The 72,089-nt window shown below is 32.6% G+C and overlaps 2 protein-coding genes across 3 annotated transcripts; both read right to left on the bottom strand.

Annotated features, from left to right (window-relative positions):
* Positions 1–42,002: 42,002 nt before the first annotated feature.
* On the bottom strand, positions 42,003–42,851 carry LOC111674667. The gene is made up of 2 exons (XM_023435321.2): positions 42,732–42,851; positions 42,003–42,665 (listed from the first exon to the last, which is right to left on the bottom strand). Exons 1-2 carry the CDS (start codon positions 42,799–42,801, stop codon positions 42,154–42,156), a joined length of 582 nt encoding a protein of 193 aa, XP_023291089.2. The 5' UTR covers positions 42,802–42,851; the 3' UTR covers positions 42,003–42,153.
* A 27,106-nt stretch (positions 42,852–69,957) lies between these two features.
* Positions 69,958–71,270, bottom strand: LOC111674661. Of its 2 annotated transcripts, none has more exons than XM_046956485.1 (2): positions 71,132–71,270; positions 69,958–70,712 (listed from the first exon to the last, which is right to left on the bottom strand). In XM_046956485.1, the coding sequence occupies exon 2, from the start codon at positions 70,639–70,641 to the stop codon at positions 70,072–70,074; it is 570 nt and encodes a 189-aa protein (XP_046812441.1). In that variant the 5' UTR covers positions 70,642–70,712; positions 71,132–71,270; the 3' UTR covers positions 69,958–70,071. The 2 variants fall into 2 exon arrangements, with proteins under 2 accessions (XP_046812441.1, XP_046812440.1); XM_046956484.1 differs by lacking the exon at positions 71,132–71,270 and adding an exon at positions 70,798–70,927 and having other exon boundaries at positions 69,960–70,712.
* Between the last annotated feature and the right edge of the window lie 819 nt (positions 71,271–72,089).

Genomic DNA, 72,089 nt, shown 5'->3' with positions numbered 1-72,089 from the left:
CCATCAAATTAATGTTATAAATATGATGGTGAATAATATCTGAAATCATTGAAATGAATTGTAGAAAATCAATTTTACGGCATTATTGTTTCAGACATACTTTGCCAAAGACTGAAAGTAGTAAGCTGCTTGGACTCTTCACAGAGGAATCGTTCAGGTTTTTCCTAAGTCAGTGGCAATTAGAAAACTTTCAACCTCTGTAAAGAGCTACATACCCCAAAATGATAGACAAGACCAAATAATTTCTATGAATTTTACATACATACATAGGGGTTAAAAAGGTAAAATTCTAACACAAACGTTTACAAGTAATTTGAAAAAGTAATTAGTGTAAGTAAGTAGCTCCTACAGTAAGTAGCTCCTATAGCAAGAAGATTAATGAATTAGAAAGTATTAATATAACACATTAATTGTAAGACATTATAAGACTACTTATGTGTAATCCAGACGATATGTAGTAGTTATTTAAAAGTATGAATTTTGTTAGGTAAGTTATTACAATTGAATGTCATTACCTACCAAGCAAAAATAAAGTACATACTTCCAAAAGAATAACATTTATCACCACTTCAAAAACAGCATTAAGTGGATTTTTTACCATCTGTGGAAGTTATGTTTATTGACTTCTTAAGAAGCGAAAATAATCCATTTTTTTTTTTTAATTTTAGATATATTTTTTATACTGAAATTTTTTGAATTCAACGAATTTTATTTTGGATGTAATTGATAAATGCGTGTAATTTATTTATTTGTTGTAATATTATTTAAGTTAAATTAGTTGTATTCTATAATACTGCAATTTCAATTCCAAATAACTTTCAAAAAAGAACATAAAAATTGCATTCTGAATGACTTTAGATGTAGTTAATTTGGAATCAAATAAAAAGAACATCCCTCCTATGACAATGCTGTGTTAAAATCATAACTTCTTCTGGTCTTTTTTAATGCTTGCATGTAGTAAATTCTACTTATTTTTCGCTTCTTTAGAAGTTCTTTTTTTCGCTAGGTAGTTTTTGCTTAGTACATAAACACATATTTTATTATTTTGATTTTTTAATAATTTGAAATTTACAGAAAACTTGTGGACAGAATAAAAAAATCTCTTAAAAACTAACTGCGTAATAACATCGATTCGCAACACTATAATAACAACAATTAATTTGTATTTGTCTATGTTTTTCTAATTCTAATTCTAATTCTTTTAGGTTATTGCACCGATTAATACAATCATCATTATATCACACATAACAATAGAACAACAATCACTATAACATCAACAACAACAATATGAAGAGGGAAAAAGTTCAAAGAAGTAAACAACCAAAACTGCCATCATAATACAACAACAAAACAAATTCATACATTAGTTGTATATACATATGTACTTGTATTTAAAATCAAAATCTACAACAATAATAAAATTCACTAGAATGGAAAAAAATCTAAAATACAAATACATACAACTCCAATACCCACACGCAACAACAAATTTACGTGGAGGGGCACACTAGCAACCTGAAAAAAAAACAAAAAATTAGCAGCAACATCAATAAATTCATACATTTAACACAAAAACAAATTAAGCTTTTTTTGCAAAAAAAAAAACAAAGAGTAAAAAACGCACAGCGAACAAGTACAACTGCCAACGCATAAAAACATTCAAAATGAATTCTCTAACATAAAAAAGTAAACAACAAAAAAGAACAGAACAACAATAGTAACAGCTCATCAAAGAACAAAAAATAAAAACAACCATCACTCTCTATCGTACACGCACAAAACAAGTTTTTCTCCTCCTGCAAGTTCCCTCTGTTGATCCAATGGAGCAACAACGTAAGTGTGCAAATCATAGTGAGTTGTTGTTTTTAAAATAAAAGCAGCAATAGCAACCACATGAAAAAAGCTCATATAAAAATTCACCATAATGGTGATGCAATACTTTTACACATACTTACTCAGTTCTTAATTACCCAACAAACATTGTAACGAGTTCATTATATCGTAATAAGAATGTTAAAGCCAACTTTGGAATCTTATTTTATTAAAGCGCAAATTTTAAGACTTCTAAACTTAGAGAGTATGTATTCATTCTAACATGAAAAGTGATTTTAGTGTTGTCAGGATTCAAAAATATAGGATCTTTGTAATATCCGGAAGTATATTTACACCCTAGTTTCTACTACGTTTTTCATAGCGATACTTATACAAAGATTTCTACACAAAAAACTAAAACTACAAACTCTTGACAGTTTTCCCTCGTAGCAAGGGGAAGTTGTCAGCTCGTAATAAAAAAACAGGGGCAAGTGACGATCTGCTCGTGAATCCTCTCATTAGTCTGTACCAAATGTCTCTCGAGAGCTCCCCCCGAGGAATGTTACCTAGGCAAAATCTCCACCTTGGTGTTATGCCTCTAGTCTGCTGGGACTATGAACTGGTGATGTCGAATGTATCATCGGCTTCGCTTTGAAATAATTTGGCATGATGTCTAACAAGAGCACCAGATAATCTGGTACAACAGATGGCCAGTTACCCGCGGAATTTGCTCTGGTTGAGGTTTCCTCGGGATTCACATAGTGGCTGTGGTTTAATACCCAAAATCACTGAGAGAGAATGTTGGTTTAAAGACTGATATATCCGTGTCATATATGTCTGGATTCTATCTCCGATGCTGTTTCCATCTTAACAGATGCCACTGGGTGATATGACAGAGCAAACTGTATTCCATTTCTGAACCCGTTGAGTATTTCCTACTCTTCGCATAGTAGGGCCCCGGTTTAGGTTGGCGAATGATTTCTTATGGTCTGAGGATGAAACTGATGTAAGTTGGTGAACGATTGGGAAAGTCTACCCTGCCCTCCAGGCGAAGTACTGTTTTAGTATACCTCATACTTCAGGGAAAGTATCTAGTGCTTTTGCCTTCTCAACATAATTCATATTGTTACATGCTACGCGACTTATGGTTGAGGACCATCACTCAACTTTTCGGGGAAGTGATCTGATAGTACTTGTACATGGACAGAAATAACCACCTGAGTTTATCATTGAGGGATTCAAATTCATTTAAGTCTACCAAGGGGAGGAAAAATACCAAGAATAAGAACGTTGAATAGGCCGTCAAGGCAGGTGTTTACTTAAAACTCTCGACATTTGTGTCTGTCGAGAGCAAAACCAAGAATTACATGTAAGTGTGCTATACCCACTATTATGAATCTTATATATCCAACATCAAACAATTATATTTATATCGATGTTAATATGATCACCAAGCTGAATTTCAGAAGAGTACTTTTAATAGCCTTAATTATAGACCGATTCTTTAGAGGTGTTTATTTATTGAAAAACTTGCATATTTAAATTTACATCACTCATCAATTGAATATCATAAAGGTTTAAGGCCCTATCATTAATAGAGAGACTTGAGGACATGAGTAGACCTTTTTAATTATAAAGCCATAATTTTTAATGATCTCTAATCAAAATCCTAAGATTAAGATAGTCGATTCCAAACAATTTATTACAGAAAGATCAACGAATATACTGAAAACCTGGATAGTCATACCGCAACACTAGATTCCATGTGGAAAGCTTAGCTATCACGGAATGTGTAAAATTATTTGGTATTTTATAGTATTATAAATTCATCCTTTAATAGTGAGAAATCCCAGGATACTATTTAACTTAGACTCAGCTATTTCACCAAGGTAGGCTATGGTGTAAATGTCAAGAAAACTGTTTCTTTTAGCAACTACATCGAACCATTCATATGGAAGATGAAAGTCCATTTCTACATTTTCTATGTCTTTGCAACTGCGACAGTACTCATTGAAGCGAATCCCAAGCTGGCTTGCATGTAGCCTGGGAACATGGCTTGCATGTTCCCAGGCTACAACAATTTGTTCCTTTATCAGGTACTGCAGTCATTCCATATACATATTTTGAGTATTCTCAAAAAAATCTGTGGAGTCTGTTTTGATAAAACCCAACGAAGTTGCATCATTCATTTCCATAATAGTCCATATGCGCACTCAACAAGGTTCCAGTCTTATTGCATTGTCTGACTAATAGAAAAGTAGTAGTTACCCCTACACCACTACTAGATGGAACTCTGACTTTGAAAATTCTATCAAAGTCTGTGTATGGGGTAATATAGTTGGATGGTTGGTTCAAGATTTGAGATAATATGTTTAAAATCTTATCGTGTTCATATGTTCTTGATCTTTAACTTCCGGATGAATTAAGCTTTGCTGAACTGCAAGTAGTTATGACCTTTATAAGCAGATCTATAGGCTGAAGGTGGCATGTAGTGTTTATAGCTTCTGAAGTCTTACATACCTATATATACATGCATGTTGATCTCTCAATTTCACCATACAAAAATCCGTATATATGTAAGAATATGACGTAGTATTGGTGTATATATCCATTTGATTAGGTTGAGACCAAGTCCCCATTTCATCCCAAACATCATACAACAGGTATAGTAGGCAACCGCTGCCATCTTTTTTCTATATTGGATGTTAGTTTCCATGATAATTTGGAGTATAATTCCTAGATATTTGGCATTGATTGATACGTGGTACCAGTTCTATTTTGATTGAGTTTACTCTTAAGCTAAGGTCTGTGGCCCAATTATTGAGTAGCACCAGAGCATTCGATATAATATCGCTAATCGCATTTAGGAAAGTTCCTGATACCAAAAACAAGGTATTACCAAGCAAGAGCTTGTTAAATTGCAGAAGTATTTACGTTGTTAAAGGTACATTCTATGTTTAAGAAAAATCCTATAGTATACTGCACAACGTCATGTAGAGAAGTCTCTGCATGGCGGCATCCTGAAAGCCACGATGAGCTGTCTAGTCGTTGTCAATATGTGATACGATGTGACTTTCCAGTGTTTTGAGATGAAAAAATAAAAGTCTTGCTCAGTCTTTCTCATTCTCATGACATAATTTTCCAGGAATTAAAAACGACCATAACTTTATTATTTATTATTGAATTCCAATATATTAATACTTTTAATGGCGACTTCCCTAACAGCATCTTTGCAGCCAAAGTAATGTCTATTCAATAAGATATCAAGAGATTCAGTCGATGTTTATGATCGAGTCACGTCCATATCAAAAGATTCAACCTATGTTTATAACCAAGTCTCGTTCTTCCTTTTAATAGAGGTTGGATTAGAATGGCCACTAGCAGAGTCCTTTGTATTGTTCATAGATTCGCAGAAATTTTTCATTTATTAAACTTATGGTTTTGACTAGTTTGGGTTAATAAAATGCCATAAAAAGTTTAGTATTTTTTTAATTAAAATAACAAATTTTATGTTTCTCAAAATATCATGGAAATGCATAAATCGAGTTGTTCTAAAAATATTCATATTTCCTTTCTATTTATCAAACAACTTATGACTTTTCTAAAAATTTTCTAAGCATGTAAATTTTATTCAAATGAATCAACAACAATTCATATCAGTGAATAATATTTTAGTTGTAACATTAATAAATTGCCGTTAATAAAAACAAAAACAAAAATGTCATACAATTCCAATTGCTATTCTGCTGTTTTGTGTAGTACTTAAGTCCCTTGGTGTTGACTTTTGGTTAGAGGTTTTAATAAAAGCTTATCAGCCTTATGAAAAATCCTCACCTTCTTATCAGTAGATTAAAAGCACGCAATCAAACGAAAAAAAGTATAAAATATGAAAAAACGTGTAAGTACGCGTATGTGCAATAATCATAATCAGAATATTTGTTGACCCAATCTTGAAATGAAACATTAACAAAAATGTCAACAACTGGAACGAAGCAATAATGTATGTAGTACATACAATGTATGTACGTACGATCTAATAAACAGCGACCACAACTATACTATGGTATATAAAGTCTTGCAAATATAAGTACAGTGTTGCATTGAAAAATAGCAGTAGATATTGAAATTTTTTAAGAAAAATTATTACATATCAACGTTATTTATAAAATAGATTTGTTAGAATTGAAATTTTATAAATTATTCGTTACGATATCACACAAGGTATCAAAGCTTTAAAAACAATTGTATTGGTAAATCAAAATATATGATGAACCAAAAACGTTTTCTTGCATATATAAAGAATTTACAATGTCCTGTGATAAAAGCACTTTTATTATTGATTTAGATGCGACTTAAATTCGGAGTTATAGTACAAGAAGTTTAATTTATCTATCTTGTCTGATCGTCTTTATAAGATAACATTGCTAATATGATGTTTGGTTATGAAATCTGACTTGACTCAATTGTTTCTAAGGATCCTGTTCGGAGAATTGAAATTATTCTTTGATCTTTGTCAATAATTTATATTCGATTCTTTCTAATAAACATTGATATTATACAATAAAATGTTTCATCTAATGGATATAAATCACTTTTCAGGAGTGAGAGTTCTATACTATTTTTCCAATGTCCGGTAATCTTCAGATCATATATTAAGCATTTTTGAAGTCAACTTTCAACCACGTAGATTCAATACGAATCCCATTCATTCGACAAAATCAACTCCTAAATTCAACCTGTATCATATACACTTTACACCAACTTATTTTTAACGCTTGGTCCCACAGTCATTATTCTGTAGGTTAAATGTTGTTTTGGCAATAGCACCGAACTTACTCATCATGCATCAGTCTTTTTACCGACATTATTTTTTCGTGAGTTTGGCTATAAACCGCAGTGGGAAGGGTATAGATGAATGCCGAAGGGTTTTACGTGAACAGCTGCCATATTGTCCCATTTCACGGTGGTCTTTTCCAACCACTGCCTGAGCTTCTTAGACTTCCCATTGTGTATCTTACGCGCATGTGCTTATTTTCGTATCGCTGTACCGATCCATGTACAATCACTTTAGTTAAGTTCTTGAGCTATCCAAGCTCTTGCTTGGATAGCTCCCCTTTGGGGAATGATAGATGTTTTGAGACAAGTTCAATTTTACACCAACAAAGGAATAGGCAATCACTGGTTAGAGCCAAATCAAGAGCCAAACCCAAAATTAGGTAAAAACGCTATATTGATGTTATGAGGAAAGATTCTCATCGCCTAAAGTCTCACCCTAGTGCACTTCTGGAACACCTAAAGTTGCCCAATCACACTACTGAGATGGCTTTTAGCATTCGGCATGATTCGAAGCATTTATATTTAGAGTTATCTCCATGTATGAAAATCGCCAATAAATTAATGATTTAGGGATTAACTTCAACTACTTTTCCGCCGATTAAACCGTCAACATATTGTCTCCACAGATACAACTTAGAAACCACCTCATCCATTATGCACACCGCATACCCCATCTTGGCATTATCTGCTCTAATCCACCATTTTATTAGTATACAGCCTTGTCCTGTGATTTGTACCGCTCATAGTTTCTAGGGAACAGAAACTTCCTGAAAATGTATATATCAAGTATCACTTGATCTTGATCATCAAGTATCACTTTTTGAGTATTTGGGTTTAAGTCAAAGAAACTTCAACTAACCGAACAGTCAGGATAAAGTCCTGCAGATTTTGAACTCATGTGAAATCATTAAAAAGAAAGCCAAGGATAAATTTGATCACTACCGGCAGACTAGAGGTATTGATAGCTATTTACCCCGGGATTGCAATACACCAAGATGGGTTCTGTCATCAAGGATACATGCCTCAGGCGGTGAGAAAGGTATAGACATCACTCCCTTTGATATTTCTATAAAATATTTCCTGACCCGATAAAGTATATATTTTCTGGGTCCTAGCAGATAGGAAAAGTCGATTAAGTCATGTTCTTTTGTATGTCTGTCTGACCTGATCTCAATTATTCCATCAAACAAGCTTTCTTTCTAAAAATCAACAAAATCGCTCTTTAAACAACGGATATATGAGAAAAACTCCGAGACAACCTCTGACCCAAGAAAACACCGTGCAACATCATGATCACACATTTTGTGTCCATATTTACAATAGAAATGTCAAGCAACGACATTGGAAAAGAAACCCGTATCTGCCGGTCCACACTAGGAAACTTTTTTTGGGAAACTTTTGATTTTGCATGAGAGAGAAAGAGAAGGAATATCATTCATCTCTCTCGCGGTACGGAGTTTCCCGTACTCGGAAACTTGTTTTGTTATTCTTTTCATTCGTATAACAACAAATCAATGCAATTAACACGTAGTTTCTGAAACGAAAGTTTCTATGTGTGGACATTAAGGAAACTTCAAAAGAGAATTAAGAAAAAGTTTCTCTACGAAAGTTTTCTAGTGTGGACCGGCACTATGCAGCATAGTGGAGATTTGTAACAGAATGTCGATAATACTCTTGGAATGCAACCGATATATGAGAACAATAAAGTGTAACTTAAAATTCAAATTTGTTTTTAAATTTTTAACCATAACTGTAATAATATTATACATAAATTCACGTGGACATCAACTCATATGTATGTAAGTCTCAATGTACAAAATAAGTACCAAATTACAACCATTCTACATTAGGGAAGTCCTAAAAAAATATGTTTATTCCATATTTCTAATAAAAATAAAATGTTTCATGGTTTTTAAAATCAAGATTTCAATTTCAAAACATTTAAGGTAAATAAATAAAACTTAAATTTCCTAATAATTTCATAAGTGGTACTACCCTACTATAATACATTTATTATTTGTAATACACATAATAAATACAAAATAAAAAACTTAATAACAAATACCAACAATAAAAATAATGCGTTGGTGTAACTTCTAAATGTATGTAGTGATATTATAAGTACATTACAACAACAACAACAACAACGACAATAGGTAAAACCACAACTGTACATAAAAAGTATCTTATGACAACAATACAACTAGTACTTCGTATGACACTTAACGTATTTTTACAAGAACAATCGGCAACAGAAAATGATTTATGCTTGAATATGTTGTGAAGTATTCGAATACGTACATAAGGTTTGTCAGAATGTTTTTCGTTTATCAAAAGTATGAATACGAAGGTGTAAGTTTGTGTGGTGGTTATAATTATGTAGTACATGCAATTCATATTTAGTATATTGTGTTGCCAAAATTGTACGACACGTTACAAGTTAATCATAAATACCTGATTTATGTTGTAGAGAAATAGTTGTAATTTTTTAAATGATGTCAAAACTTGGGCCCCCGATTTCTGATGTTAATGTATAATTATCAAGGTTGTCTAGCAATTAGACATAACAGGGTTTACTGTATAGATTCTAAATTTCTGTAACAAATATACAATGCATAAAATGTTCCCTAATACAAATTATTAAGAAAATCGGAATTATTCTTTAAGATCTCAGGAAGTAATATTTGTTTTAGTTTAGTTTAGCTATGAAAATTTCTACACTTTTGGGATGGCCAGATCTTGATACATACATGTGTAGGTCAACCGCACTATATATCTAAAATGTTGAGTTTCCATTATCAAGTAGTTGCTATCAATTTTAATCGAGTGTAGTCGATAGTTGTTGTACTCCAAACATATTTATAAAAATTTGAACCATTGCCTCCATGGTGAATTTCGGATCTATCTAAGCTACGCAAAGAAACACGTAGAGTCTTTAACACCTTCTACAAGAATAAATCTGCGACAAACTAAAAGTCTATAAGAAAACTATAGCAGTTGCAAAAAGAACACCGTGTTGAAGCGTATGCGAATATACACATATACAACACAAACGGCTCTGCTTGACTCAGCAAAATTCTTGCTAAGGCCAATCTAATCCAACCTATGATAAGAGAAGGGACGACACTTGGTCAGAATCATCGGCGGAATCCCTTGATATCCTACTGAACACTTATTTCACAGCCTGCAAAGATGCTGCCGAGGAAATCGTTATTGACAGTAGGACTTAATCGGGAATCAATAACAATATCATCTCCCACAATAGGGTCTCATAGGCGATTGATAGTTTTTTTCCCATTCAAATCACCAGGGCCAGATGGTATTTATATACGCTCAGAAACTCTCACAATAAGAGAAAAGTTAAAGTCGTTTTTATCCCCAAAGAAGTCATGAGAAGGCAAAAGACTTTCGAGCAATTGGTCTGTCATCTCTCACTTATTAGCAACGGCTATGTTCTTAAACTTTAAAACTATCTACAGAGACAGCTCCTCATGAGGTTATCAGAGTTAAAGAAAAATTCCTTGAATGGGAGCCTTCTTAGACATAGAAGGTGCCTTCAATAACGTAAATACTTCAGAAAGCGTAAACTCTATTCTTATTGAACTGAACAACAGGGGGATAAAAGTCGTTGCAACGGTTAAAGGACTGCGAAATTCCCTTATCAAACAATGCAAATATTAAGGAATTATTCTATGCTCCAAATTATCATGAAAACTTGACATCCGGCACAGAGTCAAAAAGCCTACCTACTATACCTTTCGTAATATGTTTGGAATGAAATTGGGACACAGTCCCAACATAGTTAAATAGATGTACACGGTTGTAGTACGTTCTATTCTTATATACGAATCTCTTATATGGTAGACTGCAACTAAGATCAGCTTTACAAAGTGTGGAGATCAGCACCCATTGGTATAACCGTTTCTATAAGAACTAGTCCTTCAGAAGATCTGCACATCCTACCTATATATGTGCATATTATGGCCATATCTGCTTCTAGCGCTGAAAGGCTTAACTAATCCGGTGATCAAGAACACATGGACACGCTCTTTAACCAACTGTTCGAGTATATTACTCCACACACGAATTTTGATCGAGTTTTCAATGTCAGAGTTCTTTCCAGAAGCGAATGGTGTATAGCCAACATACCGAGCGAATATATTGCGGTGTTGGTTCTGGTGTATTCTGTAATGAAGCTGGCGTCTTTCACGCTGAAAATTTTCGATAATGAAAGTTTGTAGGATACTACTTGACCTCGATATTTGTGGCAAAATACCAATCTTCTTCGAACGTCAAGTGGCAAATCTCTCACTAAACTCTTATACTACCACTTCCCTATTAATAAGACCGTGCAAGAAGGAACTGTCAAGGCTGGGTCGCCTGTCTGACATTACCTTTGTTTGGGTCCCTGCGCATAGAGACCACTTTGGTAATGAACATGTATATGATCTTGCCAGAATTGGTTCGTCTATTCATATTTCCAATGCCGTTACAGTAGCAACTCCGTTAGGTTTTATCAAGAGCAGTACACTCAGATACTTTCTTCAAAATGTTTAAAATAGGTGGAATAACATAGACACATGTAAAACGGCCAAGATATTGGGGCCCTCTTTCAATACGAAACACACAAGACACCTTATAAACCAAAGTAGGCGTAACATATCGAGGCTGATGTCAAAAATAACAGGACACAAGGTGATTGACAGATACGTAAGTCGGCCTTCAACGATCACTGTCGCAATTGCATAGACAAGGAAAATGAAGAAACGGTCTTTCACCTGCTCCGTCAATTCTCTGCTCTAGCCCTAAAGAGAACCGCGATTGTGAGTCGTCACTAACGACAAAGATCAAAGGAAAAAGAAGAAGTCATATACTTTCTCTAGACTACACAATTATAAGTATATATTAAGGTTGGACAAGACTGATCTATACATCAGCAATATTAACTACACAAAAAAAGATATCTTCCTTTAAACTGCCACTGTATAAGTAGCTTTATGTGGGTGTGTTCAGTTGAAAACTCTAGTAAGTATTTTGTAATCAAAGCCACATATTTATTATACACAAATTAACCGAATACTTAAATCATATTAGTACTCCTATATTATATAGTGGTGGTGATAATTATGAAATCAAACTAACATTATATCATTGTCCACCAAGTAAAATTTGCTCTTCAGCAAAAGCCCCACTCAGTTTAGATAATGAAACAAATATTTATGTTAATAAGTTTTTACACTTCATATGTGACTGACTGAATGTTTGCATGTACTATAATGAAGGTGCAAATAAATTTTTATGTTAATTCAAAGCAGAAGATACATTTTTAAAGATAAAATAGTGCGTGCGTTAGTCAACGTAATAAACAACAAAATGTATAAACAATTTTTTGTCACTTAGAAAACGCACTTCTTTGCTCAGTCCTAAACTACATACATACATAATCAGTTTTAGATTTGAAAGTGACAATAATTAATTTAAAATCATAAATTTGTAAATTAATCTGCATTAAGGAATAATTTAAATACAAAGAATTTTATCGCAACCAATTAATTACCAAAACTATTTGTATTTTTTTATATTATTTCATTCTTAAGAAATTTAGTATTTTATTCTAAATTCAGAACATTACTCAACCCAAAAAAATTATTATTGAGAAAAATTATAAAATACATATCTGCTTTTGCAATCGATGTGGGCCTATATTCCACCATTATTTGTTATTTTAAAGATTTAAATGTATATTCAATTCTGTTTTTATTTTAAAGATCATTAATCAATTTCGAGTGATACTTTTTTTTAAAATAATCATTTGTCACATACAAAATGATCTTACGCATAGAAACCTGAATATTATATTAACTTTTACGCATTTTTTATTTATGGTTTATTTTTAAACCTGAAATAACGTTGACAAAACTTACGTAATATTGAGATTTTATAAAATGCTATAATATTTTTATAATGAACTACTTTCAGGGAAGAGGAAATTATCAGATTTCGTTATTATATAATTGTGGACAATCTACATAGCATTCCTTAATGAGTGGAACATAGAAGTATGCATTTTTCAAACGGCTGATCCGCTTAATATGTATGTCATTGCATATAGATACAGTAAATCTGTAGTTAAACTGAGTAGTTAAGTTTAGTTTCGTAAGGAAATTGCACATTCTACCTACAGATCCCCCCGGGGCATGTTTGCTTGATGATAGATCCCATCTTGGTGTATTGCAATCCGGGGGTATAAAACATCTCTAGTTTGTCGGGACTTAAAACTGGTTATGTCACTTCACTCCTCGGCTTGTCCTTGGTATGATTTGATATGGGGTCTAACCAGAGAACCACAGGACTATGTCCTGGCTGGTGAGTTGGTTGAGGTTCTTCGGGAACCACGTAGTGGCTGTGGTGGTGGTTAAGGGTAAGGTAAAGTCAATATTTCGGAATAAGTTCGGTACTGTTGCCGAAAATAACAGATATCCCACAGAGGAGTGACGGTGGGACTAAGCGTTGGAAATGAGTTGGTGTCCATTATATGTATATGACACGGGATAGATGTAGATGTATGCGGCCCTCACCCTATTCGTATACCAAAATAAATGTGTCGTATGGTTCTCTCTTATTAATGCGTCGGATAAATGAGAAGTGTGCTGGGTTGAATGATGATGGATTTAAGGTATCATACACAATTGATACCATAAACTGTTCCTTCCTTGTCCAGGTACGTTCAGAGTAAACTCAGTTTATACCAGAATTATCACAGTGTGTCCCTGTGAGTAAGAACTAAGTCTCGGCTTATTTGACGGATTCGTATTTAGATTCAGAATTTAGATAGCTCAAGCACTTGAGCAAAGTGCTTGTACATGGACCGGTTCATCCATGTACAAAAACTGCGACCTGCGTGTAAAATACACAAGGGGACAGATAGGGCTAAGCGACAGGTACTCACGTAAAGCAATTCGACTTCAATTCTAACTATAGATCTACATATAATGGCCGTATCTACTTGCAGCGCTGTAAGACATAACTAACCCCGATGTTGGAGGTCAAGATTATATAGATATGCTTAAGCCTACTACCTAGAATATTGAACCAACCATCCGACTATATTTCCTCATACACTAACTTGGATAGGGTATTCAAAAACGGAAGGAATGGTGTAGGGGTTACAAACAAAGTGAAACTTTAAATGCAGCATAGGAATTTTTATCGACAGCCAGGTTATACAAAAGAAAAAGGATTGGTCAAGGCTGAGTCTCCTGTCCAACATTTACCTAATTTGGGCCCTTTCACATAGGTTCTGTTATGGAGATGAAGAGACAGATGACTTTTCCAAAATTGGATCTGCCCTTGATATCTCCAACGCGGTTTTAGTAGCAACACCGCGCTTTATCAAAAGCAACATTCACAGATTTTTCCAAAAGACTGAAAAGAGATGGAATAACCTAGGGGGCAAGTTATTATAGTTATAATCAGAATTAGGCGGGATATATCGAGATTGATAACAGGACAGTTGCAAAGATAAGACAAAAGAAGAATTGGTCTTTCATCTTCTCTGTGAATGCCCTACTCTAGCTGCTAATAGAAACAGTTTCCTTGGTTGTCACTTCATATTCAATCTCGGCAAGATATCTAGGTCTAATCCTAATGACATATTGAGATTTATCTCAGCCACAGGCTGGATCTAATACCATACAATACTACATCTGACGAGTATAGTGATTCTGTCAAAACGCAATCCCTTCGAAATTTTACCACATTAACATTCTCAACTCATGCACTGGTATTATACATAAAGCGCGAAGTAAATATAAGATCATCAAGGCGCTAGCCTTCCGTACTTGGTTACCTAATAATCATTCTACCGATCAGTGATTAATTACGCTTTTCTAATGTAGTAGATTTCGAACCGGTGGAGAAATATCCAAAGCATTCAAAATGCTGCTGATTATTTTAACAGTAACCCAGTAAAAACTTAGTAATGGGTTGTACTTCGACAACCACTTATTTTTCAATGACTGCATCTTACCATCTGTATTACATTAAAGTACTCGAGTAATGACTTTCTTTTAGCGACATTATTTGACGCGAAATAAAATAGCTAAGCAATGGTGAATAGAACATTCAACTAACAAACCGAAGTCTCTGGTTCGTATTCTCAGTGGCTCTTATCATCAACTTCTTTGTAACCGAAATGTACTTCTTTTACTCTCTATTTGTAAGCGAGCGTAAAAGCACTTGTCTCCGTGTTAAAATAATGAGTTAAAATGCTAATGAAGAAGTGGTGAAAAGTGGTTTTATTAGTATTTTAACTCATTACTTTTCAATGTAAGTTTATCCTAAGTAAGGAAACACAACTTCCTCAATGGGAACATTTATTTTTCAAGATCATGTAACGACAATTATAGCTTGTGGAAAATATGTGCAGTATGTAGTGTAACGAAACTTGAAATGGGGTTTAGTAACCAGTTGCGTAACTACTGGCACTAGTGCATATTGATTAGAAGTGTACATGAACTATTTTTCTGGATGCTAAAAACTATAATTCATTTAGTGATCTCGTTTTTTACTAATTTTAGAACAATTTAAACTTTAAAGCCTCTTTTTACCACAAACATTTCAAATTGGAAAGGAAAACACACACATTACGAGAAAAACGAAAGGACACAATCGAAAAAACCATCTTGCCTCTCTTACTTTAACCACAATTGATGCTGTGATTTATGATTTCAAATTTCTTAGATGTCGTTTGTGTTGTGACCATTAAATTAATTGCAATTTATCGATTTTCAAATTGCACAACAAGACTAATACATTTTATGTACAAAATACATACCACAGACATAAAAACATTCATTTTTATACATACATACGTGTATATACACTTAAAAAAATAATTATTTAAATAAGTTCTATGAGGTTTCAAAAGAACGGTTTTCTTTAAAATAAGTATCAAAAACGGATTCGTTAAGTATTGAAAACCGTAGTTGAAGCTTTTTTGGTTTAAAGCAGCGAAATCCTGTGAGCTCTCAAATGAGCTCTCTTGTACTCTTTTTTTACGCGTACGTATGCTCACACACTTATAAAAAAACAACAAAACCAGTTAGAGAACTAATATTTTACTCTCTGCAGCGAAATGCAATGAGCTCTTAAATGAGCGCTCTTGTATTCTTTTTTCACGCGTATGCTCACACATTTATAAAAAACAAAAAAAAAAAACAGTCAGAGACTAATTTTTACTCTCTGCTTTTAAAATGATCTTGCAATTTAATTTTCGGTTTAATTTCAGCTTAAGCCGACTTTACACGATCACACAAGTAATATGATCTGTCAAAATTTTGTGTAGAAGAGTACGGATGGGATCGTCTAAACGCAATATGTAATGAAACCATCACACATTGAAAGGGAATACAGATGGAAAATTTGACAGTCGTATGGCTCTTTTCATTTTTTGAAATGATTCAAAAAACAAGCAGGTCGAATTAGATCAGAGATGTATTTTTGTTTGATATAAATCAAACGACTTTTATTCTCTTTTTTGTCATACGGATGGAGTATCATTTTACTTTTTCATTAGACTTGTCGTACGTAAAGTGTGACCGTGTGAAGTGCCTTTTAAATGCATGAGCTTGATATGAGAAAAAGTAAGATTTATTTAAGAAAAAGTAAGGTATATTAAGAAAAAGAGATTTAGAAATAATCTTAAAATGGGCTTGATTTCAAAGTTTAGTATGTGAATTTTCTTTCTGTGTATACAAACTGCTATATGTTTGGTTAAATGCAAACTCACACACTTTCATATAAAAATTCATAAAGATGATGACTGTGACGATGATGAGGGTCATAAATGTTGTTAGAAATGCATAAAAACACATTTCCATTGATTTGTTTTTATTGTATTCTTTCTCGTAGCAAGAAAACAAAATTTTACATTGTAACCATTGGAATTGACGATACAAATTAAATTGTGAGTATGAAGAATGTAAAATAAATTGGAATTTGTTGCTGTTGGTTTGGTCGAATTATAGAACCATAATCACTTCGTATAAAAATATTGCAACAATTTAAGAAGATTTTTAAATTTTTTCAAAAAAATGTAAAAAAAAACTTTTCTTAATTGCTGATTTAACCGCTTTATGACTGTCTTAAACCGAAGACAATGCCGAGAGCAGCTTCGAATTTTGATATAATTTTTAACACCGTAATAAGGGCCGTTTGGCAGGTGTTCATGTAAAGTACTCCACTTCTGTTTGATGGGTCGAGTAAGAATAGCTTCGTTTAGAATCGTCTATCTTAAACCTAAACATATATGTTTCACTTTTAAGAATCTTAAAAACAACCTGATATTTCAAACATATTACTTTCGTCTAGTAGAGTGTACGCAAAAATACTATTGGTGTCTAAAAGAAAAGCAAACAATTCACATTTTACATGCCGTGTCACGAATCACGATAATTCAAACCTCATATACATATGATGAGAAAATGTTTTTTATATTTTTTTATTGTTTTACTAAAACAACAAAAACAAAATAATATTAAACGACAATATTTTCCCTTTTGGCTAAATGGATTGCAGTCACTCAGTTATGTTGCGTTGAATAGAGTTGAGTTTAAGTTTACTTTAGTTCAGCACAATTCCATTTCATTCACAAAATATACTTTTCCTACAGCCATTTATGAATGGATATGTATAGATGTGGGAGTGTGTTATGTATATTTTAAAATAGAATTTTTTGTGTTACCTCAACTCTAACAAAACAAAATGACTGCAAAACCAAACTTCCAACATAGATCTTTTACAATGTTTGCCATATAACTTTTGGTCTTTTCTATCGACTCATTCCAACTTTCACAGATAACTGTGTAGCATAGAGTCATTTTAATAAATATAAGTTCTTTATATTTTAAACTAACGTGCGTAAATCCATATCGATGGTGAAAAGTTGATACTAAGTAACTGCAATATGTTTTCTAATCATCTTCTGCATAATACAGAAATTCCAGTTAATGACTATTACTTATACAACAGCTTACATATGAATGACTTCTACATACTTTTAAGTAGTCTAGTAATGTCAGGCATTTTCTGGGCACTTTTGCAGATGGAGGCGGGACTGGTTTCCCTATACCTATCAATTATATTCTCTACATGCTTGAAATTGGCATATATCTTAGTTAAATGGCAGTATGCAAGGGTAATATTTATACCCAAATCAGGAAAATCTAGCTAGGCGACACCTAAGTCCTATCGACCTATAAGTCTTACATCTTTCCTACTTCAAACCTTGGAACGGATACTCGACATTATGGTTTAGAGCCGTATACCAAACATACGATTGGTGGAAACTGCTTTGAACGAAGTTGTCCACTTCATAAATGAATGCTTCGATAGCTAAATGTATGCACTGGCGATATGCATTGACATCGAAGCGCCTTCAATAATGTGCAATCTCTAGACCAGTTTTATGCTGACTACATGCTCAGGAACAGATGGATAAGCTGCGATGCGATGTACTATATAACTATCAGTAATGGAGTATTTTGCGGTATACCATAGAGTGGCATTTTGCCACCTAGATTATTAGCTTCCTAAGGACCATAACTGAGAAAGGGCTTAGACTTGTCTGCTAAACAGACGATGTCGTATAAATGAGAAGGCTCTGAAATTACCTTGAACTGCACTCAATCAAGAGGCCTTAATGTTAACCCGGCTTAGACTGAAAACTTTCTTTTCACAAGAAAGACAAAAATTTCTACGTATACTTAATCCTGCTTCCTGGACAAGACCAGTGGCAGACAATATTGAGTACTTAGGTGTAATCGTTGACCGGACATTAAGGTTGTGACACAAATATCAATAATCTGGCGGCCTTCTTTAGACAAAAAGTGTTATGTCAGCGTACATGCTGCTTGTGTGATGTTGATGCCATGTGTACTACTTCAACCAAGAATCTGGAAACGTTGCTAAATATTACACTCACTGAAACATATTTAAGATATGAGGCGGCGCTTTCAGCCGAATATGCCAAAAGAGGTTATAGAACACGTCATCAATGTACACTGAAAACATTTATTCACAATAATCAGACGCGCCTGACCGCTATACCAGCAGGAGACATGGGGGTAATAATTACACAAAGTAATTTATTACATGGTCAATTACAATTATTTCTAATGTGTAATTGAATAATGACCGATTACAAGTACTTGTAATTGAAGTTTTTCAATTACAATTAGTTTATACATATTACAAATTACATGTAATTATAAGAAACAAAATTCACAATTACAAGTAATTGTAATTGTCAAAACTTCAATTAAAAGTAATTGTAATTGTCAAAACTTAAATTGCAAGTAAATGTAATTGGTAAAGCTTTAATTACAATTACTTCAAATGTAATTGTAATTGAAAATGTAGTCATTACCTCGCAAACCACGACCAGCAGGAATCCATTGCTACATGGATGACCCTAAATTTTGGAACAAAGTTTGCCTGGGGTTCTATATTGAAGACCTAGAAAACGTTTACCCAATCAAAGCACAAGCTTCCAGGCAGAACTCCTAGCAATGCAGGAATGTGTAAATTGGATTAGAATAAAAAGTGACGGAGTGACACCCATCCACAACAGGTACTATTTAATCCTCTATATCCATAAATAGTGTTAATATTTGACTATTTTTTAAATAACTTTTGAAGTAATCAATAGATTTGTAAAATTAAAACAGATAGTAGAGATTAATATGTTTCACATCTAAATTGAAATTTAATTTTTATTTATCTAATATTCGTGGAAGCATGAATTTTATTTTTTACATTTCCAAAAAAAATCGATCTCACACAGAAAATAATAGACATATTTGATATAGCCCTCCTTTTAAATAACTAGATTTTTTTCATACTGCCAGTCTTGTAGTATATAAGCGATATGTAAACGAGTATTTTCAAAAATGTATTACTCATATAATTGCAAAAGACTTTACACAAGAATTCTCATATGGAATGGTAATAGCCAATGTCCTTACATGTATGTATTTCAAAATGTGTATTTGAATACATGTATGTGTATAAGTTTCATTTTGTGCGTTATCTTTACTGTCACAGCATTTGTTAGAGAACATTGATGAGGTGATAGTCCCTGCCATTTAGTTATAAAATATTACTCATACGTTCTGTAGAAACTAGGAATGAGAAAACTCCATTTAAAGTTTGTTAGTATTTTTTTATAACTTAAATTTGTGTGTGTGTGTGTGTGTATAGACCAATACAACTACATATGTATTTAAATTTAAAAGTAAAATTAATTTTCATTTTAAATTTTTGTGTGACCTTTGACCGGCTATAAATAAAGTAATTTTTGGGTGATATTTTTTTCTTCTTACTTAAACACATGTTAAGCTTTTTATGTATGTATTAACAAATGAATTTTTTAAAATTCTATGTGAAAGAGGGCTCTATACCTCCTAATTTAAAGGGAGTAGTTTTCAAGTTATTGGTAAAAGTATCCTATTGGTAACTGGAGCCAATATTTTTTAGGCAATGTGTTGATACACTGTTATTAATAGATTTGTATTAATCAGATGGAATGCATACATTCGGTATTATCCGACAAAAAGCTTCATAGATTCATATCACAAGCTGATAATGCAATTACCGACAGTAATGCGTAATTTATCAAGTATTTAATTGGAAATCATACAATTCCAATAAAAACATTTCCATTTTACCGAATACAAAATCAAAATGACTTTCATTCACTTTCCAACATCAGCATCATCACAGAAAAGCAAAAAAAACTAAGTGTTTTCCTTAATATTTTATTTGAAGGGCATTTCTATGGAGACTCACCTGATATCATCCTACTACTAAATATATAGTATAAGCTTTAGGGATTTTCAATATAATTTTTTTTCTATACTATTATTGCACACGCACTTTTTTAGAATCCCTAAAACTTGAATTGGAAAAAACGTATATTTTGTAAATTTTCTTTGGCTTTTCATTGCATACATACGCATTTCCTTTTATTTTTATACCCTACACCAATATAGTGGGTAGGGTATTATACGTTTCTGCTGATGTTTGTAACACCAAAAATATTGGTCCAAAACTCACATTAAAAAAATACGGATCGATTTTCAATCATTTTTTGAGTAGATTAAGACATGTCCGTCCGTCCGCCTATCCGGCTGGCTGTCCAAATAAACCCTGTGCGCAAGTTACAGGCCGCAATTTTCAAGATAATATGCTGAAATTTAGACCATGCATGTTTTTGGTACGGGAACGAAGACTATTGAAAATGGTTGAAATCGGTCCTCCAGATTTGAGCTTTTTATGCCATAATTACGTCAAATATACTATTATATCTCTAAAAATTGGCACAAAGGAATTTTATATAAGTATAAATGACACTGCAGATTTTCGTAATGAACGGCCCTTATTTGACCCTAGGCCCCATACGTCTTAAACGTCTTAAATTGACTTGAAACCATTTGTATTCCAACTAACTGTTATTTAAAAATATAACGTTTTAACAAATATACCGAGGATTAGCCCATGTTTGACCTATACTCCTATATAAAGCCTCATTTAGAAAATTTTGTTTTTTATCAAAAATTGCTTAAATACTTTGGAATTAAGGTAAAATTCAACATAAAAGTATCTTTATGAAAAATAAAAATTTAAATATACTCATCGTGTATGGTATTATATGATCGGCCATGCCCGACTATACTTTCCGACTTGTTTTTTGTTCTGTTTTCAATAGAAATAAAAATAAATTTATACACTTGTACATTTACAGTTTTCCAAACTTTTGCTTAACTTTCTTGCAAAGGTAAAAAAGTAGGAGTTGAAGAAAAGTTAAAAACATTTGCAAACATTCATATATTTTACTTAGAAGTGTGTGGGTGAGAATATCGCCACCCAGCAGTTTGGGGTAACAGTCCCGTTTTTCGTTTCTAACAAAAACATTTAAGGAGGCAATGGTTTTACAATGTATATAAGTTGTAATTTCTAAGAATACAATCAGTGTTCGTGAGGAATGTTACATCCAGAATAATATCGATCTTATCTTATCATCGACTAAATCCTGACAATGAAAGTTGTACAGCCTAGTAAAAACTTCCATTACCGTGTAAAAAGTGAAAATTCTAAAATTTACCTATACAAAAGCATTTTAAGTCATTATTTTAACACGGTGATGTCATTCTAGGCAAGTACTTACCACAAACGATTACAAATAATTAGAAGAAGTGGTCATTGTAAATCACAACAATAGACGTATACAGCATCTGTATCTTCACTAGCACGATGGCTAATGAAATAGAAAGTATTTATATAACACATTATTAGTAACACCTTATTTGACTACTTCTATGTAATCTACACCATATGTAGTAGTCATTGAAAAGTATGTTATTAAGTAAGTAATTACAATTGAAAGCCATTACCTAGTTTTTGCTGGAAGAGTTTCATTCGTTTGAATCCTTACGTCCAATTTGTATAGGTTTCTCTAACCTCAGGCTTGATCATTCTGAGAAGAACATTCGTCCTGATCTCGTTAGCGTCAGCCATAGGATTTTATCTGAATTCAGTCAGTAGCGAGTACTTCTGAGTAGCCTGCTTAGCAAAGAAGAACTTTCAAAGAAGCGAAAAAGAAGTAGACCTGAAAAAGTTATGAGTTTACCACTACAACTGAAGTCATTCTCAGGAAGTAATTTTTATGTTCTTTTATTAGGTGGTTTTAGGAAGTGAAATTGTAGTATTATAGAATACAACCAATTTCACTCAAATAATATTATTGATTTTAATTCAAAAATTTTTAGTCCAATAAAAAAAAATGGATTCTTTCCGCTTTTTTAGACATCAATAAACATCATTTCCACAGGAGATAAAAGAAAATCACATAGTGCTACTTTTGAAATGGTGATAAATATTACTCTTTTGGAAGTATTTCGTTTTATTTTTGCTGGGTGCTGTCCAAGTGATGCAAATCCAATACGGTCTTATATTTTAACTTACCATATGTTTTCGCCCTAATTGCCTTCTGGTTAGCGGTAAATATCTTAACTCATGTTAGTTCCATATTCTCTCTAATCCAATTTATCCATTCCGTTATTGTTCATACATTTGTCTGAATAGTAGTATGATTAGGTAAATGGTAGTATTTTTATGATTATGAGTTTTCAAGGTAGAGCTCTAGACTTGTTTTGTCTCCAAGTGATCATAACAATCATGATAACACACATAATCATAACAATCTATCTGTTATCAGTGTTTCAAATTTCCCGACATATTCAGTATGCGAACGAAAATATCCGCTGTTTATATATAAATATATATAAGAGTGAAAACAAAATTAATTATAATCAAAATTCAATTGGAAACTATATATTATTTGATCTAGTCCAGTAATTATGTATATCTCTAGATAAAATAGAAAAAAAACGGCAAATGTGACTTTTGCTGCAATACATAGGAATAGTAAAGTAACTATTGACTTACAATCTAAATGTATAAATTTGAATCAACCAAATAGTTCTACTATTTCTTTCCAAAGGATGCTTAAACTGCTAGTAAAATTGCCGGAAAGTATATAAAATGAATTTGTTAAAGAGTGAGTAACATGTGTGTTTATAAAGTACGATATAACAATTTTTGCCTTTTTTCATTTTATATCTATAAGAACAACATACATTTGCACGTTAGTATGTGTGTGTATGTATGTTACAATGAGGTGTGTATTTTTTCTATTATGCGAAATAATAAAGTATTCTTAAAATACAAAACTAACAGGTTTTTTCTTCATAAAACATGAAGAAAAAACTGAAGTTTTGCTCCACTTTGTAACATAGAAGAATGCATAACAGAAAATTAAGTATTTCCTACCTCAAAAAAAGGAAAGGAAAAAGAAAAGAAAACAGAATAACATATGGATTTGTTTTCTAATTTTCTTTAGGTTTTTTGTCCTGATGTTATTTTTGTATCAAAAAAGTAGGTACTTTCCTTTCGTTTGTTTTTGTTTATCTTCTTTATTTCTTATTTTGTGCTTTTTTTCTATTTCGTAAATTTATTGTAGTTATAAGAATGATGAAAGGTTTTAACACATGCAAACATTATAACAACAACTACAAAAATATTAAATTTAACCAAAAAATAGTATATTTTGGTAGTAGATAAAAATTCATAAAAGAAAAAATTACTCTTAAACAAAAACCGTACATAGATTATTTGTTTGCATATGTACATGTATGCAGAGGAGTAAATATAATTTATATGATTTTTTTAAAACATACTTTTAGGTTGTGAATTTTTTAAACAAATACATACTTCTGCAGTTAACATTTAAATTTTAACTTTCACAATTTTTGTTTGTTTTTGTTGAAAACTTTTATTGTTCTGGGTGTTTTCTGGCTGCATATGGACTTATTTTATAAATATGTAAAAATAATTACTTTCTAATTTTTAAGATAATTTAATAACGTTTAATATATATTCAGCTAACAATTTTTGAAATTTTTAATCAAATTCGAGTCATTTATGACACTTTTGCACGATTAAAATGATCATATATAAGCTAATTATCTGATCGTAAATGAGACACTCGTCGGGAGAAAATGCAACCCTACTCGCAACTGTTCTAAAAGAGTCTGCTTTGAGCACCACTTCTGATCAGTTTTGACCCATTTTTGCATCTACTCATTTTTTCATCTATTTGTGAGTAGAAATACTGGTCATTTTTGAGTCATTTTCCAATCATATTTTAGTAATTTTTGAGCTTTTTCTGGGTCATTTGTTACAAAACAACCCAGCAAGCGTTTTTTTTTTTAAATTTTTGATCGAGTAATTTTTGACATTTCTGCACGACTAATATGATCATATATGTTCTCATTTGTGGATCATAAATAAGACTTCCGTCGGTAGAAAAAGGTACTCAACCCACGACTCTTCTAAAAGAGTCTTTTAAGAGTACCACTTTTGATCAGTTTCGCATCAAGTTTGTTACCAACAAATACAATAACACAGAAAACAGTTTTTGATCTTCCGACTGAACAAAATATAATTACAAATCAAATATATAAACCACCATATTTTGAAGATCAAGATGATCTTTTTATGATTGCTGTACATTTTGTTATTGTTTTTTCATATAATCAGTATTCAATCATATATGAGGATCACGTTTGAGTCATTTTTTAAGTGATCAAAAGGAGTTAATTATCCAACAATTTTCAAATGCTAGCTGGGTAATCTTTTATTGTAGCAAGTATGAAGGTTTTTGAAAATGTTTGAAATGGATCCATTATTCTACCAGCCAAAAATGTTACAGTAAACTGATTTTTTGTAAGAAGACTTGAGGGTAAAAAGAATTTCATCGCTAAGTTAAAAAGGAGAATATTTGAGAAATTCAATACTCTTGTTCTCTCGTTTAGGTTCTATCAGTCATATTGTATGGGGGCTATCAGAAACCATGAACCGATATTGCCCATCTTCAATATCAAACAAACCTTATCTATAGAGAATATTTTTGGAAAATTTTAATCCTCTATCTCGTTCCGTTCAGACTCTATCGTGTTTTTAACAGACAGACAGACAGACAGACATGGCTAGATCGTCTTTTGTGGGTCTATGGCCAATATTTCGATGTGTTACAAACGGAATGACAAAATCAATAAACCCCCATCTTTTTTGATGTAATTTGCAATTTTTGCAATTTTATTTTACAAAAGTTGGACTGATCAAGATTAATAAAAGTGTGTTTGCCACCAGAATGTGTATTAAAGCGATTTATAAACATTAATTAGCAGCGATATCATCGGTACGGCGACTTCAACGTCGTCACAGGAAACTAAAATACAATTTTTATTTTGATTATTAAACCTATTTTGTATACAATAGGCTACATAATTTCTATGAAAATCTGTGAGTAATTTTCTAAGCATGAGCTTTTAGCAGCTACAATTGTGTTTGTCAAAATATTATTACATATTTTTGTTGTTGTCTGTATTTGTTTCATTATTATCAACAATCTTCATTTCAAGACCATTTGTTATGCTTGTCTTTTTTACTTCTCATCACATCAATTCAAAATATAATTTTGTAATTCAGTATTTTTGGCCTGAATTTCGAAAAACTCATCACAGTGTTTGTATCTCTATTCTAATTTTATTTTATTCATAAACAAGGATATAGTTACATATACATGCACATAGAAATGTATGCTTAAAATGTGAGAGAATTTATGTTTATAAATATAAAGGAGGGTCGGCTAAGAAAAATGTATCAAATTTTATTTTGTTTGGCCAAGTAATCAAGTTTGATCTACTTGGTTTTAAAGATTGGATTGGATTGGCCAGCAAATCCAACATGAGTAATAAAGAAATTCTGTTAGATTTTGAGATTGGATGCATTTTAAAGTCATTTCTGAATAATTTCTCTAACAAATCATAGATTTGATAGCTCGAGTACTTGAGTAAAGTCTTTTACATAAACCGGCAAAATCATGTACACAAATTGCAATAAGATAGTAAGATACAGTAAGGAGCTATGGTGAGTCATCTATTCAACTTACTCATTGATTGAAAAATTACCACAATAAGGCTAACGCGGCTGAAGTTGACGTCATCTCCTGACCTTACACATTATAGTCTGTGAATATGTAACCTTATCAGCTGATATAGCTCTATTTTTCTCATGGCTGTTGGAAAACTGATAAATTTCATATTCCGACTAATGATATTGCACTATTTCGGTTTGAACGTATTCGATGTAGATCCCCAGAACCAATTTTATTTTCAGCATATGAACATCTCTGCAACAGCAGGTTTCCGCTTGTCCACGATTTCCTATCTCAGACTTATGTTCCAAAGTTTTTCCAAATTACGTCTATTTATCCAATAGATAAAAGCCACTTGGTTGTGAGTGGAGTCTCGTATCATATATATATGTACATAGATCAGAAGTGCTTCAATTCTTAGTAGAATTTGCTCACGAATTCAGAATGACAAAGAAACATGATTCGCGAGCAAACCAACACTGCGCTCGAAGATATTAAGTTTTATGTATTTGTTTTAGTTTTAGAGAGGGAGAGAGAGAGCGATCAATTAACTCTTTAACTATAACCTTCTCTTTCACGTCTAAGCCTTGGAGTCCAAGGTACCCACCTCCGTTGTTGAGAAATCGGAAAATTATTGAATACAGCGCTTAGATTATTAATTTTTTCCTAAACTTTAGTAAATAGTATTTATAGTAAAAGAAATTGACTAAAAGCTACTCTATTATTATACACTACATCACTATAGTAAGTAATACCCAACACTCACTTTCTGCGTCGATTTAGCTATGCCTGTCCGTCCGTCTGGTTGTCCATGTAAAGCTTGGCTGGCACACGCTACAAGTCGCAATTTTCTAGATAATTTCATAAAATTTGGCACATACTTTTGGCTCTAGGATGCACGCTATAGGAAATGGTTGAAATTGGTCAATTATTTCGCCTAACCCCCGTACAAGCGGCCCCATGGTTAGGGCACATGGTTACGATTAATATTATATAATGTCAACCAAAATCGGCAAAACTAGTTTTATAGAACCTAAAATGACTCTGCCAATTTTTGTAATGATCGGGCCTAATTTAACCCCTGCCCCCATTCAAACTCCCCTTCACAAATCGACATCAAGGTAAAAATTCATTTATTCATTTATTAATAACAGGATTAATTTCTTTTTTTTTCAACAATATGTAAAAATATTCCGAAAAAACAAATGCTTTAATATTTAAAAAGTACTCCATATTTTGAACATACTGACAGGTGTAGGGTATTATATGGTTGGCCATGCCCGCCTATACATTCATATTTATTTTAAAAATGCACTGAATTCTTTAAATTGCCCTCGTAAGTATATATGTCTGTATGCTTCTAATGGCGGTGGCAGAGTCTAATGTAATGTGCATGACATGACATCATGCTTCATAAAACTCCAACTCCAACTAACTACCAAACCTACAAATAAATTTCTCTATATAACTCTTACATCCAGATATGGGATACATTTTTTTTGTCTTTTAGCAGTCAAAGTCACAGTTAAGTTTCATACTGTTTTGATGATGAACATCAAAGTCTAAGTGCAATAATTTCAGTTCATATTTTTATTTTATTTTCATTACGCTTTTGTTTTGTTAATTTCAAACAGGACAACGAATTAGGGTTGTTATACTGTGACAGGACTATTTAAAATATTTTTGTTAAAATAAAAAATCAATCTATCACAACTACAATAACGCATTCAGGCTGCCTAGAGCTATAGAAAGAGTACGAATATTTGTAATTTTTTTATTATTACTGTTGCTGTAAATAAGTATTTCAGATATTTTGTCGTTTTTATTTCAAAATTAATTAAAAAATCATTTCGGGACTTGCGTAGTAATTAAAATTCATTTATAAATATTTTTTGTTAAAAAAATAAACTCATACATACACACGCATACGCACAATTGGGAAAAATTAAATCCTAGTAGTTTTACGTGGTGTTAGTGTGTTCTTATTTTTAGATCATTTGACATATACATATGTACTCTTTGTAATGCAGAGGAAAAGACTACATATTTCTCCTCAGTGTCCCTTAGTAAACTAAAGAGTAAACACATTTTATTTGTATAGTTCATTGCTGACACCACGAACTGCAAGGACATGAGTAAAAGTATTTTATGCGCCTATAAACACCCATCTATACAGGCTGTGTATACACAGATTGGGTGTTGCTTTCATAGATGACGAAAATTCTCTAGGAAGGCACTTACATACACGTTCCCGTATTGATGTGTGCGTAAGTGAGCAAGTAAGTATGTATGTGTGTGTATGCATTATTGTTTAGATTTATAGGTGGGTAGTTGAATATAACTAGTGTTGGTATCCATGGGAAATGACAAGTGTATAATGAATTTATGTAATTGGGGGGTTTTAAAGGAAGGCGCTCATAAATGAATCTGTTTGTATATATAGACATAATACATAAGTATTTGTGCACATATATTTGTATAATTGTTTGTAGTGTTCAAAAACCGATGCTAATTAGTAAAATTGGCACAAAAATTGCTTAGTAAAACTAATTCTTTTGAACTCTTTTTAAATTTTTAAGACTTTTATTTGGAAATAAATGTTGTTGGGAGAAGGTGTTGTGGAATTTTATAAGTTTTATACTCTAAATGCTTTTGCTTACAGTTATATGATAAAATTTTATTATTATTTTTTAATTATTTTTAAAATATATTCTGGGAACTGGAAACAAATTTCTAGAGATCATTCATTGAAGAGTTTAATTTCATTATTTACTACCTAAGTAATCCTTACCTCAAAATATTTATTAAACCGCATTCCTATTTCCACTAAACTTAGATCTAAAATATATAACAAAAAGGGGACTTGGGAAATGAAAATGAATCACTGAACGTGATAGACGATAGAGCAAGTAAATATCTAGTGGCGTGCTATTATGCTTCTTCTAACTGGCACAGTTACTAGCTACTGGTAGATCAATGTAGGTTAGGTTAGAATAGGTTGATAGGAGGATGTATATTACATCAAATCCGAAGAAATACACCTAGGTCCCTTTTAGGCCTGTTGTACACTCCTTATCATGAAACAAAAGGGACCTGAATAAATTATTTTTCAGTGTTCAGAAACTCAGTTTCCTGAACGTAATTCCTAAGAATCTTCCAATCAGTGTTAGTCGGGAATGTTATTTCCGGAATAATATCACTTTCAAGATACTTGGATCTAATTCCGACGAATGACTGGCAGTGACAAACAAAGTGCTCCAGAGTTTCAATGTCCTCTCCATATGCTCTACATACGTCTGAAACCGCACGTCCAATTTTGCATAGATGTTCTCGTAATCCTGTGTGTTCACACAAAACACGTACCATCATACTATCTTTAGACTTTCTCATTTTGAGGAGATTTTTCGTCTTGCTATCATCAGGGTCACCACATAGGATCTTCGTGGTTCTACCCACTGTTTCATTATTCTCTCACCCATATTTTTTAGTTCAGCATCTCCCTTTAGTTACCGACTACTACCGAGAGGGTTGGTACCCATATGATGTGAACTTAACCACTGGAAGTGTATTCAGTTAAAGCTTTCTTACAATCCAATACAGTCCTAGATTTAATTCTTTCACCTGATATCGGCCTATTTGCCTTCTGGCTGTCGGTCAAAATAAGATTATTAATTTCCTTCTAAACCACCCCAGGGGGACTGTTACCTTGATGAAAGAATTCATCTTGGTGTTCTAGTACTGTGCCAATTATGAGAAGCATAATAGTTTCTGGCTACCGATGGCAAGTAGATCAATGTAAGATTATTAATTTCCTTCTAAATTTTCCCACGGGGTCCTGTTACTTTTACAAAAGACGTAATCTTGGTGTTATTGCAATCCCGGGGAAAAGGGGTAATACCAGTTCCTTTAGTCTGCTGCTACTATAAACTGGTGATGTCACATCTCTCCTCGAACATTCCTTGGAATGATTTCGTATGGGGTTGAACCAGAAACCCACGTAATATGGTACTACGGGTGACAAGTTGCCCGACTGAGTTGAGTTGTTTGAGATTTCTTTGGGATCTACGTAGTTGCTGCGGTTTAAACCCAAAGATTGCGGAAGGAGATAGTTGTATTTAAAGGACAGATGGACAGTAAAGTATATATTTCGGGGTAGGTTCGGTAATGTTGCCGATGACAACAGACATCCCACAGAGGAGTGACTGTGAGACTCAACGTTGGAAATGAGTTATTGTTACAAGAAGAATGTAGATGTATAAGAGTCTTATCAGCCCGTATAGCTAGAATTAGTGTGTCGGATGTTGTTCTCAAAAGAAAGAGAAGTGCTCTGGATAAATATGTGATGGATGAAAGGATACAACAGAATTTTTCTTGATCAGGTATGTTCTGAGAAAACTCTGTTCATACCAGATTTACCACAGTGTGTTCTCTGCGATTAAGTACAATGTCTTTGGCTTATTGGATTGCTTCATACTTCGGTTTCTTGGTTACAGAGGCCACACCATCTACGTGAATATAAACAGAAATGATGTTTTTGCATCTCTCAAGCTGCTATTAAATTGTTGATCAATGGGTACTTTACATTAAAACATGTTCAAGAATCCTGGACGTTTCTTGCAAACAGATACGGGGACATAAATGAAAATCAATCTGCTGATACATTGACGAAATATAAAACAATAAAGAAGTATGAAAGCACAAGTACACATGATCAATGACTAGAATGACATAATAAATATGATCAGGAAATCATCTGTACTCTTAGACTTGATGGTCTGTTATAACATGAATATACTACTCTAGTCATCTCTATTTACACTATTGCTATCTATGCTTATCTTATTTCCGGTTATTTTTATACCCTCACTGGGACCTTTGGGCCCAACTGAAGCTCTATAGGAATATAACTTTTTTTATCTATTCAAAAAGATTATATAATCCTTTATTTTGAATTTTTTTAAAGCTTTGCTATCATTTTAAATTTTAAGCATCACTTTTTTTTTGCAAAGTTATTTCGTTATGCTATATTAAAATGAAAACATATTGATTGAGCTTTCAAAATCAATTTTTTTGTTCTCTATAATATACTTTTAGGCTCTCTTATCTCAAGTATAATTTCAAACTAATACCAAATCAGCAAAAAAACTACACAACATACAAAGATTCATGAAAATTATCCAGCATGATAGTATTAAGGAAAAAATTGCTTGCACGCACTTCCATAGCTCATTGCTAGGGCTACACTTACTTACACACAAATCATCCTCCTACCACCCCCATCCTTCTCATACCAGTTCCAGTGTTAACAACACGAGCAACTCAACCAGGCAGTTGTTGTTAACTCACACTACAAATTGTATTATTGTTTTGTTTTTGTAACAGGGACTGCTCTCCAACCACTAGAGAAAATTGCCATTTTCAACTATGGTTGAAATGTTGTACGTAGGCAGAGACAAGACATCTGCAGCATGCTACATAACATAAACACACTCACGCACATATTCGCATATAAACATTCAACTACTATTACTTAACTACCAGGAGACGAACCATAGAGGCACAACAGCAATACACATCACAGTACAACATAAAATAACTAGAAAAGAAGTGAACTAAACTGAACAGAAAAGTACAGAGGAGCATTGAGTAGGAAAAAAGCATTAAACATTCGTACAACATAAATAGCAAGTGCAAGTGTACCATCATCATCAGCATCATTGTAGGCAGCAAGCAGCAGCAACACCATCATCCTTGTTTAAGGATACAGCATGAAGCATCCAGAACATAACACGCGCCACACTCAAAACTTCACAACCATTCCATTTTACTTTTAATTCAACAACATTCTCGTTACAACACAAATAACAACAACAACAGCAGCAAGAGCAATATAAATAAGTTACATATACACATACAAAAATACTCACTCACATAGATACATACATACTTACATTTATGCATAGAAAAGCATAAACATGGAAAAATACATACAAACAAAAATACATTCAACACAACATTACACTCACGAAATATTTTTATGGGACTAAATCGATTAAAAATTATAATATAATTTAAAAATTATATAAGGATCTAGCGGTGGACCCTAACCTTATCGTGCTGGATATAGGAAAATATGTTCGGGGGACAGAGTATAGAGGGTGTAGAGCTTGTGATCATTTGAATACGTGTACAGGAAGTTCGTTTAATATATGAACAGTGCGGCTGAAGAATAAAATTTCCCTGAAATGTGTTGGGCGGTCCACTGGCTAATCGAGGTGTGTTCTTAATGACGTTGCGTTAACATATACGTATCGATTATAGTATCGAGTGAACAATGAAGATAATCCAGTAAGTATATAGAGCCGCAGTCGCCAACAAGTATCTTCGAGTAATTCCATAAATGAGAGTTGTATTCCATTTTCGGTCGAAATTAACAAAAAAAAAAAAAACGAGATACTTCTTTCGACAGTATTTCTTGCCCGGAACATCAAGCGTTTCTGATTCCTTAAAATTTACACCACTCATTTGGATTGAAGAACAATAAATATGCGTCAGAGATTTTTAGCAAGTCGTGATTTAGAAATTGATGAAAATAATAAATAAGGTCGAGAAATAACGGTATCTCGTAATCTTGAACATGTTAAAAGGAATAACACCTACATATAACAACTCGTATAGTGCGATATATGGGAACGTTCGAATCTTCGACAAAATAGTGAACAGAATGACACTATATATCCCAAAGGAACGACATAAGGTCTTCCGTTGAGCGCCATACTGATGGTCTAGATATTAAGATGTAAGCTGAGCATACATTCACTCAGAATGTATTGCTATTGGCCGATAATTTTGGGGGTTATTAGCCTCTCTCTTTTTAAGAATTGGCGTTTTATAAGCAATTTTCCAGCATACAGCAAATTTGCCAGCATGATTAATAATGCTAAAAAGATTAGCTAATAGATATTTGAACGTTGAATCTTTCGTTGTCCCTGAAAATCGACTTCAAGAGCCTTAGTACAAAGACATAAAGTCCTCGTCTTTCTGCGAGGCCTGTCAGTTTGGGCGCTATAAAAGTTCTGAAAACTTTCTCTCTGGATCTGATTGCATTTTTGTACTTCTTATTAAAGAAATGTATATTCGATGATTTTTTCAAGGAATAAATGTTTTCATTGCCAACATAAAAATCATTTCAACCATCTTGCCTAATTGAAACCAATTGAAAACAAAATTTCCAATTGAAGTGTCTTAAGAATTCGGTGAGCTCACATTTTCTAACTGGATGTTGAACATTGTGAAGTTCAGAAGGGGAAAAAAGGTGGAAATGGTAGTGATCCTTGTGGTGCAAAAGCATCCACTACATACTTGCGTAATTGCTCAAATTGATTGTGATGGGACAATTGTTCAACATATTGGCCTCCTGGAATTGCCGGACTTGAAAGTTGAATGCATGAGAAGTTACGAACATTAAAATCAGCAGAATCTATATTTTCATTGTTCGGATAACTCTTAACAATCTTCAGTGAGAAATCAGAAAGGGTGTCGAAGTTTGTCATGGTAGTATTCCTTCACACGTTAAAAGCAAAGTTCGGTGTCATATTTACCTAGTTGTTGTTGTCACTGGAAAAGAACTCAATAATGAATGATGAAGATAGCAATACATTGCAGTATTGCGTTGAAAGGTGCCATTGTCTACATTACTGATGTGGACATAAAAAGGTTTTGTGTCTTCCAAGCAGAGATCTGGAAAGCTGCGAAATTGTTGTTAGATTTTAAATATATTGATGGCCAAGCTGTACTCGAGCTTAGTCGTTGAATGTAGAAATATTAATATGTATGCACAGGGTTAGAGGTAGCAGATCTTCATTTAGACCTTGACCTAAAAGGTCAAGCTATTAGCTCATTAATATAGGATGATCTGTATTGAATTCCGGGATATAAGTAACTAGTTATAAAACAGCAAATCGGATAACAGGGTAACAAATGCCTTATTGCTTAAAGCTTTATGCAAAAGCAACCAAAAATCTGATTGAACTGGACAGATGTAGTCAAAGTACTCTAGCAAGAAGATAGTATTCTGATAGGGGATTGAACTAATTATTGTTTACTAGGGTCATACCGAACTTTTGCAGAATAAATAAGAATAAAAAATTTCGGTATTCTGCGTAAGTAACGGTTAGCAAAGACATTCACGGACTCCCACGATTACAGAGATCATCATTTTCTTTAACAGTTTTTTTGGGTGTATTACCAAAAACAACTTGTATCATAGAGCATGAATTGGGATTCTGCAAAAAAAACAAAAATGCGACAATTCAGATGGGTTGGAGGATTTAACTTGTTTTTCTTTGTTGTTGCTCCTGATGCTGTTAGTTTGTTTGTGTGTGTTTGTGTATATTTATTTTATATTTTGGTTATATTCTCTGTTAAGGTGGTAACGTCAGTTGTAATAGCTTTGGCATATAAATCAATAAAATGATTGTACGCACCTTTCCTGTCTTTAGGATAAAAGTGTATGCGTAAATGTATCTATGGAGTATAGAATTTGTGTGTGTGTATGTGTTTATTGGATACGTGTGCAGTAGAGTGCGTATAGCATTGCGGAGTGTGTTGAATGTATTTGTATGTAATTGTGTGATTGTGTATTTTTCTAATACAACATCAATACAACTAAAAATTCCCTTACAAATAACTTTTTCTTACCGTTCCTTATCATCATCTCTATTACTTGTTTTTGTTTGTTGTTATTGTTGTAACTGTAGTTCTTCTTGTTTTTGTTTTTTGCTGATGCTGCAGGAATAAACGTAAAAAATCGAATCAGGCAAAATAGATTTCTGTATGTATTTCGTTACAAGTACTACACGTATACAATTTGTGAGAGTACGTACGATTTTTTGGGACTTTGGGGTGAGTTTTTATTGTGATAAAAATTTTTCGAATTTTGATTTATACGTGGTCAGAATATGGCTTTATTGGAAATGCATTCCATACCTTTGTCATTTTTATTTGTTTTAACGTTTCTTTCCCATTCCAATTCACCGCTACTCTGTTCTTCATTTCAATTTTTTCCTTTTTTTGTATTTACCTTTTTTTTGGGTTGATAACGGGGGATTTGTATTTAGGAGTGGGTCTTAGGTGTAAATGTTTCAATTAAATTGGAACAAGAACAATTGTGGCATGTGATAAATTGTAAGTGGGTATGTGTGTACTTTAATCTAAGGAAATTGCTTAAAGACAACTGAATGCAATAAAATATTTAAAAGAAACTAAACATTATCGTTTTGAAGGAGTTTACTGGGAATATAAAGGGTTTATATTGGCGAAAAACAAATTATCTTCATATAACACTTTGTAAATTTAAATAAATGAGCAAAACTAACAAATTAAGTTGGCTAATGATTCGTAAAGTTTTATCCGCTGAGGAAATAAATGAGGTGAGTCCATGTGCATAGAGAACACTGTAGCAATTAGCAGGCAGATGAGCTAGCCAAAACGGGATCTTCAACGACATTTCAATACCAACTCCTATGGAATTCATCAAAAGCAGTATCCACAGGTTCATTCTTCATTTAGAGGCCCATGGTCCACTTATTATATGAAATGCACAAAGTAACTAATAATATGAAACAGACGGTATATATAGCGCTTGATATCACTAACAATTAGACAATAGGTTTTACGCAAACATGCGTGTCGCACTTCCCTATAATGAATGCTTCTGAATTGCGACGTCTGGGAAAAGTCAGATACAGTCTTACATCTTCTCAGATTTTTACTTAAATTAAGATGGATTTTCAGCTTAACATTAAGGACTCTCCTTTGAGCCCTCATAAAGCCGTATTCAATGCCTCTATCGCACTTCTACACAAGGATCCAAGTAATATGGATCCTTTCTAGCAGACAGGTTTAAGTCCTATCTAGGTTAGGGTCCTTAGGAAGATATTAATTGTTATAAAAGGGTCAAAATGCTACTACATCTTTTTCATCTGCTCCTTACAATAGAGTTGATCTAGTTACGAAGCATCCCTTCAACATAAAACCAACCAAATTTCTGATTAATAGTATCAGTGTCCACGGTATTGAAAACGCCTTCGATGGCAATGCATACTACCAGTGTTTGTTATTGAAGGATTAAGTTATAGGGTAAAGAACTTACTTTAACGCGGTTTTCACCGATCATAGCTTTACTTAATCATGCTAAGGTCTTGAGGTCTTTACCTGGCATACTGCTTTTAACCATACTATCGACTAACCGTTCCGTGGTTTGTAGAAAGAAGGTATGAAGGTAATACATGCAGTGAAAATCTTTGACATTAAACGGAAACCAGTTCCGCCTTCATCTGCAATAGTAACGAGCAAATGCCATTTAACCCTGCTGAGGTCTTGAGGTCTTTACCTAGCATACTGCTTTTAACCATACTATCGACTAATCGTAGCATGGTTTGTACCTTCATACCTTGGTAATGCATGTAGTGAAAATCTTTGACATTGAACGGAAACCAGTCCCGCCTTCATCTGCAATAGTAACGAGCAAATGCCATTTGGCTCCGCCTCCTTTATCATGCCAATTGTAGTCTCGCCTTTTTCCCATATCTTTTCAACTATGGTACCTGAAATAGGAGGTGAGAAATGAGAGTCCATATTCTCCAGCCTCCTTTTCATGTTATCGATCATATATTTCAGATATCCTATGTTACTCACTGATTCTCCTGTTCATATCTGCTCTCGCGAACGATTCAACCAGAACCCTTGTGAACATTTCTACTTTGGCATCTATGTCCTATTTATTTTACCATTAAAGAGTGTCCAGTACTAAATGGTTCTCTAATAAAGTCCCGAACATTGCTTAGGCTGAATTCAAAGCTATATTGACTTGAATTGTGGCCGTAATATGTTGAATCTTATGTAGCAATGATCTGAAAAGCAGAGCTTGTTCGAAACTTTCTCATTCTAAATTTCGACGAATGTAGCTTTATTACATATGTTCAGTTTTATCAAGTCTTTAGAACTCCATAAGTTCTTATACAGTGCAATTGTTATTTGTGCTACCCCTTGCCACATGATGGGAGTTGGTATCGAAATCTATTACAATTTCCTACAATTTTTTCTTTGTGGTTCTTCAACTAGTTTCATCAGATCCTATGTAAGAGTCTAGGGTTCTATAGTTGAAACGAAAAGTCGACTTTTCGACTTTTTGTATTTAGTTAAAAGTCGACTTTTCGACTTTTTGCATTTAGTTAAAAGTCGACTTTTCGAATTTTCAATTATTCGATTTATGGAACCCTAGTAAGAGGTAGTGTCGGAGAATTGGAGAGCAGTTAAACAGATACATGCATCTTAGCGCCGGTCCACACAAGGAAACAATTTTTTGGAAACTTTTTATTTTGCGTGAGAGAGAAAGAATGTCATTCATCTCTCTCGCGATACGGAGTTTCTCGTACTCGGAAACTCGTTTTGTTATTCTTCTTATGCGTACAAAAAATGAACGTAGTTTCTGAAACAAAAGTTTCCTAGTGTGGACCAAGTCTTAGGTGTCTGGATTCAAACTATATGTATCTTACCTATGTTAACGTTCAATTTGGTATCGTTTAAAAGTTAACCAATAATTTTTGGAATTTGAGAAACATTTTGAAAAAAAGTTAAAAGGTGTTTTCACGACTTTTAATGTAAATATGTATTAAACTATAAAACCCTTTACCTTTAATTATCTGCTACACCCGTTACCAGCATCTAAATCTACACATAACCTAAACTAGTATGAAATAACTCATGTTATTTTTAAAACATCTAAGGTAAGAGAATACAAAAATCCTAATGTCAATGTCATATCTTGCTAATAAATTAATATGAAAAAAACCTTTAAAAAATGTATGTCATTAAAAAATCTACAAACATTTCATATAAACAAAAAAAAACTTAAAAATGATGTGTGTAATTAACAATAGTTGGGATAAAAAAGTAGAACAAAAACCTAGAAAAAAGTTTCTAAAAAACATATTAATAACCCAGATACGAGTATCAACTAAATCCAAATTATATAAAAAAATAAAACAAAATAATATAAGGATCAAAATAAGGGTTAAAGGGACAGTTTAAGAACGAAATACATATTTCGTTACAAAAACAAAGAAACCCAACTAAAACCACACAATGTCGAATTTATTGTAGTGAAAGTAAAATAAAAACTTTTTTTATTTTAACTTTTGTTGCTTTTTTTTTGGAATTTGGAAAAACCTTAAAAAACATAAATAGACATCATAAGGGACAACTACGGCGACAACAACAGCAGCGATAACGACAACAATAACAAAATAACGAAAATAATATGGGCTAAAGGGAAAATTGTGGAAAAAGAAAGTCATAATGATGCTTTAAAGTGAAATGAAAACAAAAGTAAAAGAACAACAACAGCAACAAAAATATCAAAATAAAGGAAAAATTAGGACATTGTAACGCAGCAACGCAAAGTAATGAAATAAATAAGTACAACGGAAATAATAAGTCAAGTTCGATTACAATGTACACTACACATCTTAGAAGGTTTTGTTCACTCCAATCGAACAATTCTAGTATTTGCCTCTTGACATAATGTAATTACTTATGTGTGTGTTTTTGCACTCATTACTGGGTTTTGTACTTTAAAGTCCTGATCGTCAAAGAGATTTGTTAAAAACTAGTAAGAGAACTTATTTTTTCTACTCTTCACCGATGTAGGCAAGGTGTATATCCATTTTTCATTTTTGAAGTAGAAGTAGTCGAATGTAGAATCTGGATGGCTAATTGTTGGTAGAAAAGGGGGCATGTCAGAAGCTCCCTTCGGTGAGTAAACTTTCAGACTGCGCAGATAACTTACACAGTACCCTATCCATTTAGTTCGATACCAAAGTTTAGGACCAGTTAAAGAACATTTATTGCAATACAATGTTTCGACTAAGCAATTATATTTTCCGTTCTACAAGGTCGCAGAGTTATTTCCTGCAAGGAAGTCAAAGTTTTGCTATTAGTTGTTATAATCAAGTCTGTTATTAATACCGGTTTTTCTTTTTAAGTTGGGAAATGATTAACTAATGACAATCGATCGAGGATCGAGTATCTTCATGTGATCGTCATCACTTGCTAACTAACAGGCATATATAGTTCAACATCTGTGATATATATTGGATCAACAAGATGATTAGAAATTTATTTTAGCAGTTGAAAACTAAAATTATATTAGCAGTTGTAAACTAATCCCTGCTAATGAAATTATTAAAATATATCCTATATATCCTAACACTACTTAGTTAATCAGTTAGTTAGTTAGTTAATTAGTTAGTTAGTTAGTTAGTTAGTTAGTTAGTTAGTTAGTTAGTTAGTTAGTTAGTTAGTTAGTTAGTTAGTTTAGAAGGATGCTCATACACATAATAAAATCAGAAGAAATACTGAATTCAATGAATTTTGGGTTTGTATGGGTGAGATATACACGTTTCTTAAAAGGTTTGTTGAGAGGAAGAACGCTCATAGGTTTTGATAATCGGTCAATATATCATAAAGTTCTTTCAGCAAATCAGATAAGCTAACTACAACAAAATCAAAGTGAATTTTAAAGTTTTTGATCTCAGCTCTCTCAGAAAACAAAAGCAAAACAAACCGATAAACTACAACCAATTCCATTAAAATTCGGTAGTTCTTCATTTCGTGTACAGGTTTAAATTTATATCGGAAACATGCAGAAGTACTGCAAGGATAGTTCCCTATGTTATCGCAAAACTACAATTTTACGAAATTTAAAAAAACGATTACGTTTTTCGAGAATATAATAAAATGTTTGGTTTCATCTTCTTCTTCGATGTAAATATACTTCGATAAACATAAAGTTTTTATATTTAAAACAGATAATTAAAGTTCCAACATGTGATATATCGTAAGTTATATGTATCAAGTTTCTTATAATACAAGAGGAGGACAGAATACATACAGATCACTTATTTTTTGAGATATTGCAAATTTTGGAAATAATTACTGCAACTATAGTGTAGGGTATAGGAAACACTAAAAAATAGAAAACGAACAGAAATATTATGATAAAATTCAAGTGGTAAATGTTGTATATTGTTCGTAAGTATTTAAATATTTGTATGGAAGTTTTTCAACATTAAGTGTGTGTGTGTGTGAGTGCTATTGTATATCAAAGTGTTTGTGTGTATTATATTTTATTATTTCTGCTCCTGTTTCTGTTGCTGTTAATGCTGTTTATCTGTATTTATAGTATTGAGTATTTACAGGAAATTCAAGTAATTCGTAATTTTATATGTAGTTATATGTGTTTGTGTGTATATATTTATTTCAATAACTGTGTAGACGAGCATTCATTCATTCATCAACTATCCAGTAAATGTGTGCATAATTTTCAAAATATAATTCTTGGGTCTATACCGAATACATTCACATTTGAATAAGTCGTGTCATGCCAACCGGTTTTTACTACCACTATAACAATTACTGCCCCAACTATTACAGTGTCCTTGTAGATGACTGTATGTGTTCTTCACTAATGACACACATACCACCCCATACATTATTATTGTTTCTTATTTCGTCTAAATGAGATATTTTCCATTTTTTCCAAATCATTCAGATGTGTTGAGTGATAAACAAAATCAGGTCAATAGTATGTTTTTCTTTATCTTGGCAATTTTTGTTGTTGTTTTTCTGCATTTAACACACACTCAAATGGTCCATATTTTCCCGTTTGTCAAGAAATAGTGAGCAGGGATGTTGGACATCATGTATTTCAAAGTTGTGATGAAACAACATGAATATTAAGGATTTATTTTGTATATATTAATGGAGTTGTAAGAAAATAATTAGTTGATGTACAAAATTAAACATACACATTGAAAAACAAACAAACGAACTTACTAACTAACTAACTAACTAACTACCTAACTACCTAACTACCTACCTACCTACCTACCTAACTAACTAACTAACTAACTAACTAACTAACTAACTAACTAACTAACTAACTAACTAACTAACTAACTAAATAACTAAAAAACTAAAAAACTAAATAACTAAATAACTAAATAACTAAATAACTAAATAACTAAATAACTAAATAACTAAATAACTAAATAACTAAATAACTAAATAACTAAATAACTAAATAACTAAATAACTAAATAACTAAATAACTAAATAACTAAATAACTAAATAACTAAATAACTAAATAACTAAATAACCAAATAACTAAATAACTAAATAACTAAATAACTAAATAACTAAATAACTAAATAACTAAATAACTAAATAACTAAATAACTAAATAACTGAATAACTAAATAACTAAATAACTAAATAACTAAATAACTAAATAACTAAATAACTAAATAACTAAATTACTAAATAACTAAATAACTAAATAACTAAATAACTAAATAACTAAATAACTAAATAACTAAATAACTAAATAACTAACTAGCTAAATAACTAACTAAGTTACTAACTAACTAACTAACTAAATAACCAACTAACTAACTAAATATCTAACTAACCAACTAAATAACTTACTAACTAAGCAACCAACCAACTAACTAACTAACTACCTAACTAACTTACTAATTAGTTAGAGGACTAGTGTAGAGGACAGTGAAAATCTGGAGCTGCCACTGTTAGGGATTCGTCGAAGTTACTTTCAAGTATCTGAGAAGTGTCATTCCCAACAGAGCCGATAGTGGCTTAGGTGTATTTTTTCGGATTTGGTGTACTATAGATCATCCTATTATCCTAACCTAAATTAATAAGTAAAACATACAATCTGCTCAGTTTAGTTTTTATTAAACGTACAGTATAAAAGTATTTAATATAATCCGGGTCCAAAACACTATCCATTATCTCATAATTCAATAATCATTAGAATCACTTGCAAATATATGATGTTTCTTAACATTTCCTTTTAGCATCTGCTTTATCCCCATATAGTTTTAAAAATAAAATACACAGCTTCTTCTAGATCTACAAAATTCGTCTTTGATTTCGCATGAATTGGGTCAATCTTTGGTTTATATTTCTTCAAAATATAATATTTATATTCTTTATAGTAACGGCTGAGTTCTATGTCTTTACTCATTACATCCTGTACATAAAGTATTCCTTGTTCCAGCTCCATTTTATTACCCGTTTTCAATATTTTAAGTAAATATTTTTCCAAGTCATAGGGAAGACCTAATGACACCAGTTCTTCTAATTCATGATAATCAAAGTGTTCAATGTTGCTTCCTGTAAATTTATCACATTTTATGTAGACATCAAAATATTGTTCAGTTGGTGTTTTATCTCCATGATGTGATTTTCGTAAATAACAACTCAAGATGTCAGTGGCCGGTTGGGTATGAGCGATATCTTTGAAATTCATATAATAAATATGTTCAATTTCTTTTTTAGGCAATTTATCTAGAACATCGAAGCAATGTTGTGCATCTTTAAATGAAAAGATACAATTAAATATATATTTGGCCTCTATAAATAAAGTGTTTATAAACTAACCTGTTGTTAATCCAAATACTGCTTGAAGTATTAAAATTAACACAAATAAATATTGTATTATGTTCATCATATTACTGTTCAGTTACAAGTTATGTGCAGGTTGAAGTATACAATGGAACTGTTATAATTAATTAAAAAATATGATATTTATTAAATGTTTGTTTTAATATTTGTAACATATGCCAATTCCATAAGTCTATTTGTCACTTTTAAAATAGAATACATATGTATGTGCGTTCATCACATACATATGTCCATTTCTAAGCATCAATAAAATTAAAACAAATTTTTTAATCTTATAACTTATAAGAAAAAAATTTTTTCTTATATAAAAAGGAACCAGCTCTAACTTTTAATAGTTTCGGTAAAGGTTTTGATATCGCTATAGGGTATCATATGATCGACCTATACTATACTTTCTTAGACGTTTTTATTTAATAAAATACATCACACATTTTATGACCACAATAATTAGTCACTGACTGTGAAGTACTGTGAAGGAAAATATTTATAAATTTAAAGAGTTTTATTCTTATTCATGTTGAGTTTTAAAATAAAATTACAAAGAATACTTGAAAAGCTGCATATTTATACCCTACACCACTATAGTGGGGAGGGTATTATACGTTTGTGTTGATGTTTGTAACACACAAAAATATTGGACCTTAAAGTATACCGATCGATTCAGAATCATTTTTTGAGTCGATTAAGACATGTCCGTCCGTCCGTCCGTCTGTCCGTCCATGTAAACCTTGTGCACAAGGTACAGGCCGCAATTTTCAAGATAATTTGATGAAATTTGGACCAAGCATGTTTTTTGGCACAGGGACGAAGCCTATTGAAAATGGTTGAAATTGGTCCATTATTTCACCTAGCCCCCATGCCATAATTACGTCAAATATTCTTTTATCTCTCTAAAAATTGGCACAAATAAATTTTATATAAGTATAAATGACACTGCAGATTTTCGTAAGGATCGGCCCTTATTTGACCCTAGCCCCCATACAAACCCCCCGTCAAAAAATGTCTTAAACGTCTAAAATTGACTTGTAACCATTTGTGTCGCAATAAAACTCAACAAAATTAACTGTTATATTAAAATATATCCAAATTTACCGAGGATCGGCCCATATTTGACCTATATAAAGACTCATATAGACATTTTTGCTTAATATTTGCTTAAATATTTTGGAATTATGGTAATATTTAACATAAAAGATTCTTTATAAAAAATAAAAATTTTTAAAATATACTCATGGTGTAGGGTATTAAATGGTCGGCCATGCCCGATTATACTTTCCTACTCGTTTTCAAATTATAATTATGCATGCGTTTATAAGTATCAAAGTGACAACGCTATGTTGTTAAACAGAACGTTGAGTTGTCGAAATGGCTAGTATAATTACTTTTATCCAGACCATAGTCTGGACTATAGCCTAGTTCGTTAGTTTTTATTTTTTTTTTTTTTTTTCTTGGACCAGCACTCAGGTGATGACCCCTACACTTGCAGGGCATTGTGATGGAACTAGGAAAATAAGTTGTGGGAGAGTGGATATAGAGAGTAGTGTTTGTTAACATTCGAAAAGGTTTTCACATCGAAAGTGGCGGGGAATTCTTCAGCTGGAAATTTTTTCCCCATGTGAAGTGAAGAATGAATTTTCCTGTATGTGTTCTTGAAGACAGTCGTGTGCTACGTAAAAATATACGGGTATCGGAAACGAGTTCGCTAATTTCAGAGAAACACTCTCCATTATTGCGACGGTACGCTAGTTAATCAATAGAAATGGACCCCTACTTCGCTCTCTTTGGAACGCGGTCGAGTAGCTTCAAAATAGACTTCTAAGCTCCAGCCCATACATGGCAGTTATATATCATTCTCTGACGGATATAAGCGGTGTAAATAGTAAGAAGATCAGATGGACTGATCAGAAACCGAGGTACTTGAATGCTACTTTCGACAGTTGGAAAATGTATTTAGTCCATCGGACATCGAACATCGCACTGTATTTTCATGCCCAGAACATCAAGACTTTCTGATTCCTTAATATTTACACCAGCCATAAATATAGATGGACTAACATTATCTGCCATACGTTTATGTGTTAAGAAACAACATTGAGCCTTGCGGTCGTTAAAGTAGACTCTATTTACACTACCTCATTCAGTTATTAAGTCGTGATTAAGCGATCATGCGCCTCATTGCCTCAATCTCAAGAGAGCTTAGTTGCCATCGGCAAAAGAGTAGATAGAGTTAGCAGTTTGACATAGAAGGTTATTTATGAATATATAGCAAAAAAAAAGGAACGGTGTCGTGCGGTGCCATTGAATTAATCTTGAATTAGTTTGATGAGATCTCATCTGTATCAACTCGTTAGTGCGATCACTGAGAATGTTCGAAATAAATTGAGTAAAGTTAGTTATTTTGTTAGTTAGTTATTTAGTTAGTTAGTTAGTTAGTTAGTTAGTTAGTTAGTTAGTTAGTTAGTTAATTAGTTAGTTAGTTAGTTAGTTAGTTAGTTAGTTAGTTAGTTAGTTAAGTTAGTTAGTTAGTTAGTTAGTTAGTTAGTTAGTTAGTTAGTTAGTTAAGTTAGTTAGTTAGTTAGTTAGTTAGTTAGTTAGTTAGTTAATTATTATAATCTTGAATTAGTTTGATGAGATCTCATCTGTATCAACTCGTTAGTGCGATCACTGAGAATGTTCGAAATAAATTGAGTAAAGTTAGTTATTTTGTTAGTTAGTTAGTTATTTAGTTAGTTAGTTAGTTAGTTAAGTTAGTTAGTTAGTTAGTTAGTTAGTTAGTTAGTTAGTTAGTTAGTTAGTTAGTTAGTTAGTTAGTTAGTTAGGTAGGTAGGAGGTAGGTAGTTAGTTAGTTAGTGAAATGTAGTACCTTTTAATATCGGGTAATAAAATATTACTTAAAACTTTATCATAAAAGCAAATTTATAAAATAAACTTATTATATTTTTGGATCAAATAGGTATAGTAATTTACCCAGCAAAGTTAAATTGTGAATTACTTGTTCGACCACAACGCAAAAACAAGAAAGCAATTATGGTCGGGCGAGGCCGACTAAAGAATACATTACAACTGTCACAAAAAGCAAAATGTCATAAAGTTTTCATAATAAAACAATTAAATTGAATTTTACCTTTCCTCAGATATACTTAAGCCATTTATTGTTGAAAAATATTCAGATATGTGTGTCAAACTTTGAAGGGGGCTTTTTACAGGGGCTAGATTCAAATGAGGTCTTATAATACTAGAGTCGTTCGTCCACGGTACCATAGAAGATCATGTGCCAAATTTCATTGAATTACCTCCAAAATTGCACCCTCTTTCCTTAAAACAAAAATAATTCTTCTCGAAAGATAGTGGCTTTAAAAGTTACGTCACTTGACATAAATCCAACACAAGATTCTCAATCAAAAAAGAGCTGTGTCCATATTTCGATACCTTTTAAAATTTTATAATATGTTATTATTAGAGCTGATTTTGTTTTGCTGATATTGTTCTGATATTGCATCATATACTGACAAGAAATTCTAAATTTGTACAAAATATAATATTATATAGTAAATACATTTACATTTCTTTAAAAACTCAAAAGAATTGTGGTTTTAAAAGTAGTGGTATTAGTTGAGGTGCTTTGGTGGTTGGTAGATATAGTAAAATTTAACTACACTTTTAAGTTCTTGTTAGATATGTATGTCAAGAAAGCATTGTTTGTATGTATGTACATATTTTTCTATTATTCTATTTTCTAAAATAATTGTGTAAGTATTTGTATAACTTCAATGAAACTATTCCAGTGAAAACAATACAACACACACTTTTACGAGTACAATACGACGATATTAATTAATTAGGATAATGAATGAGAGAAACACAACACATTTTGTATCTCTAAGTAAAAAGTAAAACTCTATGTATGTCTTGATGAAGGAGGTGTGGTAAAAGATGGTGGTGGATTTGGAAAATATTATAAAATCCTTAATGTTTATATTTGTATTTCACTTTCGCCTCTTTTAGATGCGTTGTCACTAAATACTCGTACTTAGAATGAATCTTTGTAATTTAATTAATTTATGTATGACTTATGTATATATGTATGTATTTTTTATTATAGAGAAAAATAATTCGAGGCCCCCTTAAATTGTATCGCCCCATTTACACAGTCTCATGCTTCTGCAGCTATGGAAACAGTGTCAAATTATAATTCTGTCACTGTGGAATGCTTTCAACTTTATGTTGCAGATTAGATGGAATGTTGTATTTAGTGAAGCATTTTACCAATTCATTCATTTTATTTCAACCCACTGACATATATACTACATAAGCATAGTATACATGAACATAATATCGAAATTAATTAGAGATTTCAGTTACAGTTTGAAATACATAAATATACCTTTAAGTAGTCAAAAAATGAGAAAACTTTTAATTGAAATACTATATTTAAGAATAAATAAAAAATATGCAAAATTAAAATTATTGAACATTGTCAGGATAAATTATCTATTTAAAGGAAAATTTTAGATTATATGAAGGATATTAAAATTTAACTAGAAATTACATATATACTCAATTTAAAATCCTTCCGAAATGGAATAACCAGTGATATATGTATATAGTACTTGTTTAGTCCTTTAGACTAGACAGTATATGTAAACTCTGTAGTCTATATTTTAGCGTTTAGTCTAGTCTATAGTCTAGTCTATAGTCTAGTCTATAGTCTAGTCTATAGTCTAGTCTATAGTCTAGTCTATAGTCTAGTCTATAGTCTAGTCTATAGTCTAGTCTATAGTCTAGTCTATAGTCTAGTCTATAGTCTAGTCTATAGTATAGTCTATAATCTAGTCTATAGTCTAGTTTATGGTCTATTCTATAGTCTAGTATAGTCTAGTCTATAGTCTAGTATATAGTCTTGTCTATAGTCTAGTCTATAGTCTAGTCTATAGTCTTCTGTATAATCTAGTCTATAGTCTACTGTATAGTCTAGTCTATAGTCTTGTCATAGTCTAGTCTATAGTCTTGTCTATAGTCTAGTCTATAATCTAGTCTATAGTCTACTGCATAGTCTAGTCTATAGTCCAGTCTATAGTCTAGTCTATAGTCTAGTCTATAGTCTAGTCTATAGTCTTGTCTATAGTCTAGTCTATAGTCTTGTCTATAGTCTAGTCTATAGTCTTGTCTATAGTCTAGTCTATAGTCCTATCTATTATCTTATCAATAATCCAATCTATGATCTATTTAATAATTTACTCAGTAATATTCTAGACGTAATCTATCAAAGGTTGTACCAATTAGCCTCATTAAAGTGTTCAGGCTAGACCAGAATAGTGTGACAATATCTTACCCGAAAGAAATGTACCAAACATGACTATACTTTTAACCGGTAGTAAAATATTCTAGGACCGTTCCTCATTAACAAAAATTGCATAAAACAAAATATCCTTAAACAAATAACAAGGGCCTTTACATTTCTAAAAATATATCCAATATGTAAACCGATAACGTTTCTGACAGAATTCTTACTAACTTTTAAATTATTCCAAGAATTCTAGTTTGATAAACTTTAAATAATGTTCATTGGAAATCTTATTACCATTTACAATTATTTATTTATTTAAAATAATAATGTTCCCTTAATAAACTCTATTGAAAAGCAATAGAAAATGTCTTCAACAATTTACTTCATCTTCGATTTTTTCGTTTATTTTTCAATTTTTTGTTTTTCACTTTTGACATTTAAACCTAAAAAACCAATTTCATTGCAAAAGAAGAAAAGTTGAAAAAAAGTTGGGAAAACGAAATGAAAACTTTAACAAAATTATAAACAGCAACCTATTTACCAACTAGTATGTAATACATAGAACATACTATATACATAAATAAATACATTTGTTTGTATGTGTGTAAAATATAATGACGTTGTTGTAGTTGTTGATAATGATGATACATACATACTTGTTTCTATTACAACTACCACTACAACAAACTACATTCCACACTACCCCCAACTGATAAAACAAATTAAATTCCTTTTTTTTCAAAAATAACTCTCATACCAAATTGCAGAACTAGAAACACACGCATTCACTAAACACCCCACCACCCACACTCTAACCCATCAACTTGACAATATTTGGAAAAAGTAAGAACTGAAACATGAAAAACTCATGCTAAATTTAGATTGATGGCAGCAGTTTGAGTGTGTGCAGCATTTTGTGCAGAGTCGAAAAAGGATTGAAACTTTTAAGTCAACAACTGTTGATAAGTTGTTTATTTGATTCCATCGATATGAAATAAACTCGACGTCTCTTGATCAAAGGCGAAACAAAGTATATGAGTGATAACCATGCTGACTGCTATCAAGTGCATCTGTATTTAAAGCTTCCTGTCTCCATCGGAGGTATATAACAGCAAATTTCCATCTTGGTGTTATTGCAATCTTGGGGGAAAAGAGGTGCTACCAATACCTCTAGTCTGCGAGGACTATAAACTGGTGATGATAAAATATATCCTCGGTTTTCTTCAGTTCCCCCGGGGGCATGTTACCTTAGTGAAATCTCTACCTTGGTAGTCCCGGGAAACAGAGGTGTTACCAAAACCTCTAGTCTGGCGGGACTATAAACTGGTGATGACAAATGTATCCTCGGCATCACCTTGGAATGATTTGGCATGGGGTCTAACCAGAGCACCAGATAATCTGGTACTACGGATGGAATAGAACTGATGAGATGATTGGTGAAAGATCGGGAAGGTCTCCATATATTGAAGATTAGTATTGATTTAGTATGCCTTATCTCGCTTCGGGGAAGTTCTTCGGTGCTGTTGCCTTCTCAACAGGATATATTGATACATGCCACGCGACTAATTGTCGGGGCAATTATTAGAATTTATTGACTTTGGAAATTCCTATTTCCTTTGTCACATATGTCAGTTCATAAAAGAGGGATCCTGATCCATTTTGTTGGGTATTTCGGACTACCAAATATGTCTCTAGGTGCCGTTGCCGAAACAACAGAGTCATCTCAGTAGTGTGGTTGCGTGGACTTAAAAAGGTTAAGGAATGCACTGAAATGGGTCATTAGATGATGGGGAATGCAATATTTCATGGCATCATAAGAGTGGTTCTTCTGGTATATCCAGAATATCGATTTCACGTAATAGTGGGATTGTCTCCCCTTCTATTGACTTTAGACCAGTGATTGCTTTTTCCTTGTCGGGGTGTGCATTAGGCTTGAGCCTATGCTGTCTGAACTTTAGCTTTAATTTAATACATTTACGCTAATTATAACTACAAATAGTAGTAGAAATTGTTAAATTAATAACGACTTTTAAGTTCTGCATCTGCGTAAGTATTTATGTATTTCTATGTAATTTTCTTTTCATACATACAGACGCACTACGCAATGCGCAAAAACAAAAATGAATTTTTTTGTTTGGAAAAACTACAACAAATTTTTATGGCTGTGCAACATTCAACAAAGTGAAAACCAAACAAAAAGCAAAGTTAACAACCAGTCAACAACCATCCGAACCAACAACAACAGTCAGCTGCCATTATGCCATTCAATGTTGCTTCTATTACAACGAATCCTCTTGTTGGCCACCCAATCCGCCCATCCAGAATACACTATGCCCAAAGGGAGTGTAAAAACAGTAACAACCATACACAACAAGAATTTTTGACAACAAAACACACAAAATTGCAAAAATAAAAATAAAACAAACAAACCAACAAAAAAAACGCACAAAGGAAACAGCAGTAATATGTACTAGCAACGACAGCAACAAGAATCACTAGCAGCAGCAGCAGTAACAGCAACAAAGGCAAAGGAAAGCAGACTGCTGCTAGTTCCATATACTATAGATGTGAGAAGGTAGAGTGCACGCACACAAGAAGCAGGAAAAAAGGCATATTTTTATACTTAAAGTATAAATTTATGTACAAAAGTACATTCGTACCCATTCACGTTAAAGGGAAATGCGATGGTTTTCTAGGGAATTGATGGGGCTATATAACGGTTGAAAGGGAACAGGAAGAAATAAAAAACACACTACAACAACATATATAAACAGATTGTAGAGCCTCAACAACAACAAGACCTTAAACACACACATTTATTATAATATATTTAAGTCTTGCATTCACTGGTATACTAACGTCGACAGAATTCTCCCCCTGATACCTTACCAAAAGCCATCATTAACATTGAAAATTTTATCAACTGACTCACGCAACAAACATATACCGAAAACGCAACCGACCCATTAAATTCTACAATCTTCATCTGCGTCTCCAACCATCGTTTAAAGAAAACTTTTGCAAGCAACTTTTCAAAACAAGTTCTACCGTCCGTCCGTCAGTCACACACTTAGTCCTTGTGTCTGTCACTATTGTAGTTGCCTTAACAACTTTTAACAACCCTCTTGGCATGAGAGTAGCAATGTGTTTTGCATTTCTTTATTTTTTTTTATACTCCTCGACTCCTTGATGAACCACCACTTACCTCTCTACCATATTTTCTGGCAATGGCCGAAAAAAGTGCGTTCTTAAACGTCCTTGATTCTTGCATTACAGCTGCGTTAAAATACATACACTTACACTAACTCATTCCTTGTGATAATATTTCTCGTAGAGAAAGCTTTGCAGAGTGTTAGAAAAAGCTTTTCAGTTGTAAAAGGAATAGAATACGAAAAATGTGATAGAGAGAGAAAAAGCAAGTGCGAATGTATGTATGTGTGTGTGTGAAAAATACTCCTACTATACTCTAAATAGTGCGTGAGTGTGCATCATCATTACTACTATGATTTTTATGCTTTTTTTTGGAAAATGTTTATCATTTGTGGTTCGTTGGAAATTTACATCAGCAAAAATGGCTTCTGAGTAGTTGAAAAATCTTGCCAGATTAATTGATTGAAAAAAATTGCGGGAAAACATTGCGATGACAATGTCTCATAGTTATGCCAGAAAAATTCTTGTTTTCGACGGCAGATATCCTTCATTGCTATTCAATGTGAAGACTTTGATCCAATGAACTTATTGATGTAAAGCATGCAATCATTTTAATATACGAATTAAAAATGGATTTTCCTAGCCCCAAGTATTGCCAACTACAACTTTGAGAGCCTTCCCAATTAGAACCCTTGCCCAATATAAATTTGACGGGCATGAGTTTTCTTCGAGCCTTTATATGAATACTGGGAACATTCTCTCTATTAGACTCTTGCCTTTTCTATTAAAGACAGGGACAGATTCTTTGGAAGTAGTGGATCATTTGTGTTTATTCCTCTCTTGTCTCTCTATTAGGCTCTTGCTTCTCTCTATTAGCCTTAAAGATCTTGATAATTAGATAACGTTTATTATTTAATAGAAAAATAAAATATCGAATTACAGACTATTGCAGCTAAGAGACGAATGTTTATGTAAACACCTGCCATGATTGGCCTATTTTACGGTCGATGTGGTTCTATGATGATCCACCACTACCCCACTGTGCTTTCTATTCATAGGTGACAATTTACGTTTATGGAATTTCCGGTTCAGTATATATACATCATTGCTGTCCCGTCGCTTAACTTCAGCGATGCAAAAACACCCAGTACATAGACCGAAGTACGAATCCATCAAATAAGCAAAAAAACTTTGTTTTTACCCACAGAGAACACACTATGGTAAATCTGATGTTAACAGAATTTTCTCTAAAAATACCTGGATAAGGAAGGACAATTCATTGGTATCACTTGCATAAGATATCTTTTATCCATCAAGATATTCATCCGACACAATCATAAGAGAACAACAAACGACGGACTATCTCTGGATATACGGTCCGGATACCCCTACATTCATTCTATATAATATACATTTAACACCAACCCATTACCAACGGTTAGTTCCATAGTCACTCCTCTGTGGGGTATCTGTTGCCACTTTGTGAATACCGAAGGAACCTCAACCAACTGACTACCCAGGACAAGTCCTGTGGGCAACTAGTCATCCGTAGTACCAGATTTTGTGGTTCTTTAGTTCGGCCCCATGTCATTCCTCGGACTTTCCAAGGAAAGTGAAGTGGCATCATCAGTGTAAAGTCCTAGCATACTAAAAAGCATGATATTAAAGATCTAGCTCTGAGATTTGTATACCCTCCACCACCATCAGTGGTGGTAGATATGTTTGTCATTCCGTGTGTAACATCAAGAAATATTCATCTAAGGCCCAACAAAGTATATATATTCCGGGTCCTTATGAAATTCAGAGCTATGCTATGTCCGTCTGTCTGCCTCAAATACGCTCACGTTAAAACTGAGAAAAGGATGTCAACATATAATTTTGTAAAGTTATCTTGATAAAATTCGACACAAATATGTTTTGTCTAAATATGAATCTCTCCGCGGATAGGCTTATAATTGGTCATGGCTCCCATTTAAGGTCCATATACTTCATTAAATTCTAAAGCTATATAGGATAAAATTCGACTCGGACATTACACAACTTTATTTTTAACCAAGCGGCAACATTATCCACAATTTGTAAACACGCAGCGATAAAAATAAAAACAAAACATAAAATTGAAAACCGGAAGCTCATAAATACACAAGGAAATACAAGAGCGTATACAAATAAATGTATATAAAATATATAGTAAAGAAATGTAAAGAGAAATTTAATATACATACATACAAATATATCTACAAGTAAATACATACTTAAGTACAAAACATATATGTATGTAAGTGTATTTTTCATAAAAAGAGTATAAAATGCAAACGAAATAACATTAGAAGTATTACAAGTGTTTGAGAATTTTAAGGCTTGGCGCGTAATAAACAAAGACGTAAACATTTTTCTGAATTACAACGATAATGAGATTTTACTCACTGTGCGTCATAAGAAAAAGTGAAAGTGTTAGGTTACGTTGCAAAATAAAGCTTTTAATAACATTCGAGTGTATAGCAGAAAGAGAGAAGTAGAGCGCATTTCAAATTACGCAATATTGTGACTTGCGCAATGGCTGTAAATTTAGCGGCATATTAATGACAATGCAATGTACCAATGCGACCATAAGGGAAAGGAAGGGTTAAAAAAATAGCGGCACTAAAACACATATACACACTCTCTTTTTCTCTCTCTCTATGTTTCGCCTTATATGCGAATAATGTTTCTCTCTAATGGTATGTCTTGCTTAAAGTGAAAAGCTTTCTCCAGCTATTATTGCGAGTATAGAAATTGCAATTGAGTGTATATAATTTTCTTCTCCTGCTAAAAATATTCACCGAAATTAAATACTACTTAACCGTTCTCTTTTTATGATATTTACAAATTGTTGTTGTTACAACACACACACACACAAAGCTTTTTCTCATAGTTTAATGGCTTAAATGTCCTTGGCAAAGCATCAAGCTGAAGGATATATATTAATGTTTTTATGCAGCTGCGCAACAAACGTCATTGTTTTCTTTCATACATATAAATGTGTGTTAGTATGAGTACATTTTTGTGTGCACAATTTCAAGTCCTTTTACTTACTTCTTCTATTCTATGATTTCTACTTCCTCTAAACTTTCTTGTGGTATTTTCTTAAACATTTGTTGTTAGTGTTGTTGTATATCTTAAAGATGTTATCTTTACTTAGTATAAAATATTGTTGCAACATTTTCCATCCGTCCCTTTCAACAAAAGTTGTTTAACCTCAACCGTTAACATTTGTACAAACATGCAATTTGTATGGTTGTGTGTTTATATTTATTTATGTATTTGAATGTATGTAAGTAAACAAGTGTGTGTGTGCGTGTTTTTAGTAAAAAAAATAAAATGTTGAAAGTGAAAGTTTTTCTTTTATATTATAGAACTTATACTATAGTAACTACGTTTATATTTTCAATGCCTTTAAGGAAACGACATTATGTTTTTCTAACTTTCGTTTTCTATTTTCACGGTCCCGGTTTTTACGTCTTACACATACTATTTAGAATTTATAAAAAAGCAACCAAAAAAAGCAAAGAATTCTTAATGTCTTGCATATTGTGAATTCGTGTGTATGTGTATATATTCCCTAAGAAAAGGGATATTTTTGGGAGGTTACTATATCAGGATTTTCAGCTTATGTACAGCATAATGTTACTTACTATATACAATACTTATTTTTAGAGAAATATTTACAAAATAGTTAAAAATATAAGTTATGTGTTAGAAATAATGTTTTTTTTTCAGTTTGGATTAAGTTTTTATAAAATATATACTATGAATATACATACATATGTATAAACATATGTACATATTATTCATAGTAGGATTCGACTTTTCAAACTATATAAATCTTAAGAAAGCAATATACTTTAGTATTCTCAAAATATACTTTTCTGTAGCTGATGCAGCTTTTAATACTAAAGCTTGACTTGTATTACCTTTAGTATGGTTAGGATCATAGATCACGGTTATATCGACGCCTATTAGATCTCTTTTAAGATTCGTCAACCACTTCACTCCGACTATCAAAAAGATTCATATTTTGATAGATAGATGATAGATATTTTGTATCCATTCGCTCGCCGGTGTTAAGAGGGTCGTCCAATGTAGCTCGCACATCCTAGACGGTTTTGACTTGAGTTTGTCATCACCCTAGTAGACGCGTAGTTTGTCTGCTGTATTCTCCACTTTAACTCTCCAGAAGTGGTGCCAACAATTTCTTGTTAAGGACAAACGAAGATTTTTATTACCTTCCAGGTTTGCGTAAGTACCCTGCAAAAAAAAAAGAAATTCCAAAAAAGCGAAAAAGAATTAGAATTTTAATTTATAATTAGAAAAAGAAGTGATTATTTCAGCACAGACTTGTCATAGAAGGGATGTCCTTTTTATTCAATTCCAAATACACTACTTCTGAAGTCATTCTTATGAAGTAAATGTTATGCACTTTTTTTGGAAGTTATTCGGAAGTGAAATTGTAATTTGACTTAAAAAAATAAAATTTTTATCCCACACAAAATTAAAAACAAAGAAATATAGTCAGCATAGAAGAAAAAGTATTATTTTCACTTCTTCGGAAGTCATTAAAGATCACTTTCGCAAAAGGTAAACAAATTTACTTATTGCTACTTTTGAAGTAGTGATAAATGTTATTCATTTGAAAGTACTTTGCTTTATTTTTGCTGGATACTTTTGGATTTCAATTCTAAGGTTTGTGCAGTACCGTTTAATTTAACGTGATTAATAATCGAACTACACTTCCCCTAGATAGGTACCCGCTACTTTTAGTAGATTTTTTAAGCAACATAGTATTCTAGCAATACTCTTCCATAATTTTTCGACTGGAATATCCTGTATGGCAATAATATTCCAAACTAGCCGATTCTAAGCGATTTTCTCTTGTTGTTGTAACAGCTAAAACTCTACAATAATCAAGTTGGAGTTTTAGGATTAATGACCAGGCCCAAATAAATGTGCTACTTCAACAGAATGGGTCTATAAATCCATCAGATAGAATGATGTTGGGTAAGCTAAGGAATTGAAAAATTGGTGGGTTTAGGTTCACAACAGACTGGACATTCTATAGGGACGGCACGGTCTATGTGAATAGGCATTAAGCCAATAGCTTCACCCCGATCTTATTTGTGCCAGAACGAATCTTCTTCACCTCGGCAATAGGCAGTGGGCAACCTCCAAGTACGACATTCATTCGATATCCTAGGTCCGCGGAATTGATAGCTTCATAGAGACGAATGTCGTTGAAACGTAACCTACACATAACAATTTATGTTTTCATCATATATACGAAGATCCTTCCTCATATTCCTCGGGGTAGCTTACAAGTGTGTATTGTTTAATTTGGGATGACTACTCCAATGACATCCCGGAATAAACTGTTTAGTTAACATGGCGTTATGGTCCTTGATTGAAGGCAGCATTTTGGCAGCTTTGGTGCACCAGAACGCATAATTCATCAACGCTGTGATCCGCCGCTAAAATTGTACAATCGTCCTCATAAGATATAAAAAACACAAGTGTTAGAGGTGTGAGAAGTTTAAGGAGGTAGAGGTAAATCATTAATGGCACCAAGATATTTGTTTGATGCAACAGAATACAATCAACGATGTGATCCGTTGCTATAATTGCTTATTCGTTCGCATAAAATATGACATTCACTAGTGCTTGAGTTGTGCGGAGTTTAAAGAGGTAGAAGTTAAATAATAAAGGCAATAATCTGCCCTTAGGTACGCCGTTATCTCTAAACTCTTCGAACGACTGACGACCATTCAGATAATTGACGATCTATATTTTCGTATTGTGGATTGCAGAATATCTTCGAAGTGTTAGTGTCATAGACTTTCGACAGGTCATGTGCCACTAGAATCGTCGTATCACAAGACTCTTGCTGATTGAAGCCATGCGTTATCTCAGTGGCAATGGGAGTTAATATAGTGTATTTTGAGGAAACTATGCTGGTGACGAGCTGATGTTAGGTAACATGATAGCTCGACTCCAGAGTCTTTGCAATATGCGCTGGAAGAGTCCTGTATGATTGTTCTTTCTACTTTTCGAGGTTTGACTTTCCGAGTCTCAATGTAGTTCTGATGTGAACCTTGTAATAGAAGTTGATCTTTTTCCGAACGCTTGTAGACGTTGTTGATGTTGTTGTAACAGCTCGACAGTGGCCGATAGCTCATTCCTGGGGAAAAACTTTCGGTTGATACAGCTGTCGCTGGGTTGACAATCTTTGGCCGAGTATGACTCGGGTCGTTCCGGAGCGAAGATCCAATTGTCATGGGAACGACGTCTTGTAGACGTGTCTTGGTCCGCTGTTATATCTGTATAAATTGCTAGATACATATATAGTCAGAGTGCTATATTCAACATTTTCGAAAATATTGTCTAAAACAGTTAGAATGTAAAACACACACAAATATACACTTTACATGCATTGCAATGTTGCCAGTCATTTATTTTTCACACTTTTTCTTGTACCTTTTTTTTTTTGCTATTTGACAAATGTTAAAATAATGTAATTTTGTTTTAGATTTATGGGACATGACTCACTATGCGTGACAAAAAAAAACGAAAAATAAAACGCAGTATCTAGTCATTTATTTTTTCCTTTTTAAGGATTATACAAACATACATATGTACACATGTATATGTACATATAGTAAGTCTAGATTTTATCCTTTATTTATACACATACATACATATGTATGTACATGTTTTATCTAAATGTTGACATTTTCTTAAAAAATAAGCACGTAAAGTACGAATTACACACATATCCTTTTAAGTCAAACTTTGTATTTTAAATAAAAATTTGTGATTTAAAATTTAAATAGAATTAAAGCACATCTTTTATATAAAATATTCATATTTATCTACTGTAAATAATAAATAATAAAAATATTTATATTAATTTATTTTTGTTATTATCGAAAAATAACAAAATTTTTAATTGAAAGGCGTATCCTTTCAATAGATTACTCTGATAATTTATAACTTAAGAATTTGCACTATTTTAAAATACAACAATCCTGAATGACATCCAAAAATGATATCTAACTTCTTTAAAGGCCAGAATATTCATCTGATTCGATTAATAGTTTAGTATAAATATCTGTCATTACTGTGGTATATGTTGTTAATATGTTAATAAATTTAAATGAAAATATTTTTGTGTACTGAGAAAATAAAAAAAAACATGTAAAACGACAGTGAGATTGAAGAACTGGGGGTATAACTTCCGTTTCCGTTTCTTGCATTAAATAAAAACACACAACTATGAACTTAACAAATATGTATGTATATGAAAGGAAAGTGGTTGTGAAAAGGAAAGGCTTGGAAAAAGGCAGGCATTTCACTTAAGTAGTAGTTGGAAAACAGCAACTATAAGAAGATTGAGAAATATTAAGTTTAAATAAAAGAGTCCATTTTACTAATTTAGATATTTTTATTCTACCGGAGGGATCTTAGTTTTAAGACATAATTAACTAGCTAACTAACTAACTAACTAACTAACTAACTAACTAACTAACTAACTAACTATCTAACTAACTAACTAACTAACTAACTAACTAACTAACTAACTAAATAACTAACTAACTAACTAACTAACTAACTAACTAACTAACTAACTAACTAACTAACTAACTAACTAACTAACTAACTAACTAATAAACTAACTACCTACATAACTAACTAACTTTCTTTCCAACTATCTATCTATCTATCTATCTATCTATCTATCTATCTATCTATCTATCTATCTATCTATCTATCTATCTATCTATCTATCTATATATCGATCTATCTATCTATCCATCTATCTATCTATCTATCTATCTATCTATCTATCTATCTATTTATCTATCTATCTATCTATCTATCTATCTATCTATCTATCTATCTATCTATCTATCTATATATCTACCTATCTATCTATCTATCTATCTATCTATCTATCTATCTATCTATCTATCTATCTATCTATCTATCTATCTATCTATCTATCTATCTACCTATCTATCTATCTATCTATCTATCTATCTATCTATCTATCTATCTATCTATCTATCTATCTATCTATCTATCTATATATCTTTCTATCTATCTATCCATCCATCTATCCATCTATACATCTATCTATCTATCCATCTATCTATCTATCTATCTATCTATCTATCTATCTATCTATCTATCTATCTTTCATCTATCTATCTATCTATCTATCTATCTATCTATCTATCTATCTATCTATCTATCTATCTATATATCTTTCTATCTATCTATCCATCCATCTATACATCTATCTATCCATCCATCCATCCATCCATCTATCTATCCATCTATCTATCTATCTATCTATCTATCTATCTATCTATCTATCTATCTATCTATCTATCTAAGTATCTACCTATCTATCTATCTATCTATCTATCTATCTATCTATCTATCTATCTATCTATCTATCATCCATCCATCTATCTATCCATCTATCTATCTATCTATCTATCATCTATCTATCTATCTATCTATCTATCTATCTATCTATCTATCTATCTATCTATCTATCTATCTATCTATCTATCTATCTATCTGTACAGATTTGCGGCAAAAAATCCTACAAATAATTCAAATTTCATTTTCGACAAGGAATAAAAAAATCATAAGCATTAATATTAATTAATATATTATATTTTTTAAAATACGTTTTAAAATATATGTATATTATTTTAATGATATACATTGGAATCTATATCTTTTAACTTTTGACCTCAAATCCCTTAAGTAGGTTAGTGAACAATATTAAGCAAGACATGTATCTTGATTTTTTGCAATAAAAACTTATATTTCCTAAATTGATTACAGTCAATAGGCATTTTCTTTCATTTGAAAATGGCATTTTGGCGCCAAACTAATGCTTAACTTTAACTTAGATCTATTTTATTCATATACTTAGTTATGTGTATGAACATATATGTATGTGTTTATATACAAAACCACGACAATTGTTACAAGTTTCGAGTGTATTTTTATAAGTTTGCAATTTACTTCAAAAATAAAGAATGTGTGGGAGTCATACTCTGTACTGGTACATTTTCAGTAAGGGTGTTTTTAATAAAATATTTTATCACAAATAAATACGGGTATCTGTTCTTACTCGTATAGCTATAAACTGGAAACATAACGGGTTTTTTTGATATATGTACATTGAAAGCTTGGAAAGCGAAATATTTATACTTCGGGAATATGGCGAAAACATAAGTTAAGATAAATATTTTCCAACTGCGTTGAATCATAAGGGAGACGGACATAACCGCAAACTCTTCTAGTAGTATGTTTTGCATCATTTGAGTTCCAAACTACTCGGCATAGTAGACAATATCAGAAAGGAAAGAGGCCTTGAGAAAATTAAGCTAACGAATGCTTCTATGCAATGAAATCTGAGTTAAGAATCCTATGGGATACTCACAGAAAGTGCAATAACGAGAACTAAGCCCTAGGTTTAAATGATATTATGTATTCATAGTGGACTTACATCCTTATGGGCACAACTATACAAAATTGGACAAACGAAAATAATATAGAATATACAAAAGCCCTATTTGGAGAGGTAAAGTTGTATGGGGGCTATACGAAATAATGAACTAATTATAACCATTTAACCATAGGCTTCGTTCTCAAAAAAGAGTCAATGAAGACTATGTGCCAAATTTCATAAAATTTTTTTGAAAATTGCGACGTATAGAGCGCGTACAAGGTTTACACAGACTGAAGGACATAGCTAAATAGATTCAGAAAGTGATTATGACCCGATTGGTATACTGTAGGACCAAGACGAAAATGGCTAAATAGACTCAGAAAGTGATTCAGACCCGATTGCTATACTTTAAGGTGGGTGTAGGACCAATATTTGTAGGTGTTACAAACGTCAGGTCAAACGCATAATACACTGCCCACTATACTGGTGATGTCGGGTATACATTTGTAAGCATTGATCACATTAACTCTCTCACGTGTACAGGAATTTCTAAGATAAATGGTTATTTAAAGAAAAACGTTATTTTTTGAATTTTTTTTGTCACTACATGCTAAAAAAGGATAATATCCTGCGATATCCTTCGAAAACATTTATCATTGAAGTCACATCCATTAAAAGTCCTGCGATTTAATTCTGTGCTTGAAAGGGTTAAAATCACATCGTATCATAGCACAAGTGTTTGCCACTTTATTTTTTGGTATTCGATCCAAATTTCAAAAATATTAAAAATGACACCCTAATGTTCATGTTAATGTGTGTTTTTGTAAAAAGTTTTGTGCGTTACGCATTCATACTCATACTTACATATACACATTCCTACATTCAAACATATAAATATTTATGTGCAAGTATTAATAAGGATACGTACATACATATACACATATATATGTATTTATCCTTATATCACTGTAGTTTATTTTTCTACTTTTTTAAGTTCGAAAAAAAGAGAAAACAAAAACAACAAAATAAATGTGCCTATGGCGCCTACACGATATAGTTTGAGTTGTTTTCAAAATTCACGCAATTTTATGTTTATGTTTAGTTCTTGCTTATCATTGTTTTTGTAGTTGTTCCTATCCTGACAGATTTTGAACTTTTTCCTAGAATCCAAATAAAATACAAATACAACAAAAATAAAATACACCAGGGAGACGAAATGTTGTACCATTAGATGTGAAGGGGAGAACGCATACCATTTTTCTATACGTATCGGAACATTTTTAAGCCCACTATGTGTATGCACTACATCACACTATTTACACTTACATATATACGTACATAGATACTTTAGTTTATTTTTTGGTGGGGGGTTAGGAATGAGTGGGGGTTTATATTCTCGTAAAGTAGTTGGGTGTATGGCAGATTTGCTGATATTTTATACACAACCACCAACGCATATTTTTAGCACATACATACAATACATATAGAAATGTACATTAAAACTTTTAGTAGAGAAAACTTTGAAAAAAAAAAATAAATAAAACTAGGTTGTGTTTCACTCCATAGTATTTTAAAAAAGAATTGTGCGTTTTTCCTCTGCTTATGCTGGTGGTTGCTCTTCTTCTCATTCATCCTGTGTACTAGTGTCTTCCATTACTATGGAGATTGAAGTGCCTGTTTGTAATGATGCTGGTTATTCAGCTATTTTATATTTTGTTTTTGTTCGCTTTTGTTTAGTTTTGTGCTAAGCTCGCATTTTTTATATACATATTTAGTTTTGTAATGCTTTTACATTTCCCTGGCATCCATCCTTTCCTAATAAAGTCTATTTGAATCATTTAATATTAAACACTACTGCATGTTAGTGTTTTTGATTATTCGAATCATATGTGTAAAGTATAGAACTTGGTTTTGCAGTTTTTTGTAGAGATACAAGTATATTAAACATAATTATAAACTTAAAAGCCTTATTCGGCGGTTCAGTTGTATGGGGGCTAGGTTAAAAAATGGGCCGATGTTAACTATTTTCAACAGGCTTGGTCTACGAACCATAGAATATCATGTGCCAAATATCATTTAATTATCTCAAAAATTGCGACCTTTAGTTTGATTACAAAGTTTACAAACCCTATTCTGGGGTTCCGTTGAATGGGGGCTAGGTGGAATAATGGACCGATGTTAAGCATTTTCAATACGCTTTGTATACGGTATCATAGAAGATCACCTACCCAATTTCATTGAATTATCTCCAAAATTGAGACCTGTAGTTTGATTACAAAGTTTACAAGCCCTATTCGTGGGTACAGTTGTATGGGGACTAGGTGAAAGAATATACCGATTTTAACCATTTTCAATAGGATTCGTCCTTGGGACAATAGAAGATCATGTACTAAATTTCATTGAATTATCTATAAAATTGCGAGTATATAAGGTGAGTATATATAAGGTGCGATCGAATAACTTTTTCTTTCCTTAATAACCCTCTTTCAAAATATCTACTGAACTTTTTACTATGAAGATCTTTAGAGCTGTAGCCTACCTTAACTTTCCTCCTTAAATCCAAATAACTTGTCCTTACTCTAAGCTGCACAACTTTAAATTTAGTACCTCTCTTAGACATCTTCCGATGCTCTTCCCTTTTAAAGCAGCAACCTCTCTGAACTTTCGTCAATAAATGAGAGAAATGGTATTTACATCCCGACAACATACTAAAATCGGCACCTATTCAAAACCCCTAGTGTGTTTATCTAATGATTAGAACAGCAGCCTCAAGAATCTTCTACTCAACCTAAAGTTAAGTGGCCCTCTAGCAAACAGTTTCCCTCATATTATCTCAACAAATGGGGGGGAAATGCTCTTTACCTCCAAATAACTCCAAATAATTATTATGTTTTATGCGTTATTTTCAAAACATCTAATCTCTTGGACCTTTTACTCTGAATATCTGATCATATTCCCTTAAGAGCAGTGGTTTCCCTGATCTTTCTTCAATAACTGGCAGATATGTATGTTCCTTTATTTTCGACTTTTTTAAGTGTTGACCGTTTTTTAGGCGGGACTTTTTGATTCCCTCCTGGGGCATGTTATCTTGACAAAAGACAAGAAAAATGGTTTAAACCCAAATTAAAGGGTGAATAATGTAGTTTAATGACTGATGTACGTAAAATTCCATAATTCGATATAAGTTCTGTAAGGTTGCTGAGACCACAGTTACCCCACAGACGAGTGACTGTGGAAAATGTATGAGACACGGGATGGATGTATATGACACGGGATGGATTTAGGAGTATGCGGCCCTTAACCCACCCGTGTACCTAGATTGTGTCGGATATTATTCTCAATGAGTGTATCCAGTAAATAGGAAGTGTGCTGGGTTCTATTGTGATGTATATAAGGTATCTTATACAAGTGATATAAGGTATCCTATACAAGAGATACCAATGAATTTTCCTTCTGTTACCAATATAATTGACCGCACTGTGTTCTCTTCAAATAAGAACAAATCCTCAGATTATTTAATGGATCCATGTTTTGGTCAACCGATTGGGTTCCTAGTTGCTGTTGCCGACTCAACAGAGGCCATGTCATCTGCGTAGTTGTAAATAGAATTGAATTTTACATCTCGGAAGTTAATCAAAGGGCCAGAAATAGCCAGAGAATATATAAATTTGAGTCGTCAAAGATACTTAACTTATGGATGATAAAAAACCCAGCGAAAGTAGGCCGTTCCTTATCTTTTACTATCGTTATTTCAAAAGTTTCTTGAAAATGCCTTTCTCTCCTCCAACGTTACCAGTGGAATAAGTTTTCGTCTTGCAAGTGATTCTTTGTCTTGTCTTATCCTTATTGGTAGAAGAAATTCTCTTTAACTTTAATAAGATTTTACTGCAGTATCACTCCTTAGAGGACCAAGCTAACTCTTCCTTATTTCGTAGCAGCACTGAAACGATATCAAAATTTTGTTGTTATTTTTCCACCAGAACTAAGTAACCGATTAATCTAACCCAAAAAAAAACAATTCTGAAACACTACAACATGACATTGACATTGTTTTTATGTTGTTTTACAAACATATTAACTTCATTTTACAGCGTATCTATGTGTGTGTAACGAAATCGAATGGCGTTGCGTTGTAACTGCCTGACTGCCATCATAATTTTCGTATGATGCTCGCTTTTAAACAACAACTACTTTTGATAAAATTTACTATGGCGCCATCTCGTATATTTAATGTTTTTAGTTGGATGCTACTGCTTATATTTTTCGTAGTCCTATTTACAATTTAAATCCTTCGTTTCGTTATGATTTCAAAAAGAAAAACTAAACAACAACTTCATTTTGAAAATTATGTTTTTATTTCATTTTGTTATTTTCTTTATTTAGTAGATACGGAAGCTAATAAAAATTAATGCTTCATATTGATGTTTGTTCGATGGTTGTTGTTTGGTTCATTTGATGTTTTTTATATGATTAAACAATGAAAAAAGAAAGCTTACGACATTGTAAATTTGGTCTTGCATAATTTGTGTCCTACTTTTCCAAAAACAATTGTTTTAATAATTGGCGATAGTATAAGGATGTATTAACTTAAATAGTTGATCTCTAGAAAGAAAAATTACATTTAGAAAATTGCTTAAATTTTTGTGTTCTATATATTAACTTTCGGCATAATAATGTATAAAGTTAACAGTGTTACTTAGTTAAATATTTCACTCTAAATGTTTTAACTTTATTTTCATTTGTCATTTAAAAAAAAAAGTTGGAAATGGAAAACAGGATAATTCTTGTTATTAGATCTGTATAATTCAGAAATAAAAATCCGAGACGGCTTAAATCGGCGGCGCCTGGCCGTCGGTAATATTTTGTAAGTCGCGCCGTCATCTACTTATTTTTCCTCAAAAGCTAAGCCGGCTTAAGCGTTGCCGCTGATAAAGATTGGAATCGGACATTTATTTACGAAAATAATTTAAACAATTTAAACGCAGTTGTCACACTTTAAATGTTTATGGCAAATTGAAAAGAGTTGCCACATAATAATACTGTAATAATATCAATTTTCTGCAGAAAAAACTTACATAGAGACAGGTTCCTATATAACAGACTATTATAGAGAGATTATTCAATTCTGAAAAAAGTTAAATTGAGCCGACAATTTAGCCGCCGCCGATATTTTCTATAATAAACCGCCACCATCGACCGAAAATGATTACTCCGCCTCCGATCAATTTGCTTGTGTCTCCGGTATAAGTAGGTACGTTTGTTCAAAATACTTTGGTGTTTATCGCATTTGTTTTGTTTATTTTGTATTTTCTGTGAAAATATGCACTTATACTTTTAACGCAGTTAAACATCCATTTAGGCGTTAAACTTGATTTAACTTTGTAGTAAAAAAATAAAACATTGTTTTGGAAAATTGTAAGTGGTTAACTTTACTACATGCACCGTTATTATAGTACGTAACAAAAAACATTTATTTCAACATAAACTTTGCAGACGCTCTTCTATTAGACGTTGACCGAATGATAAACTTAAGTCCTAGCCTCCTGGAGTGCAGAGGATATATTCGTTCCAATCATTCACCAACTTACATTAGTCCCATCCTCAGACCATAAAGAACGATCTTCGGGATAAAGGGCAACTTCCCAGTGTCAACCTGAAAATTATACTTGCGACCTACTACGCGAAGAGTAAGTGATTCGCAACGGGTTCAAGAATCCAGAGCAGTTGGTCTGTTCTCTCCTTGCGATTTTGGGTATTGAACCACAGCCACTGTGTGGATCCCGAAGGAACCTTTAACCAAGTGACCAGTAGCAGATTATCTGGTTAGATCCCATGGCAAATCATTCTAAAGCGAAGCCAAGGATACTTTTAACATTACCAGCACCTCTTTTCCCCGTTATTGTAATAACACCAAGGTGAAGATTTCACCAAGGTAACATGCCCCCGGGGGGAGTACAGAGGTAGATAAATTTTGCTAAACCGAAAAGCAAACTGATCAAAAGCGGTTATAGGACAAGTATCAACATCAATGTATACTATAGACAAGGAAAGGCCATAGACAATCATCGGACTTATCCGATCCGGTAACTTTGAAACACTGATCTCAGATAGAATGTCGTACTTAAGTAAAACATTGTATCGAATACCCATAGAAATCGGTTTCTTTATGGATGGCTCTAAATTGAACGGACCTGGGGTTGTACATTCTATATTCGGAATACGAAATATACATACTACCGATTATCTAACCTCAACACTAGTTTATAGGCAGAAGTAAAAGCAATAAAGGAATGCGTAAATTGGATAAGAACAAATATTTTGCCAATAGGAGTTTAGCAAAAACCGTTATCACTTGAAGAAATAACCGAATACTCTCCCAAAGGTAAGGTTTACAAGATATGGGAATATTCAGCAACGAAATTGCGAATGTACCAGCTTCAAACTTGATGTAGTTAACCGGACGAACGCAAAACCATTCGACGCAAAGAGATTTGAATTATAGAATCTCATAATGTCTATTTTGAATGAAATGGTGGATAGAACCATAAAGACCCTAACTAAATGCTTCTTCAAAATGACAGGATTCCACGCACGCCTACACAAATTTGGTCGGGAGGAATCAGACGAACTTTAGAGCATGAGAACAGTGAGGCTTATTCTAAATTTAAAAAATATCTTTTCTCACGAACACTGATTAGAAATTCTAAGGAATTACTTCTATCCTGAAAACTGACTTTCTATGCATCGGACGGTAATACATTCAGTAAATACTATTGCGCGAAACGACCCGATAGGAGTATTTCTTTGGATTTAAGCTATAGTTTTCGGATAATTGAGAATGTATTTTAAATTTCATCATACTGATCCAATAAACATAAATTCATTATAGCTTAAGTTATGTTAGTAACTGTAAGTACGAAAAAATACCACAAATGTTTATCCTGACCTGTCTTTTAGACACTTGGTCTTATACCGTACATATCGATATCGATACGTTTTTCATAACATACTATTTTGGGGCAGGAGTATTCCCTAATGCAGTAAAATGATTGCTTTGAGCTAAAAATTCATTTGCTGTTAAATTGTTACTTTACTTTCCATACATACGTATCTTGACTACACATTGACTGTATTTAAATGAACAGCAGATATAATGAAAGTGTGAGTCCTAGTTATTTATGTCAGTTTAAAAAAATGCACTTTTTTCGCTCCTTTGCCCAATTTATAGAAAAAAGGGTTAATTCTTCTAAACGTTCAAATTTTGTTGAGTTTCTTTTTTAGATGTTTTTCGTTTAGCTTAGAATTTATTTACGAAAATATTTTATTTTTTTATTGTTATGCTCCTTAAGGGATGATGATGCTGGGAGTATTTCCAGTCTAATGCATTAAATCATGTTAATATTTTTATTATTTTATTTTTGGGAAATGTATGCATAGGAATCCATTGAAATCGATAATAGAGCTGTTCAAGAGAAATAATCTATTACAAAATTGGGAGATAAAAAGATTTAGTTTAATTTCTATTTGTTTAAAAGTTTAGCAATGTTTTTATTATTAATTTATTGAATTAATTTTATTGCTATGTATATTTATGTACGGACTCTGATACTGACCTTGAAAACCTCAAATACCTCAAACCTCAAATAAATTTATATAAATCAATACAAAAATAGCTCTTAATAATGAATATCACAATAATTTAAATATTTTCTTTAAATAATTCTTCAAAACCTTTTAAACATAACAGATTTTGGTAATTTTGGATCGACCATTTCGGAAATTGAAAACACACGTTACTCCTTTAGTGGATTTACTTTTTAAACATATATCGACTTTGAAATGAGTATCAGATAATTGTGGTTATATCAAATAAGCTTGTGTCAATTATGGACCATATATACAGAATTTAATAAAAATAAGATTTTGATAATCATGAAAGTGGTTCATGACAGTGACAAAGAAAGTGTTTAAGAATTTCATCATATACTCTACATTCGTTTGAATCTCCACGTCCAAGTTTGCATACATGTGCTCGTAATCCCTTGTGTCCATTCGGAATACGCACCATTATACTAACATGGACTTCAGGCTCATTTAGAGAAGATTTCTCGTCTTGCTCTTATCAGAATCACCCGGATATTTGTGGTTCTACCACACCGTTTCATTACTCCAAGAAGTCTTATGGGTTTATCTTACCCATATTTTTAATTCAGCTTTTGCTGCTTCGAATGGTTTTGCGTTTGTCAGGTTAACTGCCTCGTGCACACTTCCCTCTAAAGCTATTACATTCGCACTTTCGTCGCCCCCAGTAGCCGGGTACCCATATGATGTAAACTTTACCTCTGAGAGAGTAAGGTAAAGCTTTCTTACAATCCAATACGGGTTTAGATTTAATTCTATCACCTGATATCGCCCAAATTGTATTGGCTTTAAGCATTACGGATTCCTGTTGGCATTTGCTCTAATCTTCCGCTTGACCAAGATAGCTGGGATCAGCGTTTAAATGTTTCCAACATGTTCTGTATCTGGGTATTCAATATAGAACCCGAAAACCCCGAGTAAAAACGGATTTCTGCTGGTATTTGCTCTAATCTTCTGCTTGAACAAGATAGCTGGGATCAGCGTTTTATTGTTTCCAACATGTTATGTGTCTGGGTATTAAATATAGAATCTCAGGCCTTCTTTATCCCCCAATTTAAAGTCATACGTGTAACAACGGATTCCTGTTGGTATTTGCTCTAATCTTCTGCTTGATCAAGATAGTTGGGATCAACGTTTCAATGTTTCCGGCATGTTCTGTATATGGGTATTCAATATAGAACCTCGGGCCCTCTTTGTTCCCCAATTTAGAACCATCTGTTTAACAACGGATTCCTGCTGGTATTTGCTCTAATGTTCCGCTAGACTATGATAGCTTTGATCAGCGTTTCAATGTTTCCAACATTTTCTGTGACTGGGTATTTAATATAGAACCCCTGGCACCCCCAATTTAGAGTAAATCGTGTAACAATGGATTCCTTCTGGTATTTGCTCTAATCTTCTGCTTGAACAAGATAGCTGGGATCAGCGTTTAAATGTTTCCGGCATTTTCTGGGTCTGGGTATTCGATATAGAACCAAGGCCTCCTATGTCCTCCAATTTAGAGCCATCCGTGTAACAACGGATTTCTGCAGGTATTTGCTCTAATGTTTCGCTGGACTAAGATATCTGGGAGCATCGTTTCAAAGCTTCCGACATGTTTTGTATCTGGTATGTGATCAGGCCCGTCCGATGATCGTGTACCAGTACATATTGATGACGCGTTCGCCAGTTTGCCTAATAGCGACCGATTAAAAATTATTAATTATTCGAAACTATTTATTAGAATCAAAATTTTACAAAAACTTAAAAATACATAATAAACATAAATATTTAAAGAATATATTATAGGTAATCCTTAAAAATTTCAAACTATGGCCAGAATTTTTACTAAATGCTATAACTTTAAATAGATTCTGTTCATCATTATTTATTTCTTTGGCGTCTTGATCTCTCATTCCTTGAACATAACCAACATGCTTCACTTTAACACTTTCCTCTTTTTCCTCAAGTTTTTTTAAAATTAACTTTTTATAATTTTTAAACTCCAAACTTTTTTCAATGTTTATCTCCATTTTTTCTGCAATATAGTTAATACTTTCCTTAATATGTTTAATTTCATATGTTTTGATTCCATCACGTAGATAATTGATATAAACTGGTTGCAAACCCAATTGAATTAATTCATTTAATTGCTGTATAGCAATTGGTGTGCTGGTAAACTTTGAAAATTCTATACATTTTTTATAGATGTCATAGGACTTTTCGGTGTTACTCTTTTCGCCGCCATTATAACGCGATTTCTCTAGCATACAACTGAACATATCTGCCGCCAAAGCGTTATTTGTTGTTTCTACAAATGACATTTTCGAATACTTTACTATTTCTGATTTTGGGGTAATTTCCAAAATATGAAAACAAGTTTGGGGATCATCGGCTAAAATTATATTAAAAAAATTTTAAATTATTAGAATTTTTCTAAGAAGAGATCATTCTAGTTTTTCTAAACTATAGCATTTTACCTGTTACCACTGACATAATTAGTGAAAGTATTGGCAATAGAATTAAACTTTTCATTTTGTTAAATAAATTAGAATTATTGGATAAATGCAGATGTAGTGTGGTATGGTCACTAAGAATGTACACTAATAACTGAACAACTATTAATATGAAATATATAATCTAATATTAAAGTATAATTTAACTAAAGCTAAGTATTTTTTTTACTATTTATGTATATCAACCACAACTGACTCAGAATTAAACATCGAAATAGATTCGATTAGATAATACCCTGTTCACACAAAGCTATTATTCGACTTTTACGCTCTCATTCTTCAATTTCCAATTACTTACATGATTCGCCATTAGAGATACAAGCCGAGACGGCTCAAATAGACAGCAGCTAACCATCGGTAATATTTTGCAAGCTGTGTTGCAGCCGACTTCTTTTGGCTCAAAAGCTAAGTCGTCTTAAACGTAGCCGCTGATAAAGATTGCAATCGCATATGTATTTCAGTAAATAATTTAACCAATCTGTATGGAGTTGCCACTTTTTTAAATTTTTATGGCAAATTGAAATGAGTTGCTACACAATATTGTGCTAATATTAAAATAGTGAAAACTACTATAATAATATCCGTTTTCTGCAAAAAAAAACTTATTTAAAGATAGGTTTCTATATGCAGAGATATTTCAATATAATTAACGCTTTTAAAGTCAATTTTTGACGTAAAAGTTAATTTGAGGCGAAAATTTAGCCGCCGCCGATATTTTCCATAATAAGCCGCCGACCGAAAATGATTGAGCCGCCGATCATTTTGCATCGGTTTTTATCTCTGTTCGAAATACAATATTTGAACTGATAATTAAAGAAGAAATACATCTAAGCCTGTGGGCCTGTTGGACGCCCCCTTAACCAGTGCCTTAGGTGGCAATCGTATCCACATCCTCCGGTTCACCAGACTAGAACTGTAACCACTAACCTACCGGAGGCCACTAAAAATAAAGTAACAAACTTGTTAGATATTACAACGTTATCAACTTACAAATTTTGTCTTGCAATATTTTCGGTAATGCTTTTTCTGACAGCGTTGCAAAAGAAAAATTGTAAGTTCAGACGATTATTAGACATTTTTTGAACATTTTACTGACAACGACGTAAGATCTGACAACCGTGTATCACGGCTTATAGGCACACATGTATTCCAAAAAACAAGTAGGAAAGTATAGTCGGGCATGGCCGACCATATGATACCCTACACCATGAGTATTTTTTTACAATTTTTACTTTTATGAAATTTTTATTTTTTGT

The sequence above is a fragment of the Lucilia cuprina genome, chromosome 2 (genome assembly GCF_022045245.1).
Source record: "Lucilia cuprina isolate Lc7/37 chromosome 2, ASM2204524v1, whole genome shotgun sequence".
NCBI lineage: Eukaryota > Metazoa > Arthropoda > Insecta > Diptera > Calliphoridae > Lucilia > Lucilia cuprina.
The sequence above is the reverse complement of the archived record's forward strand: the minus strand, read 5'-3'. Positions and strand labels throughout refer to the sequence as shown.

Coding starts and splice junctions, on each gene's coding strand:
- LOC111674667 (XM_023435321.2), bottom strand. CDS start 42,801: ATGATGAACATAATACAATATTTATTTGTGTTAATTTTAATACTTCAA. Junction 42,666..42,731: donor AGTATTTGGATTAACAACAG/GTTAGTTTATAA, acceptor TTTCATTTAAAG/ATGCACAACATTGCTTCGAT.
- LOC111674661 (XM_046956484.1), bottom strand. CDS start 70,852: ATGAAAAGTTTAATTCTATTGCCAATACTTTCACTAATTATGTCAGTG. Junction 70,713..70,797: donor AATTATGTCAGTGGTAACAG/GTAAAATGCTAT, acceptor ATATAATTTTAG/CCGATGATCCCCAAACTTGT.